This window comes from Xenopus tropicalis, chromosome 10, assembly GCF_000004195.4.
Source record: "Xenopus tropicalis strain Nigerian chromosome 10, UCB_Xtro_10.0, whole genome shotgun sequence".
NCBI lineage: Eukaryota > Metazoa > Chordata > Amphibia > Anura > Pipidae > Xenopus > Xenopus tropicalis.
This window is the reverse complement of record NC_030686.2, coordinates 52108656-52176045: the sequence shown is the minus strand read 5'-3', so window position 1 is coordinate 52176045 and position 67390 is coordinate 52108656. Positions and strand designations below refer to the sequence as shown.

General features: G+C 51.6%; 1 protein-coding gene across 1 annotated transcript; it reads left to right on the top strand.

The window, feature by feature from the left end:
- The first annotated feature begins 6954 nt into the window (after window positions 1–6954).
- Window positions 6955–58561, top strand: rab11fip4 (RAB11 family interacting protein 4 (class II)). Its single transcript, NM_001102700.1, is given in 19 exon segments — window positions 6955–7183; window positions 9086–9173; window positions 9837–9925; window positions 28239–28462; window positions 32397–32585; window positions 32947–33081; window positions 35326–35361; window positions 35691–35790; window positions 42140–42243; window positions 43071–43211; window positions 51927–52008; window positions 52414–52551; window positions 52669–52821; window positions 53227–53370; window positions 54148–55663; window positions 55745–55860; window positions 55941–57742; window positions 57800–57942; window positions 58103–58561. Coding segments are annotated over 15 exon segments (1902 nt in total). The 5' UTR covers window positions 6955–7021; the 3' UTR covers window positions 54265–55663; window positions 55745–55860; window positions 55941–57742; window positions 57800–57942; window positions 58103–58561.
- Window positions 58562–67390: the final 8829 nt, after the last annotated feature.

Sequence of the window (67390 nt, the reverse complement as noted above, 5' to 3'; positions counted from 1 at the left end):
GATGGTATATTACCACGGGACCATGAGATGTTATAACATATACATTCAGTATAGATGGTATATTACCCACGGGAACCGCTGAGATGTTATAAAATATAATTCAGTATAGATGGTATATTACCCGCAGGAACCGCTGAGATGTTATAACATATACATTCAGTATAGATGGTATATTACCCAAGGAACCACTGAGATGTTATAACATATACATTCAGTATAGATGGTATATTACCCAGAGGAACCGCTGAGATGTTATAACATATACATTCAGTATAGATGGTATATTACCCACAGGAACCACTGAGATGTTATAACATATACATTCAGTATAGATGGTATATTACCCAGAGGAACCGCTGAGATGTTATAACATATACATTCAGTATAGATGGTATATTACCAGAGGAACCGCTGAGATGTTGTAACATATACATTCAGTATAGATGGTATATTACTGGGAACCGCTGAGATGTTATAACATATACATTCAGTATAGATGGTATATTACCCACAGGAACCGCTGAGATGTTATTACATATACATTCAGTATAGATGGTATATTACCCACGGGAACCACTGAGATGTTATAACATATACATTCAGTATAGATGGTATATTACCACGGGAACCGCTGAGATGTTATAACATATACATTCAGTATAGATGGTATATTACCACAGGAACCGCTGAGATGTTATAACATATACATTCAGTATAGATGGTATATTACCCAGGGAACCACTGAGATGTTATAACATATACATTCAGTATAGATGGTATATTACCACGGAAACACTGAGATGTTATAACATATACATTCAGTATAGATGGTATATTACCCTCACGGGAACCACTGAGATGTTATAACATATACATTCAGTATAGATGGTATATTACCCACGGGAACCGCTGAGATGTTATAACATATACATTCAGTATAGATGGTATATTACCCACGGGAACCGCTGAGATGTTATAACATATACATTCAGTATAGATGGTATATTACCCACAGGAACCGCTGAGATGTTATAACATATACAATTTCAGTATAGATGGTATATTACCCACAGGAACCGCTGAGATGTTATAACATATACATTCAGTATAGATGGTATATTACTCACAGGAACCGCTGAGATGTTATAACATATAAATTCAGTATAGATGGGTTATTTACCGCACGGGAACCGCTGAGATGTTATAACATATACATTAGTATAGATGGTATATTACCCACAGGAACCGCTGAGATGTTATAACATATACATTCAGTATAGATGGTATATTACCCACAGGAACCGCTGAGATGTTATAACATATACATTCAGTATAGATGGTATATTACCCACGGGAACCACTGAGATGTTATAACATATACATTCAGTATAGATGGTATATTACCCACGGGAACCGCTGAGATGTTATAACATATACATTCAGTATAGATGGTATATTACCACGGGAACACTGAGATGTTATAACATATACATTCAGTATAGATGGTATATTACCCACGGGAACGCTGAGATGTTATAACATATACATTCAGTATAGATGGTATTTACCCACGGGAACCGCTGAGATGTTATAACATATACATTCAGTATAGATGGTATATTACCCACGGGAACCGCTGAGATGTTATAACATATACATTCAGTATAGATGGTATATTTACCAGAGGAACCGTCTGAGATGGTTATAAACATATACATTCAGTATAGATGGTATATTACCCCAGGGAACCGCTGAGATGTTATAACATATACATTCAGTATAGATGGTATATTACCCACAGGAACCACTGAGATGTTATAAAATATACATTCAGTATAGATGGTATATTACCCACAGGAACCGCTGAGATGTTATAACATATACATTCAGTATAGATGGTATATTACCCACGAGGAACCGCTGAGATGTTATAACATATACATTCAGTATAGATGGTATATTACCCACAAGGAACCGCTGAGATGTTATAACATATACATTCAGTATAGATGGTATATTACCCAGAAGGAACCGCTGAGATGTTATAACATATACATTCAGTATAGATGGTATATTACCCACAGGAACCGCTGAGATGTTATAACATATAATTCAGTATAGATGGTATATTACCAGAGGAACCGCTGAGATGTTATAACATATACATTCAGTATAGATGGTATATTACCCAGAGGAACCACTGAGATATTATAACATATACATTCAGTATAGATGGTATATTACCCACAGGAACCGCTGAGATGTTATAACATATACATTCAGTATAGATGGTTTTACCCAGGGACCGCTGAGATGTTATAACATATACATTCAGTATAGATGGTATATTACCCACAGGAACCACTGAGATGTTATAACATATACATTCAGTATAGATGGTATATTACCCACAGGAACCGCTGAGATGTTATAACATATACATTCAGTATAGATGGTATATTAGCCAGCATGGGAATCACTGAGAGACTCCCTGTCAGTCTCTCCCTGATTCCCTGTATCTCTCACCCTGCAACTCCCTGTCAGTCTCTCCCTGATTCCCTGTATCTCTCACCCTGCCAGTCCCTGTCAGTCTCTCCCTGATTCCCTGTATCTCTCACCCTGCAACTCCCTGTCAGTCTCTCCCTGATTCCCTGTATCTCTCACCCTGCAACTCCCTGTCAGTCTCTCCCTGATTCCCTGTATCTCTCACCCCTGCAACTCCCTGTCAGTCTCTCCCTGATTCCCTGTATCTCTCACCCTGCAACTCCCTGTCAGTCTCTCCCTGATTCCTGTATCTCTCACCCTGCCAGTCCCTGTCAGTCTCTCCCTGATTCCCTGTATCTCTCACCCTGCAACTCCCTGTCAGTCTCTCCCTGATTCCCTGTATCTCTCACCCTGCCAGTCCCTGTCAGTCTCTCCCTGATTCCCTGTATCTCTCACCCTGCAACTCCCTGTCAGTCTCTCCCTGATTCCCTGTATCTCTCACCCTGCAACTCCATGTCAGTCTCTCCCTGATTCCCTGTATCTCTCACCCTGCAACTCCCTGTCAGTCTCTCCCTGATTCCCTGTATCTCTCACCCTGCAACTCCCTGTCAGTCTCTCCCTGATTCCCTGTATCTCTCACCCTGCCAGTCCCTGTCAGTCTCTCCCTGATTCCCTGTATCTCTCACCCTGCAACTCCATGTCAGTCTCTCCCTGATTCCCTGTATCTCTCACCCTGCAACTCCCTGTCAGTCTCTCCCTGATTCCCTGTATGTCTCACCCTGCAACTCCCTGTCAGTCTCTCCCTGATTCCCTGTATCTCTCACCCTGCAACTCCATGTCAGTCTCTCCCTGATTCCCTGTATCTCTCACCCTGCAACTCCCTGTCAGTCTCTCCCTGATTCCCTGTATCTCTCACCCTGCCAGTCCCTGTCAGTCTCTCCCTGATTCCCTGTATGTCTCACCCTGCAACTCCCTGTCAGTCTCTCCCTGATTCCCTGTATCTCTCACCCTGCAACTCCCTGTCAGTCTCTCCCTGATTCCCTGTATCTCTCACCCTGCAACTCCCTGTCAGTCTCTCCCTGATTCCCTGTATCTCTCACCCTGCAACTCCCTGTCAGTCTCTCCCTGATTCCCTGTATCTCTCACCCTGCAACTCCCTGTCAGTCTCTCCCTGATTCCCTGTATCTCTCACCCTGCCAGTCCCTGTCAGTCTCTCCCTGATTCCCCTGTATCTCTCACCCTGCAACTCCCTGTCAGTCTCTCCCTGATTCCCTGTATCTCTCACCCTGCCAGTCCCTGTCAGTCTCTCCCTGATTCCCTGTATCTCTCACCCTGCAACTCCCTGTCAGTCTCTCCCTGATTCCCTGTATCTCTCACCCTGCCAGTCCCTGTCAGTCTCTCCCTGATTCCCTGTATCTCTCACCCTGCAACTCCCTGTCAGTCTCTCCCTGATTCCCTGTATCTCTCACCCTGCAACTCCATGTCAGTCTCTCCCTGATTCCCTGTATCTCTCACCCTGCAACTCCCTGTCAGTCTCTCCCTGATTCCCTGTATCTCTCACCCTGCCAGTCCCTGTCAGTCTCTCCCTGATTCCCTGTATCTCTCACCCTGCCAGTCCCTGTCAGTCTCTCCCTGATTCCCTGTATGTCTCACCCTGCAACTCCCTGTCAGTCTCTCCCTGATTCCCTGTATCTCTCACCCTGCAACTCCCTGTCAGTCTCTCCCTGATTCCCTGTATCTCTCACCCTGCCAGTCCCTGTCAGTCTCTCCCTGATTCCCTGTATCTCTCACCCTGCAACTTCCTGTCAGTCTCTCCCTGATTCCCTGTATCTCTCACCCTGCCAGTCCCTGTCAGTCTCTCCCTGATTCCCTGTATCTCTCACCCTGCAACTCCCTGTCAGTCTCTCCCTGATTCCCTGTATCTCTCACCCTGCCAGTCCCTGTCAGTCTCTCCCTGATTCCCTGTATCTCTCACCCTGCAACTCCCTGTCAGTCTCTCCCTGATTCCCTGTATCTCTCACCCTGCAACTCCCTGTCAGTCTCTCCCTGATTCCCTGTATCTCTCACCCTGCCAGTCCCTGTCAGTCTCTCCCTGATTCCCTGTATCTCTCACCCTGCAACTCCCTGTCAGTCTCTCCCTGATTCCCTGTATCTCTCACCCTGCCAGTCCCTGTCAGTCTCTCCCTGATTCCCTGTATCTCTCACCCTGCAACTCCCTGTCAGTCTCTCCCTGATTCCCTGTATCTCTCACCCTGCCAGTCCCTGTCAGTCTCTCCCTGATTCCCTGTATCTCTCACCCTGCAACTCCCTGTCAGTCTCTCCCTGATTCCCTGTATCTCTCACCCTGCAACTCCCTGTCAGTCTCTCCCTGATTCCCTGTATCTCTCACCCTGCAACTCCCTGTCAGTCTCTCCCTGATTCCCTGTATCTCTCACCCTGCCAGTCCCTGTCAGTCTCTCCCTGATTCCCTGTATCTCTCACCCTGCCAGTCCCTGTCAGTCTCTCCCTGATTCCCTGTATCTCTCACCCTGCAACTCCCTGTCAGTCTCTCCCTGATTCCCTGTATCTCTCACCCTGCAACTCCCTGTCAGTCTCTCCCTGATTCCCTGTATCTCTCACCCTGCAACTCCCTGTCAGTCTCTCCCTGATTCCCTGTATCTCTCACCCTGCCAGTCCCTGTCAGTCTCTCCCTGATTCCCTGTATCTCTCACCCTGCAACTCCCTGTCAGTCTCTCCCTGATTCCCTGTATCTCTCACCCTGCCAGTCCCTGTCAGTCTCTCCCTGATTCCCTGTATCTCTCACCCTGCAACTCCCTGTCAGTCTCTCCCTGATTCCCTGTATCTCTCACCCTGCAACTCCCTGTCAGTCTCTCCCTGATTCCCTGTATCTCTCACCCTGCCAGTCCCTGTCAGTCTCTCCCTGATTCCCTGTATCTCTCACCCTGCAACTCCCTGTCAGTCTCTCCCTGATTCCCTGTATCTCTCACCCTGCAACTCCATGTCAGTCTCTCCCTGATTCCCTGTATCTCTCACCCTGCAACTCCCTGTCAGTCTCTCCCTGATTCCCTGTATCTCTCACCCTGCCAGTCCCTGTCAGTCTCTCCCTGATTCCCTGTATCTCTCACCCTGCAACTCCCTGTCAGTCTCTCCCTGATTCCCTGTATCTCTCACCCTGCCAGTCCCTGTCAGTCTCTCCCTGATTCCCTGTATGTCTCACCCTGCAACTCCCTGTCAGTCTCTCCCTGATTCCCTGTATCTCTCACCCTGCAACTCCCTGTCAGTCTCTCCCTGATTCCCTGTATCTCTCACCCTGCAACTCCCTGTCAGTCTCTCCCTGATTCCCTGTATCTCTCACCCTGCAACTCCCTGTCAGTCTCTCCCTGATTCCCTGTATCTCTCACCCTGCAACTCCCTGTCAGTCTCTCCCTGATTCCCTGTATCTCTCACCCTGCCAGTCCCTGTCAGTCTCTCCCTGATTCCCTGTATCTCTCACCCTGCCAGTCCCTGTCAGTCTCTCCCTGATTCCCTGTATCTCTCACCCTGCAACTTCCTGTCAGTCTCTCCCTGATTCCCTGTATCTCTCACCCTGCCAGTCCCTGTCAGTCTCTCCCTGATTCCCTGTATCTCTCACCCTGCAACTCCCTGTCAGTCTCTCCCTGATTCCCTGTATCTCTCACCCTGCCAGTCCCTGTCAGTCTCTCCCTGATTCCCTGTATCTCTCACCCTGCAACTCCCTGTCAGTCTCTCCCTGATTCCCTGTATCTCTCACCCTGCAACTCCCTGTCAGTCTCTCCCTGATTCCCTGTATCTCTCACCCTGCAACTCCCTGTCAGTCTCTCCCTGATTCCCTGTATCTCTCACCCTGCCAGTCCCTGTCAGTCTCTCCCTGATTCCCTGTATCTCTCACCCTGCAACTCCCTGTCAGTCTCTCCCTGATTCCCTGTATCTCTCACCCTGCCAGTCCCTGTCAGTCTCTCCCTGATTCCCTGTATCTCTCACCCTGCAACTCCCTGTCAGTCTCTCCCTGATTCCCTGTATCTCTCACCCTGCCAGTCCCTGTCAGTCTCTCCCTGATTCCCTGTATCTCTCACCCTGCAACTCCCTGTCAGTCTCTCCCTGATTCCCTGTATCTCTCACCCTGCAACTCCCTGTCAGTCTCTCCCTGATTCCCTGTATCTCTCACCCTGCAACTCCCTGTCAGTCTCTCCCTGATTCCCTGTATCTCTCACCCTGCCAGTCCCTGTCAGTCTCTCCCTGATTCCCTGTATCTCTCACCCTGCCAGTCCCTGTCAGTCTCTCCCTGATTCCCTGTATCTCTCACCCTGCCAGTCCCTGTCAGTCTCTCCCTGATTCCCTGTATCTCTCACCCTGCCAGTCCCTGATTCCCCCCATTGCTGGCTGGCCGGGCTCCCCTCCCCCCGCTGCTGGTGTGACACACACACACACACACACACACACACGGTACAATAAGGGGGGCTGGTGATGGCGGCTGAAGGCGGCAGGCAGAGGTGTGGGGGGAAGGCCACTTAGTGCCCTGATGGAGAGGGGCAGCTGCTCTGCTCCAGGGGACCCGGGGCACTTGGGGCTTTTCCTGCAGAGGCTCCGCCAGGTGTTCGATGCCTGCGATGGGGATGCCGACGGATTTATCAAGGTGGAGCATTTCGTAGCTCTCGGCTTACAATTTGCTCAAGGAGATGAGGTGAGAGCTCTCCAGCCCAGGGCTATAGGTATGGGGGGCCGCAGGGCTCAATCCCAGTGAGGTGCCCCCCGAGCACAATGTGGGTTTGTATCTGTGACAGGCTGACAGTATTCCTCTCATTATAGAACCTTATCTGTGGGTCTGCCCTATACTTACCTGTCTGTCTGTATCTGTCCTGCTGTCAGTGTATGGGTAGCTGTCTGTCTGTCTGTATCTGTCCTGCTGTCAGTGTATGGGTAGCTGTCTGTCTGTCTGTATCTGTCCTGCTGTCAGTGTATGGGTAGCTGTCTGTCTGTCTGTATCTGTCCTGCTGTCAGTGTATGGATAGCTGTCTGTCTGTATCTGTCCTGCTGTCAGTGTATGGATAGCTGTCTGTCTGTATCTGTCCTGCTGTCAGTGTATGGATAGCTGTCTGTCTGTATCTGTCCTGCTGTCAGTGTATGGATAGCTGTCTGTCTGTATCTGTCCTGCTGTCAGTGTATGGATAGCTGTCTGTCTGTATCTGTCCTGCTGTCAGTGTATGGGTAGCTGTCTGTCTGTCTGCATCTGTCCTGCTGTCAGTGTATGGGTAGCTGTCTGTCTGTCTGTATCTGTCCTGCTGTCAGTGTATGGATAGCTGTCTGTGGTTGTCCATGTTGATATCAGTCATTATAAAACTGATAAGGAAGCTCTGTCTCTCAGCACTAAATGTACAATATGTATCCAGTGTTCTGCTGCTGCCCCTCTTGTATTTCCCACTGCCCTGTGTAACAGACCTTCTAGCCTGGCACGGGGCATTGCTTAGTACAGCTGGTACCTTCTTTTTATTGGGTATCATTTCTGGTCCCTTTCTTATGGCAGGGAAGCTTTAACCATTTGTTGGCAACTGGCACTCTGCAGTCTAAGAAAGGAAAATCTCTGTATTATGTGATTTATTTTGTTGTAAAGTTGTAGCCTCAAACAGGAACGAGAGTAATCAGAAGGGTGTATGCCCTACTCATCTGCATTACCCCTTACCCTTAGTGAGCCCCCCTTCTATAGTTCCAGGGGTACCCAGGGCACAAATAAGCACTCACCCCAAATCCCCCCCTAACTGGCCTTCAGGCTGGGCCCCCTTAGCCCATAACAAGGTTACAGATATATAGAAACATTGGGGTAACAGTCACCCCGCTATAGTTCCAGGGGTACCCAGGGCACAAATAAGCACTCACCCCAAATCCCCCCCTAACTGGCCTTCAGGCTGGGCCCCCTTAGCCCATAACAAGGTTACAGATATATAGAAACATTGGGGTAACAGTCACCCTGCTATAGTTCCAGGGGTACCCACGGCACAAATAAGCACTCACCCCAAATCCCCCCCTAACTGGCCTTCAGGCTGGGCCCCCTTAGCCCATAACAAGGTTACAGATATATAGAAACATTGGGGTAACAGTCACCCTGCTATAGTTCCTGGGGTACCCAGGGCACAAATAAGCACTCACCCCAAATTCCCCCCTAACTGGCCTTCAGGCTGGGCCCCCTTAGCCCATAACAAGGTTACAGATATATAGAAACATTGGGGTAACAGTCACCCTGCTATAGTTCCAGGGGTACCCAGGGCACAAATAAGCACTCACCCCAAATTCCCCCCTAACTGGCCTTCAGGCTGGGCCCCCTTAGCCCATAACAAGGTTACAGATATATAGAAACATTGGGGTAACAGTCACCCTGCTATAGTTCCAGGGGTACCCAGGGCACAAATAAGCACTCACCCCAAATCCCCCCCTAACTGGCCTTCAGCCACCTTGCCCATAACAAGGTTACAGATATATAGAAACATTGGGGTAACAGGCACCCTGCTATAGTTCCAGGGGTACCAGGGCACAAATCTGGGCTGACAGGGCGGGGCCTATAATACCATGTAACACTGAGATCTGTTCCCAGGTGAAGAAACTGGCTAAACGATTGGACCCGAATGCCCAGGGAAGAATCGGCTTTAAGGATTTTTGCCACGGGGTACTGGCAATGAAAGGTATGGTATTAGGGGGGCAGAGAGTCGAGCCCTGCTCACGTATCCCATATAATAAAGTACTGGACTGACTGTTCCTTGGCACAACTGATGGGGATGGTAAGGGTAGGAAGTGCAATGGAAAAGCCTTCCCCAAGGTTTCAGGAAAGGAATAATAAAGGAGGGGAGCACATTACACGAGTAGGTTGGGGACCGGGGCAATGGGTTCTGCCAGGCCGGCGCAACACTTCGGGTCTCCCTGCTCTTTCTGTTCCCAAGGGAGGAAAACGATTAACAAATATTGTGGAAGGGGCAAAGGGGCAGAAAGACAGTCTTTTAAGCCCTTAAATATAGACCCTACCCCCTCCATGTAATATACTGGTATAGGATCTATTATACAGAATACTGGGACCAGGGCTTTCTTGGATAAGGCTATAAATCATGAAATAACCTCAATAGGATTGTTTTGCCCCCAGTTGGTTGGGATCAAGTACAAGGTCCTGTTTTATTATTATTATTATTATTATTATTATTGAAAAAAAGGAAATCATTTATGAAAAATGTTAATTATTTGGGTAAAAAAGACTCTTTCTGAAGGTCAGAGCTTTCTGGATAATGGGTTTCTGGATAAGGGATCCCATACCTGTAGTGTATATTGACTGGAACCAACCTGTATATGCTTTCCAGGCTGTGACAAGTTCGTGAAAGGGATCCTTGGGGTTACCGGCACTGCACCCCAACATTATGAGGCGCCATATACACCATACTATTACCAGGTATGAAGGGTGGGTTTGTAGGGCTAATGGTATATATGTGAGTATATATGAGTTGCCCCCGCGTGGGACTGCTCTGTGCCCAAGTGCTAGAGTGCTGCAGTCTCGCTTCTCTCCAGCAGGTGGCAATGTTGTAAAATCAGTTATTTGTACCTATCTGTCCTGCCTCTGTCTCTCTGCTGCTTCTGCTGGAACCAGGGATGTTATGGGCACTTACTATCAGCCCCCGCACTTATCTGAGGCTCTTTGCCACTGGCCAATACCCACTAGCCAACATCATGTTTCCTTCTGTCCAGGAGGTTGGGGAATGCCCGGCCGGGGGATGTTGGGTAGGGGGTTCCTCACGGTGAGGGGGTTGGGGAATGCCCTGCCGGGGGATGTTGGGTAGGGGGTTCCTCACGGTGAGGGGGTTGGGGAATGCCCTGCTGGGGGATGTTGGGTAGGGGGTTCCTCACGGTGAGGGCAGTGAGGGGGTTGGGGAATGCCCTGCCGGGGGATGTTGGGTAGGGGGTTCCTCACGGTGAGGGTAGTGAGTGGGTTGGGGAATGCCCTGCCGGGGGATGTTGGGTAGGGGGTTCCTCACGGTGAGGGCAGTGAGGGGGTTGGGGAATGCCCTGCCGGGGGATGTTGGGTAGGGGGTTCCTCACGGTGAGGGCAGTGAGGGGGTTGGGGAATGCCCTGCCGGGGGATGTTGGGTAGGGGGTTCCTCACGGTGAGGGCAGTGAGGGGGTTGGGGAATGCCCTGCCGGGGGATGTTGGGTAGGGGGTTCCTCACGGTGAGGGGGTTGGGGAATGCCCTGCCGGGGGATGTTGGGTAGGGGGTTCCTCACGGTGAGGGCAGTGAGGGGGTTGGGGAATGCCCCTAGTGATGGGGTAATGGCAGACTCTGTTAATGCCTTTAAGAGGGGCCTGGATGAGTTCTTGATCAATCAGAATACCCAAGGCTATTGTGATACTAATACCTACAGTTAGTATTACTGGTTGTATATATATAGTTTATGTATGTGAGTGTATAGATTGGTTAGTATAGGTTGTGTGCTGGGTTTACTCGGATGGGTTGAACTTGATGGACAATGGTCTTTTTTCAACCCTATGTAACTATGTAACTATGTAACTATGTAACATCCCCCGGCAGGGCATTCCCCAACCCCCTCACTGCCCTCACCGTGAGGAACCCCCTACCCAACATCCCCCGGCAGGGCATTCCCCAACCCCCTCACTGCCCTCACCGTGAGGAACCCCCTACCCAACATCCCCCGGCAGGGCATTCCCCAACCCCCTCACTGCCCTCACCGTGAGGAACCCCCTACCCAACATCCCCCGGCAGGGCATTCCCCAACCCCCTCACTGCCCTCACCGTGAGGAACCCCCTACCCAACATCCCCCGGCAGGGCATTCCCCAACCCCCTCACTGCCCTCACCGTGAGGAACCCCCTACCCAACATCCCCCGGCAGGGCATTCCCCAACCCCCTCACTGCCCTCACCGTGAAAAACCACCTACGCTGCTTCAAATGGAAGCTCCTTTCCTCTAATCTAAAGGGGTGACCTCTGGTGCGCTGATTGTTTTTATGGGAAAAAAGAACATCCCCCAACTGCCTATAATCCCCTCTAATGTACTTGTACAGAGTAATCATGTCCCCTCGCAAGCGCCTCTTTTCCAGAGAAAACAACCCCAACCCTGACAGTCTCACCTCATAGTTTAACCCTTCCATCCCCTTAACCAGTTTAGTTGCAGTCTCTGCACTCTCTCCAGCTCATTAATATCCTTCTTAAGGACTGGAGCCCAAAACTGCACTGCATACTCACTGTTACTGCCCCCCATACTCACTGTTACTGCCCCCCATACTCAAGGTGAGGCCTTACCAGGGACCTATAAAGGGGCAAAATTATGTTCTCATCCCTTGAGTCAATGCCCTGTTTATACAAGACAGCACTTTATTTGCTTTAGTAGCCACAGAATGACACTGCCTGGAATTAGACAACTTATGATCTACAAAAACCCCCAGATCCTTCCCCATTAAGGATCCCCCCAACTCACTCCCATTCAGTAGATAGTTCGCTTTTATATTATTCCTACCAAAGTGCAGAACTTTGCACTTATCAACATTGAACCTCATTTCCCAGTTTGCTGCCCAGTTTTCCAATTTTGTCAAATCTCTCTGCAAAGCGGCACATCCTGCATGGAACTTATAGTTTTGCACAATTTAGTGTCATCAGCAAAAATAGAAACAGTACTGTCTATGCCCCCCCCCAGGGCATTAATAAACAAGTTAAACAGCAAAGGCCCAAGGACTGACCCCTGCGGTACCCACTAACCACACTGGCCCAATTAGAAAATGTTCCATTTACAACCACTCTTTGTACTCTATCCTTCAGCCAGTTCTCTATCCAATTACAAATATTATGTTCTAGGCCAATATTCCTCAATTTGATCATTAACCTTCTGTGAGGTACTGTATCAAACGCTTTAGCAAAGTCCAAGTAGATGACATCAACTGCCATTCCAGCATCAAGGTTCCTGCTCACCTCCTCATAAAAGGCAACTAAATTAGTCTGGCAAGATCTGTTACCCATAAAACCATGTGGCACAAACTAATAGTATTGTGAACTGCAATGTATTCAACTATCCTATCCCTTATTACCCCTTCCAGAAGCTTTCCTACTACTGATGTCAGACTAACAGGCCTATAGTTTTCAGGCTGAGAACGAGATCCCTTTTTAAATAACGGCACCACATTAGCAATCCGCCAGTCTCTTGGCACCATGCCAAACCTCAACGAATCCTGAAAAATTAAGTGAAGAGGTTTGGCAATCACAGCGCTCAGCTCATTTAATACCCTGGGATGAATCCCATCCGGCCCTGGACCTTTGTTTACCTTTACATGTTCAAGTCTCTTTTGAATTCCCTCCCGAGTGACCCATGCGTCAGTAGCTAAATTACTAGAACTGGGCATATTACAAGGGAAGCCTTCATTATCTGGCTCCTCAGATGTATAGACAGATGGGAAATAAGAGTTCAAAATTTCAGCTTTTTCCCCGTTCTCATCAACCAACTTACCCCCCCGTGATAATAAAGTTCCCACCCCTTCTTGCTTCATTTTTTTATTATTCACATAATTAAAAAATAATTTTGGATTCTTTTTACTCCTAGCTGCAATATCCCTTTCCATTTCTATTTTAGCTGCCTGATAGCTTTTTTGCTGCTTTATTTGCCCCCCCTGTACCTGATGAAAGCCCCAGCTGCCCCAGCTAACTTGAATGCTTTAAAAGCACGTTTTTTCTTACCAACCTCGACAATAACACTTTTATTCAGCCATAAAGGTTTTGCTTTGCGATGCCTCTCCTTGCTTACAAGGGGGATATACTGTTGTGTATACCTACAAAGCAATGTTATAAAGATGTTCCATTTTCCTTCTGTGCCTAACCCCATGAAAAGCCTTTCCCAGTTGCCACATTGCAGAGATGCCCTTATACTGGCAAAGTCTGCACGTCTAAAATTGAGCGTTTTAGTTACTCCCTTATAGCGCTGTCTCTGCAGCATTATCTCAAAGGAGACCATGTTGGGATCACTGTTCCCCAAATGCTCACCCCACACAAATGTTAGAGATAAGTTCAGTATTATTAGAAATCACCAGGTCCAAAATAGACTCATTCCGAGTAGGTTCTTGAACTGCCTGAAATAAAAAGTTGTCATTTAGCATATTTACAAACCTACTAGCTTTTTCTGACTTAGCCCCCCCATTACTCCAGTCAATGTCCGGATAATTAAAGTCCCCCATAACAACAACTTGACCCAATTTTGAAGCCTCTTCCATTTGCAAAAGTAGCTGGGACTCATCCCCCTCATCTATACGGGGTGGTTTATAGCATACACCAATGATCATTTTCTTTGTGACCTTCAGCCCTACTGAAATTTCTACCCAAAGAGATTCAACGTTTTCATTGGTAATCACGGTGAGGGCAGTGAGGGGGTTGGGGAATGCCCTGTCGGGGGATGTTGGGTAGGGGGTTCCTCACGGTGAGGGGGTTGGGGAATGCCCTGCCTGGGGATGTTGGGTAGGGGGTTCCTCACGGTGAGGGGGTTGGGGAATGCCCTGCTGGGGGATGTTGGGTAGGGGGTTCCTCACGGTGAGGGCAGTGAGGGGGTTGGGGAATGCCCTGCCGGGGGATGTTGGGTAGGGGGTTCCTCACGGTGAGGGCAGTGAGGGGGTTGGGGAATGCCCTGCCGGGGGATGTTGGGTAGGGGGTTCCTCACGGTGAGGGCAGTGAGGGGGTTGGGGAATGCCCTGCCGGGGGATGTTGGGTAGGGGGTTCCTCACGGTGAGGGCAGTGAGGGGGTTGGGGAATGCCCTGCCGGGGGATGTTGGGTAGGGGGTTCCTCACGGTGAGGGCAGTGAGGGGGTTGGGGAATGCCCTGCCGGGGGATGTTGGGTAGGGGGTTCCTCACGGTGAGGGCAGTGAGGGGGTTGGGGAATGCCCTGCCGGGGGATGTTGGGTAGGGGGTTCCTCACAGGGAGGGCAGTGAGGGGGTTGGGGAATGCCCTGCCGGGGGATGTTGGGTAGGGGGTTCCTCACGGTGAGGGCAGTGAGGGGGTTGGGGAATGCCCTGCCGGGGGATGTTGGGTAGGGGGTTCCTCACGGTGAGGGCAGTGAGGGGGTTGGGGAATGCCCTGCCGGGGGATGTTGGGTAGGGGGTTCCTCACGGTGAGGGCAGTGAGGGGGTTGGGGAATGCCCTGCCGGGGGATGTTGGGTAGGGGGTTCCTCACGGTGAGGGCAGTGAGGGGGTTGGGGAATGCCCTGCCGGGGGGTGTTGGGTAGGGGGTTCCTCACGGTGAGGGCAGTGAGGGGGTTGGGGAATGCCCTGCCGGGGGATGTTGTGTAGGGGGTTCCTCACGGTGAGGGCAGTGAGGGGGTTGGGGAATGCCCTGCCGGGGGATGTTGGGTAGGGGGTTCCTCACGGTGAGGGGGTGTCTCCCCTCTGGGCCCTACTGGCGCTTTATAGGGAAGGGCGGGGTGTCTCCCCTCTGGGCCCTACTGGCGCTTTATAGGGAAGGGCGGGGTGTCTCCCCTCTGGGCCCTACTGGCGCTTTATAGGGAAGGGCGGGGTGTCTCCCCTCTGGGCCTACTGGCTCTTTATAGGGAAGGGCGGGGTGTCTCCCCTCTGGGCCCTACTGGTGCTTTATAGGGAAGGGCGGGGTGTCTCCCCTCTGGGCCCTACTGGCGCTTTATAGGGAAGGGCGGGGTGTCTCCCCTCTGGGCCCTACTGGCGCTTTATAGGGAAGGGCAGGGTGTCTCCCCTCTGGGCCCTACTGGCGCTTTATAGGGAAGGGCGGGGTGTCTCCCCTCTGGGCCCTACTGGCTCTTTATAGGGAAGGGCGGGGTGTCTCCCCTCTGGGCCCTTACTGGCGCTTTATAGGGAAGGGCGGGGTGTCTCCCCTCTGGGCCCTACTGGCGCTTTATAGGGAAGGGCGGGGTGTCTCCCCTCTGGGCCCTACTGGCTCTTTATAGGGAAGGGCGGGGTGTCTCCCCTCTGGGCCCTACTGGCTCTTTATAGGGAAGGGCGGGGTGTCTCCCCTCTGGGCCCTACTGGCTCTTTATAGGGAAGGGCGGGGTGTCTCCCCTCTGGGCCCTACTGGCGCTTTATAGGGAAGGGCGGGGTGTCTCCCCTCTGGGCCCTACTGGCTCTTTATAGGGAAGGGCGGGGTGTCTCCCCTCTGGGCCCTACTGGCTCTTTATAGGGAAGGGCGGGGTGTCTCCCCTCTGGGCCCTACTGGCGCTTTATAGGGAAGGGCGGGGTGTCTCCCTCTGGGCCCTACTGGCTCTTTATAGGGAAGGGCGGGGTGTCTCCCCTCTGGGCCCTACTGGTGCTTTATAGGGAAGGGCAGGGTGTCTCCCCTCTGGGCCCTACTGGTGCTTTATAGGGAAGGGCGGGGTGTCTCCCCTCTGGGCCCTACTGGTGCTTTATAGGGAAGGGCAGGGTGTCTCCCCTCTGGGCCCTACTGGTGCTTTATAGGGAAGGGCGGGGTGTCTACCCTCTGGGCCCTACTGGCGCTTTATAGGGAAGGGCGGGGTGTCTCCCCTCTGGGCCCTACTGGCGCTTTATAGGGAAGGGGCGGGGTGTCTCCCCTCTGGGCCCTACTGGCTCTTTATAGGGAAGGGCGGGGTGTCTCCCCTCTGGGCCCTACTGGCTCTTTATAGGGAAGGGCGGGGTGTCTCCCCTCTGGGCCCTACTGGCGCTTTATAGGGAAGGGCAGGGTGTCTCCCCTCTGGGCCCTACTGGCGCTTTATAGGGAAGGGCGGGGTGTCTCCCCTCTGGGCCCTACTGGCGCTTTATAGGGAAGGGCGGGGTGTCTCCCCTCTGGGCCCTACTGGCGCTTTATAGGGAAGGGCGGGGTGTCTCCCCTCTGGGCCCTACTGGCGCTTTATAGGGAAGGGCAGAGGTATTTGGAATTGAGGGACAGGGAAAGAGTAAGCACATTGCAAGGAAAATCACAGGCACCACGTTGGGAAACAGCCAAGAAAGGGCACATTATTGGCATCAGATGCCCAGTGGGCCTAATCTAGGAATTCTAGTAAGATATTATATTACATTGTGGGGCAGAGGGATTCTTTGCCTTGAATCTGCTAATAGTGTTCCCAATAGTGATGAAGCGCCTGGGGCCACAGAGCTTGTGGGGTGCGTGCGTAGGGTGTGAATGGGCCCTTGTGCTCACTAACAAAGGGATCGATCCCATTCACAATGGCAGTGAAACATTTATGTATGTTTGCCTGGGAATCCGAGCGCTTCTCATGTTGCTCTTTGTTACTCAGCAACCGCATGGTTAAACAGAGCGAGATTCTGTTCTGCCCCAGGAGCTTCTTCCTGCCCCTCTGCCATCTCCATGCCCCCAATCCTCTGCTCCTCTGTGCCAATAATGTACCCACAATGCAGCTCTGTGCCTCTAATGTGCCCCTTCCTATTCTGTGCCCTATCTGTGCCTCTAATGTGCCCCTTCCTATTCTGTGCCCTATCTGTGCCTCTAATGTGCCCCTTCCTATTCTGTGCCCTATCTGTGCCTCTAATGTGCCCCTTCCTATTCTGTGCCCTATCTGTGCCTTTAATGTGGCAGCATAGTGGGTAAAAACATGGCAATCTGTACTGGTGTAACTGGTACATCGTGCAACTTTAGAAGCAATTAGATGGGTCTGTAGGTCAAACTGATGGTGAATAAACCTTTAATTCAAATGGTGAGTGAGTCCTACAGTCACTTTTATTTTATCTCATAGCACAGAACTCCCCTGATCCCCAAATACTGCACCATGTACTGCTGGGAAATGGGGTGAAGTTATATGGGGCTACTTAGTAGCTGCTACTAGTAGCTTTGTTTGTCTTAGCCCTTAGGCACTGGCATACAGGGAGATTAGTCACACGCGATTAACCTTCACTATTGCGGGTGACTTATCTCCCCGAAATGCCAACCAACCAGCAAGAATGTAAATCGCCGTGGGATGGCGTCAGTTTCCCGAAGTCCCCTCTCAAGGAAAGGGAGATTTGGGGTGAGTGCTTATTTGTGCCCTGGGTACCCCTGGAACTATAGCGGGGTGACTGTTACCCCAATGTTTCTATATATCTGTAACCTTGTTATGGGCTAAGGGGGCCCAGCCTGAAGGCCAGTTAGGGGGGGATTTGGGGTAAGTGCTTATTTGTGCCCTGGATACCCCTGGAACTATAGCAGGGTGACTGTTACCCCAATGTTTCTATATATCTGTAACCTTGTTATGGGCTAAGGGGGCCCAGCCTGAAGGCCAGTTAGGGGGGATTTGGGGTGAGTGCTTATTTGTGCCCTGGGTACCCCTGGAACTATAGCGGGGTGACTGTTACCCCAATGTTTCTATATATCTGTAACCTTGTTATGGGCTAAGGGGGCCCAGCCTGAAGGCCAGTTAGGGGGGATTTGGGGTGAGTGCTTATTTGTGCCCTGGGTACCCCTGGAACTATAGCGGGGTGACTGTTACCCCAATGTTTCTATATATCTGTAACCTTGTTATGGGCTAAGGGGGCCCAGCCTGAAGGCCAGTTAGGGGGAGATTTGGGGTGAGTGCTTATTTGTGCCCTGGGTACCCCTGGAACTATAGCAGGGTGACTGTTACCCCAATGTTTCTATATATCTGTAACCTTGTTATGGGCTAAGGGGGCCCAGCCTGAAGGCCAGTTAGGGGGGGATTTGGGGTGAGTGCTTATTTGTGCCCTGGATACCCCTGGAACTATAGCAGGGTGACTGTTACCCCAATGTTTCTATATATCTGTAACCTTGTTATGGGCTAAGGGGGCCCAGCCTGAAGGCCAGTTAGGGGGGGATTTGGGGGGAGTGCTTATTTGTGCCCTGGGTACCCCTGGAACTATATCGGGGTGACTGTTACCCCAATGTTTCTATATATCTGTAACCTTGTTATGGGCTAAGGGGGCCCAGCCTGAAGGCCAGTTAGGGGGGGATTTGGGGTGAGTGCTTATTTGTGCCCTGGGTACCCCTGGAACTATAGCGGGGTGACTGTTACCCCAATGTTTCTATATATCTGTAACCTTGTTATGAGCTAAGTTGGGGGTGTTTTAGCTAAAAATTCCCAAAGCCACTGGAGTAGGGGCAAGTGACTACTGTGGCCTGTACAGAAGGCTACTAAGTTAGGCTACAGAGCTAAGTAACATACTAGTGCTATATAAATAAAATTCTATATACTTTATACAGAACGATACACACTAATAATTTACTTAAGGAAACAATATGGCAGCTCCCTACAACATTTATGTATAAATACAAATGTGCAGAGAAAGAATAAATACAGCGCTGCGTACATAAGTAGCGCTTTATAAATAAAGATATGCAATTTCACTTTCCTTATGTATATCTGCATAGGGTTTATTTCCCCTTTAATGGGGGAGAGGAAGTGGCAGGGAGCTGTGGGCAGTTGGAGAGTGGGGGCAGAAGGGGGGTAGGAATAATGTTGCCCCATCCAGGAGCAGAGTGCAAGGCAGGGAAAAGGTTAAAGTATGTGTAGATCACTCCCAGGCATGGGGGGCTGGGGGGTCCCACTATTTGCACAGTGGGTGTTTGGGTGGGGGTGGAAACTTCCCTTCTCCTTTCTCTCCCTCACACTGACACCCAGTCTGGTGACATCAGGGCTAATAGGCAGTTTCAGACAGGGCTTGTCTCCTAGCAACAGGGACAGTGGGCGTGGCTTGGGATCACAGTGATCAGGCAAATCCTTATGTGCTGCCGTATTGCACTGGGGGCTGATTGCCTGTGCCATAGCCACTGCTGGCTGCGGAACTTGCACTCCGGACTGTACCACTCTTAGGGGTGAATGTCTGCTCTGGCCACTCACACTCTGCAATGTGGCAGCCCAACACTTCCCAGGAACAAGGTAAGGATGCCCCCCCGCTTACTGCCTCTGTATTGCATGTCAGTGCCAGTCTTGTACCCAGGCCTCATAGCACTGACCCCCGATACAACTGTCTGTATAACCAGCCTGAGTATCGTTACTCTCTGTATAACCAGCCTGAGTATCGTTACTCTCTGTATAGCCAGGCAGAGTATTGTTACTCTCTGTATAACCAGCCAGAGTATCGTTACTCTCTGTGTAACCAGCCTGAGTATCGTTACTCTCTGTGTAACCAGCCTGAGTATCGGTACTCTCTGTGTAACCAGCCTGAGTATCGTTACTCTCTGTGTAACCAGCCTGAGTATCGTTACTCTCTGTATAACCAGCCTGAGTATCGTTACTCTCTGTGTAACCAGCCTGAGTATCGTTACTCTCTGTATAACCAGCCTGAGTATCGTTACTCTCTGTGTAACCAGCCTGAGTATCGTTACTCTCTGTATAACCAGCCTGAGTATCGTTACTCTCTGTATAACCAGGCAGAGTATCGTTACTCTCTGTATAACCAGCCTGAGTATCGTTACTCTCTGTGTAACCAGCCTGAGTATCGTTACTCTCTGTGTAACCAGCCTGAGTATCGTTACTCTCTGTGTAACCAGCCTGAGTATCGTTACTCTCTGTGTAACCAGCCAGAGTATCGTTACTCTCTGTGTAACCAGCCTGAGTATCGTTACTCTCTGTGTAACCAGCCAGAGTATCGTTACTCTCTGTGTAACCAGCCTGAGTATCGTTACTCTCTGTGTAACCAGCCTGAGTATCGTTACTCTCTGTGTAACCAGCCTGAGTATCGTTACTCTCTGTGTAACCAGCCTGAGTATCGTTACTCTCTGTGTAACCAGCCTGAGTATCGTTACTCTCTGTGTAACCAGCCAGAGTATCGTTACTCTCTGTGTAACCAGCCTGAGTATCGTTACTCTCTGTGTAACCAGCCTGAGTATCGTTACTCTCTGTGTAACCAGCCTGAGTATCGTTACTCTCTGTGTAACCAGCCTGAGTATCGTTACTCTCTGTGTAACCAGCCTGAGTATCGTTACTCTCTGTGTAACCAGCCTGAGTATCGTTACTCTCTGTATAACCAGCCTGAGTATCGTTACTCTCTGTATAACCAGCCTGAGTATCATTACTGTCTGTATAACCAGCCCGAGCATAGTTACTCTCTGTATAACCAGCCTGAGTATCATTACTGTCTGTATAACCAGCCTGAGTATCGTTACTCTCTGTATAACCAGCCTGAGTATCGTCACTCTCTGTATAACCAGCCTGAGTATCATTACTGTCTGTATAACCAGCCTGGGTATCGTCACTCTCTGTATAACCAGCCTGAGTATCATTACTGTCTGTATAACCAGCCTGGGTATCGTCACTCTCTGTATAACCAGCCTGAGTATCATTACTGTCTGTATAACCAGCCTGAGTATCGTCACTCTCTGTATAACCAGCCTGAGTATCGTCACTCTCTGTATAACCAGCCTGGGTATCGTTACTCTCTGTATAACCAGCCTGGGTATCGTCACTCTCTGTGTAACCAGCCTGAGTATCGTCACTCTCTGTATAACCAGCCTGAGTATCGTTACTCTCTGTATAACCAGCCTGAGTATCGTCACTCTCTGTATAACCAGCCTGAGTATCGTCACTCTCTGTATAACCAGCCTGAGTATCGTCACTCTCTGTATAACCAGCCTGAGTATCGTCACTCTCTGTATAACCAGCCTGAGTATCGTTACTCTCTGTATAACCAGCCTGAGTATCGTCACTCTCTGTGTAACCAGCCTGAGTATCGTCACTCTCTGTATAACCAGCCTGGGTATCGTTACTCTCTGTATAACCAGCCTGAGTATCGTCACTCTCTGTATAACCAGCCTGAGTATCGTTACTCTCTGTATAACCAGCCTGGGTATCGTCACTCTCTGTATAACCAGCCTGGGTATCGTCACTCTCTGTATAACCAGCCTGAGTATCGTTACTCTCTGTATAACCAGCCTGAGTATCATCACTCTCTGTGTAACCAGCCTGAGTATCGTCACTCTCTGTATAACCAGCCTGGGTATCGTTACTCTCTGTGTAACCAGCCTGAGTATCGTCACTCTCTGTATAACCAGCCTGAGTATCGTCACTCTCTGTATAACCAGCCTGAGTATCGTTACTCTCTGTATAACCAGCCTGAGTATCGTCACTCTCTGTATAACCAGCCTGAGTATCGTCACTCTCTGTATAACCAGCCTGAGTATCGTCACTCTCTGTATAACCAGCCTGAGTATCATTACTGTCTGTATAACCAGCCTGAGTATCGTCACTCTCTGTATAACCAGCCTGAGTATCGTCACTCTCTGTATAACCAGCCTGAGTATCGTTACTCTCTGTATAACCAGCCTGAGTATCGTTACTCTCTGTATAACCAGCCTGAGTATCGTCACTCTCTGTATAACCAGCCTGAGTATCATTACTCTCTGTATAACCAGCCTGGGTATCGTCACTCTCTGTATAACCAGCCTGAGTATCGTCACTCTCTGTATAACCAGCCTGAGTATCGTCACTCTCTGTATAACCAGCCTGAGTATCGTTACTCTCTGTATAACCAGCCTGAGTATCGTCACTCTCTGTATAACCAGCCTGAGTATCGTCACTCTCTGTATAACCAGCCTGAGTATCGTCACTCTCTGTATAACCAGCCTGAGTATCGTTACTCTCTGTATAACCAGCCTGAGTATCGTCACTCTCTGTATAACCAGCCTGAGTATCGTCACTCTCTGTATAACCAGCCTGAGTATCGTCACTCTCTGTATAACCAGCCTGAGTATCGTTACTCTCTGTGTAACCAGCCTGAGTATCGTCACTCTCTGTATAACCAGCCTGAGTATCGTCACTCTCTGTATAACCAGCCTGAGTATCGTTACTCTCTGTGTAACCAGCCTGAGTATCGTCACTCTCTGTATAACCAGCCTGAGTATCGTTACTCTCTGTGTAACCAGCCTGAGTATCGTCACTCTCTGTATAACGACCCCCAGTATGCTTACCCAGTACAGTAGTTATATAGTGTGGCTGCTAGTGGGACAGAGTTGCAGTTGGTCATTAAGGAGTATGACAGACCGTTACACACAGGTATTGCTAATGGGGCAGATACAAATATAATTGGAAGCCGTTAGTATTTGATACTGTAACTCCTTCCTACTCTTAATATCCTTTCTATAAACACTAATTGGTACCATGGAAATAGACATTCAGCTTGCTAGGGGGGTTGCTAAGGGGCTTCTTGAAATCAACTCCCCCCCCCCCCCTCAAGCTCCTTCTCCAGTAATAGAGAGGAAAGAATCAGCTCACAGGGCAAGAATAGAGTGACTTGAAGCTGAGATAGTGACTGCAAATGGCCCCCACCATAGCGGCACATAGTGAGAGGAATGCGGGTGAGTGGGTTTATGTAACAAGGCAGGGGGGGTAGGAGAGAGCTTGGCTGGGGTACAAGTACAATGTGTTCTGCCCACTTAGTGCAGTAATGCGCTGCCTTCTCTACTGCAAAACCTCTTATGCCCCATGTTTGCCTGGGGGTTAAAAACCCAAGCGCTGAATTGCCTTTAATGCAGCAGCAGAACGTTACATTGTGCCCTCCCTGTACCACTGCCTGGCACCGTGTCGCACTATATCATTCATAATAATGTTATAGTAAGTGGCACACTGTGAGTGACTATAGGCACCATGGGGGCACCGTAATGGCACTATATCATTCATAATAATGTTATAGTAAATGGCATGCCGTGGGTACTGTGAGTGACTATAGGCACCATGGGGGCACCGTAATGGCACTATATCATTCATAATAATGTTATAGTAAGTGGCACGCTGTGGGTACTGTGAGTGACTATAGGCACCATGGGGGCAATGTAATGGCACTATATCATTCATAATAATGTTATAGTAAGTGGCACGCCGTGGGTACTGTGAGTGACTATAGGCACCATGTGGGCACCGTAATGGCACTATATCATTCATAATAATGTTATAGTAAGTGGCACGCTGTGGGTACTGTGAGTGACTATAGGCACCATGGGGGCACCGTAATGGCACTATATCATTCATAATAATGTTATAGTAAGTGGCACGCCGTGGGTACTGTGAGTGACTATAGGCACCATGGGGGCACCGTAATGGCACTATATCATTCATAATAATGTTATAGTAAGTGGCACGCCGTGGGTACTGTGAGTGACTATAGGCACCATGTGGGCACCGTAATGGCACTATATCATTCATAATAATGTTATAGTAAGTGGCACGCTGTGGGTACTGTGAGTGACTATAGGCACCATGGGGGCACCGTAATGGCACTATATCATTCATAATAATGTTATAGTAAATGGCATGCCGTGGGTACTGTGAGTGACTATAGGCACCATGTGGGCACCGTAATGGCACTATATCATTCATAATAATGTTATAGTAAGTGGCACGCTGTGGGTACTGTGAGTGACTATAGGCACCATGGGGGCACCGTAATGGCACTATATCATTCATAATAATGTTATAGTAAGTGGCACGCCGTGGGTACTGTGAGTGACTATAGGCACCATGGGGGCACCGCAATGGCACTATATCATTCATAATAATGTTATAGTAAGTGGCACGCCGTGGGTACTGTGAGTGACTATAGGCACCATGTGGGCACCGTAATGGCACTATATCATTCATAATAATGTTATAGTAAGTGGCACGCCGTGGGTACTGTGAGTGACTATAGGCACCATGTGGGCACCGTAATGGCACTATATCATTCATAATAATGTTATAGTAAGTGGCACGCCGTGGTTACTGTGAGTGACTATAGGCACCATGTGGGCACCGTAATGGCACTATATCATTCATAATAATGTTATAGTAAGTGGCACGCTGTGGGTACTGTGAGTGACTATAGGCACCATGTGGGCCCCGTAATGGCACTATATCATTCATAATAATGTTATAGTAAGTGGCACGCTGTGGGTACTGTGAGTGACTATAGGCACCATGGGGGCACCGTAATGGCACTATATCATTCATAATAATGTTATAGTAAGTGGCACGCCGTGGGTACTGTGAGTGACTATAGGCACCATGGGGGCACCGTGTCGCACTATATCATTCATAATAATGTTATAGTAAGTGGCACACCGTGGGTACTGTGAGTGACTATAGGCACCATGTGGGCCCCGTAATGGCACTATATCATTCATAATAATGTTATAGTAAGTGGCACGCCGTGGGTACTGTAAGTGACTATAGGCACCATGTGGGCACCGTAATGGCACTATATCATTCATAATAATGTTATAGTAAGTGGCACGCTGTGGGTACTGTGAGTGACTATAGGCACCATGGGGGCAACGTAATGGCACTATATTATTCATAATAATGTTATAGTAAGTGGCATGCCGTGGGTACTGTGAGTGACTATAGGCATCATGGGGGCAACGTAATGGCACTATATCATTCATAATAATGTTATAGTAAGTGGCATGCCGTGGGTACTGTGAGTGACTATAGGCATCATGGGGGCAACGTAATGGCACTATATTATTCATAATAATGTTATAGTAAGTGGCATGCCGTGGGTACTGTGAGTGACTATAGGCACCATGGGGGCACCGTAATGGCACTATATTATTCATAATAATGTTATAGCAAGTGGCACGCTGTGGGTACTGTGAGTGACTATAGGCACCATGTGGGCCCCGTAATGGCACTATATCATTCATAATAATGTTATAGTAAATGGCATGCCGTGGGTACTGTGAGTGACTATAGGCACCATGGGGGCACCGTAATGGCACTATATCATTCATAATAATGTTATAGTAAGTGGCATGCCGTGGGTACTGTGAGTGACTATAGGCACCATGGGGGCACCGTAATGGCACTATATCATTCATAATAATGTTATAGTAAGTGGCATGCCGTGGGTACTGTGAGTGACTATAGGCACCATGGGGGCACCGTAATGGCACTATATTATTCATAATAATGTTAAAGCAAATGGCACGCTGTGGGTACTGTGAGTGACTATAGGCACCATGGGGGCAACGTAATGGCACTATATCATTCATAATAATGTTATAGTAAGTGGCACGCTGTGGGTACTGTGAGTGACTATAGGCACCATGGGGGCACCGTAATGGCACTATATCATTCATAATAATGTTATAGTAAGTGGCACGCCGTGGGTACTGTGAGTGACTATAGGCACCAGTACCAGTGAGCCCCCGTGTTGCACAGTCGCTGGTTTGTGCCACAGAGAGAACGGCTTTGGGGGGGCAGATGTGCCATTGGCTTTTCCTCAGTGAATTTAAACTTGTTTCACTGGTCTGGTCAGTACCAAGGGCTCTAACACACGCATGTTTTTTAATGCATTTACAAATGCATATATTGCACTTATTTAAATGCACCGTGGGGCACAACTCCACCAGCGCTTTTGTTGGATACTGTCAGACAAGTCACATGTAATCTTATTTACTTATATAGCGCCGAAACATTCCCGCAGTGCTTTACAGAGATTATTCAGTACCTGCCCCAGGGAGCTTACAATCTAAGGTATCTATCCCATAGTGGAGGGGGCAGTGAAGGAGTCAGTGGAGGTGGCAGTTAAGACAGCAGTAGTGTGGCAGTAGAGGCGGCAGTGAAGGTGGCAGTGGGGGAGGCAGTCAAGGCAGCAGTGAAGAAGGCAATGGAGGTGGCAGTGAGGGAGGCAGTGGAGGTGGCAGTGAAGGAGGCAGTGGAGGTGGCAGTCAAGACAGCAGTAGGGTGACAGTGAAGGTGGCAGTTAGGGAGGCAGTGGAGGTGGCAGTGAAGGAGGCAGTGGGGGTGGCAGTGAAGGAGGCAGTGGAGGTGGCAGTCAAGACAGCAGTAGGGTGGCATGATATCCTGTATGTATATGGGGTACAGGGTGGGTGGGTATTACAGCACGGGGCACATAGGGCACTGTATCCTGTATGTATATGGGGTACAGGGTGGGTATTACAGCACGGGGCACATAGGGCACTGTATCCTGTATGTATATGGGGTACAGGGTGGGTATTACAGAACGGGGCACATAGGGCACTGTATCCTGTATGTATATGGGGTACAGGGTGGGTGGGTATTACAGCACGGGGCACATAGGGCACTGTATCCTGTATGTATATGGGGTACAGGGTGGGTGGGTATTACAGCACGGGGCACATAGGGCACTGTATCCTGTATGTATATGGGGTACAGGGTGGGTATTACAGCACGGGCACATAGGGCACTGTATACTGTATGTATATGGGGTACAGGGTGGGTGGGTATTACAGCACGGGGCACATAGGGCACTGTATCCTGTATGTATATGGGGTACAGGGTGGGTATTACAGCACGGGGCACATAGGGCACTGTATCCTGTATGTATATGGGGTACAGGGTGGGTATTACAGCACGGGGCACATAGGGCACTGTATCCTGTATGTATATGGGGTACAGGGTGGGTATTACAGCACGGGGCACATAGGGCACTGTATACTGTATGTATATGGGGTACAGGGTGGGTGGGTATTACAGCACGGGGCACATAGGGCACTGTATCCTGTATGTATATGGGGTACAGGGTGGGTATTACAGCACGGGGCACATAGGGCACTGTATCCTGTATGTATATGGGGTACAGGGTGGGTATTACAGCACGGGGCACATAGGGCACTGTATACTGTATGTATATGGGGTACAGGGTGGGTATTACAGCACGGGGCACATAGGGCACTGTATCCTGTATGTATATGGGGTACAGGGTGGGTGGGTATTACAGCACGGGGCACATAGGGCACTGTATCCTGTATGTATATGGGGTACAGGGTGGGTATTACAGCACGGGGCACATAGGGCACTGTATCCTGTATGTATATGGGGTACAGGGTGGGTGGGTATTACAGCACGGGGCACATAGGGCACTGTATCCTGTATGTATATGGGGTACAGGGTGGGTATTACAGCACGGGGCACATAGGGCACTGTATCCTGTATGTATATGGGGTACAGGGTGGGTATTACAGAACGGGGCACATAGGGCACTGTATCCTGTATGTATATGGGGTACAGGGTGGGTGGGTATTACAGCACGGGGCACATAGGGCACTGTATACTGTATGTATATGGGGTACAGGGTGGGTGGGTATTACAGCACGGGGCACATAGGGCACTGTATCCTGTATGTATATGGGGTACAGGGTGGGTATTACAGCACGGGGCACATAGGGCACTGTATCCTGTATGTATATGGGGTACAGGGTGGGTATTACAGCACGGGGCACATAGGGCACTGTATACTGTATGTATATGGGGTACAGGGTGGGTGGGTATTACAGCACGGGGCACATAGGGCACTGTATCCTGTATGTATATGGGGTACAGGGTGGGTATTACAGCACGGGGCACATAGGGCACTGTATCCTGTATGTATATGGGGTACAGGGTGGGTATTACAGCACGGGGCACATAGGGCACTGTATACTGTATGTATATGGGGTACAGGGTGGGTATTACAGCACGGGGCACATAGGGCACTGTATCCTGTATGTATATGGGGTACAGGGTGGGTGGGTATTACAGCACGGGGCACATAGGGCACTGTATCCTGTATGTATATGGGGTACAGGGTGGGTATTACAGCACGGGGCACATAGGGCACTGTATCCTGTATGTATATGGGGTACAGGGTGGGTGGGTATTACAGCACGGGGCACATAGGGCACTGTATCCTGTATGTATATGGGGTACAGGGTGGGTGGGTATTACAGCACGGGGCACATAGGGCACTGTATCCTGTATGTATATGGGGTACAGGGTGGGTATTACAGCACGGGGCATATAGGGCAATGTATGTATATATTCTCGGTACTAATGGGTTGGGCTTTGTGTTTCTGTAGAGTCCTGAGACCATAGAGGGGCCCTTCCTGGACACCGAGAGCTCATACAGTGACTCCGAGTTCTTTGCATATGAGGATGGTCTCACCCTGTCTCACAGAGATGCCCAACATGAATCGGACTTGGACAGCGCCATGTACAGTACCCCAAGCTCAGAAGCATCTGACGAGGGCAGGAATGAAGACAAAGCAGGAGGCCTTGGCAGCCTCTATCTCCCCGGGGAGCAGTAAGTAATGTTCTATATCCGGCAGCCTCTATCTCCCCGGGGGCAGTAAGTAATGTTCTATATCCGGCAGCCTCTATCTCCCCGGGGGCAGTAAGTAATGTACTATATCCGGCAGCCTCTATCTCCCGGGGGCAGTAAGTAATGTACTATATCCGGCAGCCTCTATCTCCCGGGGGCAGTAAGTAATGTACTATATCCGGCAGCCTCTATCTCCCCGGGGGCAGTAAGTAATGTACTATATCCGGCAGCCTCTATCTCCCGGGGGCAGTAAGTAATGTACTATATCCGGCAGCCTCTATCTCCCCGGGGGCAGTAAGTAATGTACTATATCCGGCAGCCTCTATCTCCCTGGGGGCAGTAAGTAATGTTCTATATCCGGCAGCCTCTATCTCCCCGGGGGCAGTAAGTAATGTACTATATCCGGCAGCCTCTATCTCCCGGGGGCAGTAAGTAATGTTCTATATCCGGCAGCCTCTATCTCCCCGGGGGCAGTAAGTAATGTACTATATCCGGCAGCCTCTATCTCCCGGGGGCAGTAAGTAATGTACTATATCCGGCAGCCTCTATCTCCCCGGGGGCAGTAAGTAATGTACTATATCCGGCAGCCTCTATCTTCCGGGGGCAGTAAGTAATGTACTATATCCGACAGCCTCTATCTCCCCAGGGGCAGTAAGTAATGTACTATATCCGGCAGCCTCTATCTCCCTGGGGGCAGTAAGTAATGTACTATATCCGGCAGCCTCTATCTCCCGGGGGCAGTAAGTAATGTACTGTATCCGGCAGCCTCTATCTCTCGGGGGCAGTAAGTAATGTTCTATATCCGGCAGCCTCTATCTCCCCGGGGGCAGTAAGTAATGTACTATATCCGGCAGCCTCTATGTCCCCGGGGGCAGTAAGTAATGTTCTTTATCCGGCAGCCTCTATGTCCCCGGGGGCAGTAAGTAATGTTCTATATCCGGCAGCCTCTATCTCACTGGGGGCAGTAAGTAATGTACTATATCCGGCAGCCTCTATCTTCCGGGGGCAGTAAGTAATGTACTATATCCGACAGCCTCTATTTCCCCAGGGGCAGTAAGTAATGTACTATATCCGGCAGCCTCTATCTCCCTGGGGGCAGTAAGTAATGTTCTATATCCGGCAGCCTCTATCTCCCCGGGGGCAGTAAGTAATGTACTATATCCGGCAGCCTCTATTTCCCCGGGGAGCAGTAAGTAATGTTCTATATCCGGCAGCCTCTATCTCCCCGGGGGCAGTAAGTAATGTTCTATATCCGGCAGCCTCTATCTCCCCGGGGGCAGTAAGTAATGTACTATATCCGGCAGCCTCTATCTCCCTGGGGGCAGTAAGTAATGTTCTATATCCGGCAGCCTCTATCTCCCCGGGGGCAGTAAGTAATGTACTATATCCGGCAGCCTCTATTTCCCCGGGGAGCAGTAAGTAATGTACTATATCCGGCAGCCTCTATCTCCCTGGGGGCAGTAAGTAATGTTCTATATCCGGCAGCCTCTATCTCCCCGGGGGCAGTAAGTAATGTACTATATCCGGCAGCCTCTATCTCCCGGGGGCAGTAAGTAATGTTCTATATCCGGCAGCCTCTATCTCCCCGGGGGCAGTAAGTAATGTACTATATCCGGCAGCCTCTATCTCCCGGGGGCAGTAAGTAATGTACTATATCCGGCAGCCTCTATCTCCCCGGGGGCAGTAAGTAATGTACTATATCCGGCAGCCTCTATCTTCCGGGGGCAGTAAGTAATGTACTATATCCGACAGCCTCTATCTCCCCAGGGGCAGTAAGTAATGTACTATATCCGGCAGCCTCTATCTCCCTGGGGGCAGTAAAGTAATGTACTATATCCGGCAGCCTCTATCTCCCGGGGGCAGTAAGTAATGTACTGTATCCGGCAGCCTCTATCTCTCGGGGGCAGTAAGTAATGTTCTATATCCGGCAGCCTCTATCTCCCCGGGGGCAGTAAGTAATGTACTATATCCGGCAGCCTCTATGTCCCCGGGGGCAGTAAGTAATGTTCTTTATCCGGCAGCCTCTATGTCCCCGGGGGCAGTAAGTAATGTTCTATATCCGGCAGCCTCTATCTCACTGGGGGCAGTAAGTAATGTACTATATCCGGCAGCCTCTATCTTCCGGGGGCAGTAAGTAATGTACTATATCCGACAGCCTCTATTTCCCCAGGGGCAGTAAGTAATGTACTATATCCGGCAGCCTCTATCTCCCTGGGGGCAGTAAGTAATGTTCTATATCCGGCAGCCTCTATCTCCCCGGGGGCAGTAAGTAATGTACTATATCCGGCAGCCTCTATTTCCCCGGGGAGCAGTAAGTAATGTTCTATATCCGGCAGCCTCTATCTCCCCGGGGGCAGTAAGTAATGTTCTTTATCCGGCAGCCTCTATCTCCCCGGGGGCAGTAAGTAATGTTCTATATCCGGCAGCCTCTATCTCACCGGGGGCAGTAAGTAATGTACTATATACCCGGCAGCCTCTATCTCCCCGGGGGCAGTAAGTAATGTTCTATATCCGGCAGCCTCTATCTCCCCGGGGGCAGTAAGTAATGTTCTATATCCGGCAGCCTCTATGTCCCCGGGGGCAGTAAGTAATGTTCTATATCCGGCAGCCTCTATCTCCCCGGGGGCAGTAAGTAATGTTCTATATCCGGCAGCCTCTATGTCCCCGGGGGCAGTAAGTAATGTTCTATATCCGGCAGCCTCTATCTCCCCGGGGGCAGTAAGTAATGTACTATATACCCGGCAGCCTCTATCTCACCGGGGGCAGTAAGTAATGTTCTATATCCGGCAGCCTCTATGTCCCCGGGGGCAGTAAGTAATGTACTATATCCGGCAGCCTCTATCTCCCCGGGGGCAGTAAGTAATGTACTATATACCCGGCAGCCTCTATCTCACCGGGGGCAGTAAGTAATGTTCTATATCCGGCTGCCTCGGTGGGGAGGGGTGCATGGATCTGCCCAGCAGACAGTATGGGGTATAAATGGTCTGATATTGGGCAGTTAGGCAATGGGCAGCCCATATGGGCCAGAAGCCTCAGACAAATCCCAGTAAAGTCTGTGATAGGCACAGAACCTCCCTGGGCAGGAAGAAGCCCAGATGGGCCAGAAATAGAACCCCTGCTGTACCAGGCATTCCTCAGAGTTCTAATATGTAAGGCAGGTGTTCAACTCCAAATCTCAGTCTAAATGGCCTTAAGGCTGGACCCCGCCGCCAGTATGGGCCCCCTAGAGATTTGGGCTTGGTGCCATAGATGATGAAAGACACCAGAAACAAAAGAAAGTGTGGGATAGAGGCCCAGGCTGCAGTGAGATTGAATGGAATATTACCAGGATGAGCTTAGGGAGTTGGGGTGTTGCGCCAGTACCCACAGAAATAATCTGTCTCTATGTTATGTGTATGGGAACAGCAGGGGCAGACTTCTACACATTCTACTGACTGTCCTGCCATAGGCTCACAGGCGGGCTATCTGGGCCACTCAGCGAATGAATGGTTGGATTTTATCTGACCGTGGTGACTAGAAGCTGATAATCTAGAGAACATCTAGGAGGGAATTGTGGGAGTTCCCCTGAACAGATTGACAGAGTGTCAGTAGAATATATTGGCTGCCCCCCACTGTATAGCTGCTGTTTCTCTCCCATGTACCTGTAGCCCTCAGGTCCCACCAATCCTGCCCCACCAATCCTGCCCCACCAATCCTGCCCCACCAATCCTGCCCCACCATTCCTGCCCCACCAATCCTGCCCCACCAATCCTGCCCCACCATTCCTGCCCCCACCAATCCTGCCCCACCAATCCTGCCCCACCATTCCTGCCCCACCATTCCTGCCCCACCATTCCTGCCCCACCATTCCTGCCCCACCAATCCTGCCCCACCATTCCTGCCACATTATACTCCACATGATTTCCTTTTCCCATAGGAATCTTCTCAAGCCGTCCGCTGGCTCAGGTTTCTCAACTCATTCCACCGCCTCGTTAATCAGCAACGAGGAGCAGTTTGAGGACTATGGAGAAGGAGAAGACATTGACTACAGTCCCGGCAGCCCATGTCCTGATGATGAGAGCAGAACCAACGCACTCTCTGACCTGGGCTCCTCTGTTCCTTCCAGGTATGTTCTGTTACTCCTTCCAATCAACCTTCTATGGAGCACATTTATATATACTGTATATACAGGGAAGGGGGTACCGTATAGTCTGTGGGCACAATAGGCACGTGCCAGCCATAGCTGCAGTTAGTGCTGTAGCACATTTATATATACTGTATATACAGACATACAGGGAAGGGGGTACCGTATAGTCTATGGGCACAATAGGCACGTGCCAGCCATAGCTGCAGTTAGTGCTGTAGCACATTTATATATACTGTATATACAGACATACAGGGAAGGGGGTACCGTATAGTCTGTGGGCACAATAGGCACATGCCAGCCATAGCTGCAGTTAGTGACCCATCCTTACCTGGTCCCACAGTGCCGGACAGACGCCCAGGAAAGCGAGACTCATGTACAACACTGACTTACTGGACATTTATTGCACTCAGTGCAGCAAAAAGATCACTCTGCTCAACGACCTGGAGGCTCGACTGAAGAACCTGAAGGCCAACAGGTAGGTGCTGGGCTCCCCTTACTGACCCGGTCTGAGCTCCCCTTACTGACCCGGTCTGGGCTCCCCTTACTGACCCGGTCTGGGCTCCCCTTACTGACCCGGTCTGAGCTCCCCTTACTGACCCGGTCTGAGCTCCCCTTACTGACCCGGTCTGAGCTCCCCTTACTGACCCGGTCTGAGCTCCCCTTACTGACCAGGTCTGGGCTCCACTTACTGACCCGGTCTGAGCTCCCCTTACTGACCCGGTCTGAGCTCCCCTTACTGACCCGGTCTGGGCTCCCCTTACTGACCCGGTCTGAGCTCCCCTTACTGACCCGGTCTGAGCTCCCCTTACTGACCCGGTCTGAGCTCCCCTTACTGACCCGGTCTGAGCTCCCCTTACTGACCCGGTCTGAGCTCCCCTTACTGACCCGGTCTGAGCTCCCCTTACTGACCCGGTCTGAGCTCCCCTTACTGACCCGGTCTGAGCTCCCCTTACTGACCAGGTCTGGGCTCCACTTACTGACCCGGTCTGAGCTCCCCTTACTGACCCGGTCTGAGCTCCCCTTACTGACCCGGTCTGGGCTCTCCTTAGTGACCCGGTCTGGGCTCCCCTTACTGACCCGGTCTGGGCTCTCCTTACTGACCCCAGTCTGGGCTCCCCTTACTGACCCGGTCTGGGCTCTCCTTACTGACCCGGTCTGGGCTCTCCTTACTGACCCGGTCTGAGCTCCCCTTACTGACCCGGTCTGGGCTCCCCTTACTGACCCGGTCTGGGCTCTCCTTACTGACCCGGTCTGAGCTCCCCTTACTGACCCGGTCTGGGCTCCCCTTACTGACCCGGTCTGGGCTCTCCTTACTGACGCGGTCTGGGCTCCCCTTACTGACCCGGTCTGAGCTCCCCTTACTGACCCGGTCTGAGCTCCCCTTACTGACCCGGTCTGGGCTCTCCTTAGTGACCCGGTCTGGGCTCCCCTTACTGACCCGGTCTGGGCTCTCCTTACTGACCCAGTCTGGGCTCCCCTTACTGACCCGGTCTGGGCTCCACTTACTGACCCGGTCTGGGCTCCCCTTACTGACCCGGTCTGAGCTCCCCTTACTGACCCGGTCTGGGCTCTCCTTAGTGACCCGGTCTGGGCTCCCCTTACTGACCCGGTCTGGGCTCTCCTTACTGACCCAGTCTGGGCTCCCCTTACTGACCCGGTCTGGGCTCTCCTTACTGACCCGGTCTGGGCTCTCCTTACTGACCCGGTCTGAGCTCCCCTTACTGACCCGGTCTGGGCTCCCCTTACTGACCCGGTCTGGGCTCTCCTTACTGACCCGGTCTGAGCTCCCCTTACTGACCCGGTCTGGGCTCCCCTTACTGACCCGGTCTGGGCTCTCCTTACTGACGCGGTCTGGGCTCCCCTTACTGACCCGGTCTGGGCTCTCCTTACTGACGCGGTCACTGTGTATGGTCCAATTCCCTGGGAGGGAGATGTACAGATGGAGCTCACTTTGCCCACTGGCCTCAGAAGGCCCAGCATGGCACATTAGGGCACATTTATACTGACCCGGTCTGAGCTCCCCTTACTGACCCGGTCTAAGCTCCCCTTACTGACCCGGTCTGGGCTCCCCTTACTGACCCGGTCTGGGCTCCCCTTACTGACCCGGTCTGGGCTCCCCTTACTGACCCGGTCTGGGCTCCCCTTACTGACCCGGTCTGGGCTCCCCTTACTGACCCGGTCTGGGCTCCCCTTACTGACCCGGTCTGAGCTCCCCTTACTGACCCGGTCTGGGCTCTCCTTACTGACCCGGTCACTGTGTATGGTCCAATTCCCTGGGAGGGAGATGTACAGATGGAGCTCACTTTGCCCACTGGCCTCAGAAGGCCCAGCATGGCACAGTGGGGCACAGTGGGGCACATTAGGGCACAACATCTCAGCAGATCAATCAGAAGTGGAAGCTGTGACACACGTGTGATTTTAAGACAAAGTTTGCTCCTTCTGTGCAGCAGGAAAACATATCCAAAGCCGCCGGTGAGCTCTGTATTTGCCCCCAGTGCTTTGTGTGCCCCCCACTCATGTGTCTCTTTGCTTCCCACAGCCCACTCATGTGTCTCTTTGCTTCCCACAGCCCACTCATGTGTCTCTTTGCTTCCCACAGCCCACTCATGTGTCTCTTTGCTTCCCACAGCCCACTCATGTGTCTCTTTGCTTCCCACAGCCCACTCATGTGTCTCTTTGCTTCCCACAGCCCACTCATGTGTCTCTTTGCTTCCCACAGCCCCAACAGGAAGATTTCCAGCACGGCATTTGGGAGGTAAGAGAGCCACAAACATTGGGTAATTGCTCTATACTGGCCACTGATACCCCGGGGCAAGAGGATTCCTTCTTGGATCTCCAGTGAACTGTATTATAGAAATTATACAGGTTCTTACGCTTGTGTACCTCCTGTAACCCCCCCCGGGCACGGGCGTATCCCCTGTTACTCCCCCCGGGGCACGGGCACTATATACTATCCCATTAGCTACTTATTACTGCAACCTTCCCAATGAGACTTCTAGTTAGACTTCAGGATCTGAGCCAATCTGGGCTGAGGGCTAAAAGAGGGGCGACATGGAGCTTCTAATGAGACTGTCTGGTTTGTAGGCAACTGTTGCACAACAGCAACCTGAGCAGCAGCAACGGCAGCACCGAGGATCTGTTCAGGGACAGTATTGACTCGTGCGAAAATGACATTACTGAGAAGGTGAGAAGCACATACCTGTGTGTATATAACTGGTGTATATAACTGGGGTCCATAGCTGGTGTATATAACTGGGGTACATAGCTGGTGTTTATAACTGGGGTCCATAGCTGGTGTATATAACTGGGGTCCATAGCTGGTGTATATAACTGGGGTACATAGCCGGGGTATATAACTGGGGTACATAGCTGGTGTTTATAACTGGGGTCCATAGCTGGTGTATATAACTGGGGTCCATAGCTGGTGTATATAACTGGGGTCCATAGCTGGTGTATATAACTGGGGTACATAGCTGGTGTTTATAACTGGGGTCCATAGCTGGTGTTTATAACTGGGGTCCATAGCTGGTGTATATAACTGGGGTCCATAGCTGGTGTATATAACTGGGGTCCATAGCTGGTGTATATAACTGGGGTCCATAGCTGGTGTATATAACTGGGGTACATAGCCGGGGTATATAACTGGGGTACATAGCTGGTGTATATAACTGGGGTACATAGCCGGGGTATATAACTGGGGTACATAGCTGGTGTATATAGCTGGTGTATATAACTGGGGTCCATAGCTGGTGTATATAACTGGGGTCCATAGCTGGTGTATATAACTGGGGTCCATAGCTGGTGTATATAACTGGGGTCCATAGCTGGTGTATATAACTGGGGTCCATAGCTGGTGTATATAACTGGGGTCCATAGCTGGTGTATATAACTGGGGTACATAGCCGGGGTATATAACTGGGGTACATAGCTGGTGTATATAGCTGGTGTATATAACTGGGGTACATAGCTGGTGTATATAACTGGGGTACATAGCTGGTGTTTATAACTGGGGTACATAGCTGGGGTATATAACTGGGGTACATAGCTGGGGGTACATAGCTGGGGTACATAACTGGTGTATACCTGCTGCACCCCATCATTGGGCCACAGCTCCCAGTTAAACACCAACCCACAGGGAAACTGGAGGAGCACTGCACAGATATACACGATGCTAGTGTTGCTCACAGTGAGCCGTGCGTTAGTGCTCAGGGTAGTTGTTAGGGGCACAGATATACACAATGCTAGTGTCGCTCAGAGTGAGCCGTGCGTTAGTGCTCAGGGTAGTTGTTAGGGGCACAGATACAAACAATGCTAGTGTCGCTCAGAGTGAGCCCTGCGTTAGTGCTCAGGGTAGTTGTTAGGGGCACAGGTATACACAATGCTAGTGTCGCTCAGAGTGAGCCCTGCGTTAGGGCTCAGGGTAGTTGTTAGGGGCACAGATACAAACAATGCTAGTGTCGCTCAGAGTGAGCCCTGCGTTAGTGCTCAGGGTAGTTGTTAGGGGCACAGGTATACACAATGCTAGTGTCGCTCAGAGTGAGCCCTGCGTTAGGGCTCAGGGTAGATGTTAGGGGCACAGATACAAACAATGCTAGTGTCGCTCAGAGTGAGCCCTGCGTTAGTGCTCAGGGTAGTTGTTAGGGGCACAGGTATACACAATGCTAGTGTCGCTCAGAGTGAGCCCTGCGTTAGGGCTCAGGGTAGTTGTTAGGGGCACAGATACAAACAATGCTAGTGTCGCTCAGAGTGAGCCCTGCGTTAGGGCTCAGGGTAGATGTTAGGGGCACAGATACACACAATGCTAGTGTCGCTCAGAGTGAGCCATGCGTTAGGGCTCAGGGTAGTTGTTAGGGGCACAGATATACACAATGCTAGTGTCGCTCAGAGTGAGCCGTGCGTTAGTGCTCATGGTAGTTGTTAGGGGCACAGATACACACAATGCTAGTGTCGCTCAGAGTGAGCCGTGCGTTAGGGCTCAGGGTAGATGTTAGGGGCACAGATATACACAATGCTAGTGTCGCTCAGAGTGAGCCGTGCGTTAGGGCTCAGGGTAGATGTTAGGGGCACAGATATACACAATGCTAGTGTCGCTCAGAGTGAGCCGTGCGTTAGGGCTCAGGGTAGATGTTAGGGGCACAGATATACACAATGCTAGTGTCGCTCAGAGTGAGCCATGCGTTAGGGCTCAGGGTAGATGTTAGGGGCACAGATATACACAATGCTAGTGTCGCTCAGAGTGAGCCCTGCGTTAGGGCTCAGGGTAGATGTTAGGGGCACAGATACAAACAATGCTAGTGTCGCTCAGAGTGAGCCCTGCGTTAGTGCTCAGGGTAGTTGTTAGGGGCACAGGTATACACAATGCTAGTGTCGCTCAGAGTGAGCCCTGCGTTAGGGCTCAGGGTAGTTGTTAGGGGCACAGATACAAACAATGCTAGTGTCGCTCAGAGTGAGCCTGCGTTAGGGCTCAGGGTAGATGTTAGGGGCACAGATACACACAATGCTAGTGTCGCTCAGAGTGAGCCATGCGTTAGGGCTCAGGGTAGTTGTTAGGGGCACAGATATACACAATGCTAGTGTCGCTCAGAGTGAGCCGTGCGTTAGTGCTCATGGTAGTTGTTAGGGGCACAGATACACACAATGCTAGTGTCGCTCAGAGTGAGCCGTGCGTTAGGGCTCAGGGTAGATGTTAGGGGCACAGATATACACAATGCTAGTGTCGCTCAGAGTGAGCCGTGCGTTAGGGCTCAGGGTAGATGTTAGGGGCACAGATATACACAATGCTAGTGTCGCTCAGAGTGAGCCGTGCGTTAGGGCTCAGGGTAGATGTTAGGGGCACAGATATACACAATGCTAGTGTCGCTCAGAGTGAGCCATGCGTTAGGGCTCAGGGTAGATGTTAGGGGCACAGATATACACAATGCTATTGTCGCGCAGAGTGAGCCCTGCGTTAGTGCTCAGGGTAGTTGTTAGGGGCACAGATACACACAATGCTAGCGTCGCGCAGAGTGAGCCCTGCGTTAGTGCTCAGGGTAGTTGTTAGGGGCACAGATACACACAATGCTAGTGTCGCTCAGAGTGAGCCCTGTGTTAGTGCTCAGGGTAGATGTTAGGGGCACAGGTATACACAATGCTAGTGTCGCTCAGAGTGAGCCCTGCGTTAGTGCTCAGGGTAGTTGTTAGGGGCACAGATACACACAATGCTAGTGTCGCTCAGAGTGAGCCCTGTGTTAGTGCTCAGGGTAGATGTTAGGGGCACAGGTATACACAATGCTAGTGTCGCTCAGAGTGAGCCCTGCGTTAGGGCTCAGGGTAGATGTTAGGGGCACAGATATACACAATGCTAGTGTCGCTCAGAGTGAGCCCTGCGTTAGGGCTCAGGGTAGATGTTAGGGGCACAGATATACACAATGCTAGTGTCGCTCAGAGTGAGCCCTGTGTTAGGGCTCAGGGTAGATGTTAGGGGCACAGATATACACAATGCTAGTGTCGCTCAGAGTGAGCCCTGCGTTAGGGCTCAGGGTAGTTGTTAGGGGCACAGATATACACAATGCTAGTGTCGCTCAAAGTGAGCCCTGCGTTAGGGCTCAGGGTAGATGTTAGGGGCACAGATATACACAATGCTAGTGTCGCTCAGAGTGAGCCCTGCGTTAGGGCTCAGGGTAGATGTTAGGGGCACAGATATACACAATGCTAGTGTCGCTCAGAGTGAGCCCTGTGTTAGGGCTCAGGGTAGATGTTAGGGGCACAGATATACACAATGCTAGTGTCGCTCAGAGTGAGCCCTGCGTTAGGGCTCAGGGTAGATGTTAGGGGCACAGATATACACAATGCTAGTGTCGCTCAGAGTGAGCCCTGCGTTAGGGCTCAGGGTAGATATTAGGGGCACAGGTATACACAATGCTAGTGTCGCTCAGAGTGAGCCCTGCGTTAGGGCTCAGGGTAGTTGTTAGGGGCACAGATACAAACAATGCTAGTGTCGCTCAGAGTGAGCCCTGCGTTAGTGCTCAGGGTAGTTGTTAGGGGCACAGGTATACACAATGCTAGTGTCGCTCAGAGTGAGCCCTGCGTTAGGGCTCAGGGTAGATGTTAGGGGCACAGATACAAACAATGCTAGTGTCGCTCAGAGTGAGCCCTGCGTTAGTGCTCAGGGTAGTTGTTAGGGGCACAGGTATACACAATGCTAGTGTCGCTCAGAGTGAGCCCTGCGTTAGGGCTCAGGGTAGTTGTTAGGGGCACAGATACAAACAATGCTAGTGTCGCTCAGAGTGAGCCCTGCGTTAGGGCTCAGGGTAGATGTTAGGGGCACAGATACACACAATGCTAGTGTCGCTCAGAGTGAGCCATGCGTTAGGGCTCAGGGTAGTTGTTAGGGGCACAGATATACACAATGCTAGTGTCGCTCAGAGTGAGCCGTGCGTTAGTGCTCATGGTAGTTGTTAGGGGCACAGATACACACAATGCTAGTGTCGCTCAGAGTGAGCCGTGCGTTAGGGCTCAGGGTAGATGTTAGGGGCACAGATATACACAATGCTAGTGTCGCTCAGAGTGAGCCGTGCGTTAGGGCTCAGGGTAGATGTTAGGGGCACAGATATACACAATGCTAGTGTCGCTCAGAGTGAGCCGTGCGTTAGGGCTCAGGGTAGATGTTAGGGGCACAGATATACACAATGCTAGTGTCGCTCAGAGTGAGCCCTGCGTTAGTGCTCAGGGTAGATGTTAGGGGCACAGATACAAACAATGCTAGTGTCGCTCAGAGTGAGCCCTGCGTTAGTGCTCAGGGTAGTTGTTAGGGGCACAGGTATACACAATGCTAGTGTCGCTCAGAGTGAGCCCTGCGTTAGGGCTCAGGGTAGTTGTTAGGGGCACAGATACAAACAATGCTAGTGTCGCTCAGAGTGAGCCCTGCGTTAGGGCTCAGGGTAGATGTTAGGGGCACAGATACACACAATGCTAGTGTCGCTCAGAGTGAGCCATGCGTTAGGGCTCAGGGTAGTTGTTAGGGGCACAGATATACACAATGCTAGTGTCGCTCAGAGTGAGCCGTGCGTTAGTGCTCATGGTAGTTGTTAGGGGCACAGATACACACAATGCTAGTGTCGCTCAGAGTGAGCCGTGCGTTAGGGCTCAGGGTAGATGTTAGGGGCACAGATATACACAATGCTAGTGTCGCTCAGAGTGAGCCGTGCGTTAGGGCTCAGGGTAGATGTTAGGGGCACAGATATACACAATGCTAGTGTCGCTCAGAGTGAGCCGTGCGTTAGGGCTCAGGGTAGATGTTAGGGCACAGATATACACAATGCTAGTGTCGCTCAGAGTGAGCCATGCGTTAGGGCTCAGGGTAGATGTTAGGGGCACAGATATACACAATGCTATTGTCGCGCAGAGTGAGCCCTGCGTTAGTGCTCAGGGTAGTTGTTAGGGGCACAGATACACACAATGCTAGCGTCGCGCAGAGTGAGCCCTGCGTTAGTGCTCAGGGTAGTTGTTAGGGGCACAGATACACACAATGCTAGTGTCGCTCAGAGTGAGCCCTGTGTTAGTGCTCAGGGTAGATGTTAGGGGCACAGGTATACACAATGCTAGTGTCGCTCAGAGTGAGCCCTGCGTTAGTGCTCAGGGTAGTTGTTAGGGGCACAGATACACACAATGCTAGTGTCGCTCAGAGTGAGCCCTGTGTTAGTGCTCAGGGTAGATGTTAGGGGCACAGGTATACACAATGCTAGTGTCGCTCAGAGTGAGCCCTGCGTTAGGGCTCAGGGTAGATGTTAGGGGCACAGATATACACAATGCTAGTGTCGCTCAGAGTGAGCCCTGCGTTAGGGCTCAGGGTAGTTGTTAGGGGCACAGATATACACAATGCTAGTGTCGCTCAAAGTGAGCCCTGCGTTAGGGCTCAGGGTAGATGTTAGGGGCACAGATATACACAATGCTAGTGTCGCTCAGAGTGAGCCCTGCGTTAGGGCTCAGGGTAGATGTTAGGGGCACAGATATACACAATGCTAGTGTCGCTCAGAGTGAGCCCTGTGTTAGGGCTCAGGGTAGTTGTTAGGGGCACAGATATACACAATGCTAGTGTCGCTCAGAGTGAGCCCTGCGTTAGGGCTCAGGGTAGTTGTTAGGGGCACAGATATACACAATGCTAGTGTCGCTCAGAGTGAGCCCTGCGTTAGGGCTCAGGGTAGATGTTAGGGGCACAGATATACACAATGCTAGTGTCGCTCAGAGTGAGCCCTGCGTTAGGGCTCAGGGTAGTTGTTAGGGGCACAGATATACACAATGCTAGTGTCGCTCAGAGTGAGCCCTGCGTTAGGGCTCAGGGTAGTTGTTAGGGGCACAGATACACACAATGCTAGTGTCGCTCAGAGTGAGCCCTGCGTTAGGGCTCAGGGTAGTTGTTAGGGGCACAGATACACACAATGCTAGTGTCGCTCAGAGTGAGCCCTGCGTTAGGGCTCAGGGTAGTTGTTAGGGGCACAGATACACAGTACCAACATATGCTGCAGCGCTGATTCATTCTGTGTATTTGCTCCCAGGTGAGTTTCCTAGAGAAGAAAGTGACAGAACTGGAAAATGATAACTTGACTAACGGGGACGTGAAGAACAAACTGAAGCACGAGAACATCCACCTGGTACATCGGTGAGAAGCATGTCCGTTTGGGCAATAGGGTGGGCACTGAGATGGGTACTAGGGTGGGCTCTGAGATGGGCACTGATATGGGCACTGATATGGGCACTGGGGTGGGCACTGAGATGAGCACTAGGGTGGGCACTGAGGTGGGTACTAGGGTGGGCACTGAGATGAGCACTAGGGTGGGCACTGAGATGAGCACTAGGGTGGGCACTGAGGTGGGCACTGAGATGAGCACTATGGTGGGCACTGAGATGGGCACTACGGTGGGTACTGAGATGGACACTAGGGTTGGCACTGATATGGGCAATAGGGTGGGCATTGATATGGGCAATAGGGTGGGCACTGAGATGGACACTAGGATGGGCATTGATATGGGCAATAGGGTGGGCACTGAGATTGGCACTGGGGTGGGCATTGATATGGGCAATAGGGTGGGCATTGATATGGGTACTAGGGTGGGCACTGAGATGGACACTAGGGTGGGCATTGATATGGGCAATAGGGTGGACACTGAGATGGGCACTGGGGTGGGCATTGATATGGGCAATAGGGTGGGCACTGAGATGGGCACTAGGGTGGGCACAGGAACCCAATGAATTTCTTATATGACCCCCCCCCCATACAACTGTATTAGTCTGTGTTTCCCATTCCCTTTAGCTCTCTGGGTGCCCAAACCTACAGTGTTGCTCCCACTGCCCCTTATACCCCTGGGCAGGCTCTGGGTGCCCGCCAAACAGAGTGAAGCAAAGCAATAATGGCTGGGGGGAACCATATGGGGCTGGGGGGAACCATATGGGGCTGGGGGCCCATCTAACTCCCTGATTTCTTTCTAGGGTCCATGAACTGGAAGAGTTTCTGAGGGATCAGGAGACCAAGTCTGAGCAGGTGTTGGATGAGGAGAGCAAACGCCACAGAGAGACCTACAGTAAGCTGGCGAGGGAGAAAGGCACCGAGATTGAGCTGCTGAGTGCCAGGTAATGTGCCACTCCTCCTCTACTGTGCCACCCGTGCCACTCCTCCTCTACTGTGCCACCCGTGCCACTCCTCCTCTACTGTGCCACCCGTGCCACTCCTCCTCTACTGTGCCACCCATGCCACTCCTCCTCTACTGTGCCACCCTTGCCACTCCTTCTCTACTGTGCCACCCGTGCCACTCCTCCTCTACTGTGCCACCCGTGCCACTCCTTCTCTACTGTGCCACTCCTTCTCTACTGTGCCACCCGTGCCACTCCTTCTCTATTGTGCCACCCGTGCCACTCCTTCTCTACTGTGCCACCCATGCCACTCCTCCTCTACTGTGCCACCCGTGCCACTCCTCCTCTACTGTGCCACCCGTGCCACTCCTCCTCTACTGTGCCACCCATGCCACTCCTCCTCTACTGTGCCACCCGTGCCACTCCTTCTCTACTGTGCCACCCGTGCCACTCCTCCTCTACTGTGCCACCCGTGCCACTCCTTCTCTACTGTGCCACCCGTGCCACTCCTCCTCTACTGTGCCACCCGTGCCACTCCTTCTCTACTGTGCCACTCCTTCTCTACTGTGCCACCCGTGCCACTCCTCCTCTACTGTGCCACCCGTGCCACTCCTCCTCTACTGTGCCTCCCGTGCCACTCCTCCTCTACTGTGCCACCCGTGCCACTCCTCCTCTACTGTGCCACCCGTGCCACTCCTTCTCTACTGTGCCACCCGTGCCACTCCTCCTCTACTGTGCCACCCGTTGCCACTCCTCCTCTTACTGTGGCCACCCGTGCCACTCCTTCTCTACTGTGCCACCCATGCCACTCCTCCTCTACTGTGCCACCCGTGCCACTCCTCCTCTACTGTGCCACCCGTGCCACTCCTCCTCTACTGTGCCACCCGTGCCACTCCTCCTCTACTGTGCCACCCGTGCCACTCCTTCTCTACTGTGCCACCCGTGCCACTCCTTCTCTATTGTGCCACCCGTGCCACTCCTTCTCTACTGTGCCACCCATGCCACTCCTCCTCTACTGTTGCCACCCGTGCCCACTCCTCCTCTACTGTGCCACCCGTGCCACTCCTCCTCTACTGTGCCACTCCGTGCCACCCGTGCCCACTCCTTCCTCTACTGTGCCACCCGTGCCACTCCTCCTCTACTGTGCCACCCGTGCCACTCCTCCTCTACTGTGCCACCCGTGCCACTCCTTCTCTACTGTGCCACTCCTTCTCTACTGTGCCACCCGTGCCACTCCTTCTCTACTGTGCCACCCGTGCCACTCCATCTCTACTGTGCCTCCCGTGCCACTCCATCTCTACTGTGCCTCCCGTGCCACTCCTTCTCTACTGTGCCTCCCGTGCCACTCCATCTCTACTGTGCCTCCCGTGCCACTCCATCTCTACTGTGCCTCCCGTGCCACTCCATCTCTACTGTGCCTCCCGTACCACTCCATCTCTACTGTGCCTCCCGTTGCCACTCCATCTCTACTGTGCCACCCGTGCCACCCCTTCTCTACTGTGCCACCCGTGGCCACTCCTTCTCTACTGTGCCACCCGTGCCACTCCTTCTCTACTGTGCCACCCGTGCCACTCCAATCTCTACTGTGCCTCCCGTGCCACTCCATCTCTACTGTGCCTCCCGTGCCACTCCATCTCTACTGTGCCTCCCGTGCCACTCCATCTCTACTGTGCCTCCCGTGCCACTCCATCTCTACTGTGCCACCCGTGCCACTCCTTCTCTACTGTGCCACCCGTGCCACTCCTTCTCTACTGTGCCACCCGTGCCACTCCTTCTCTACTGTGCCACCCGTGCCACTCCATCTCTACTGTGCCTCCCGTGCCACTCCATCTCTACTGTGCCTCCTGTGCCACTCCATCTCTACTGTGCCTCCCGTGCCACTCCATCTCTACTGTGCCTCCCGTGCCACTCCATCTCTACTGTGCCACCCCTTCTCTACTGTGCCACCCGTGCCACTCCTTCTCTATTGTGCCACCCCTTCTCTACTGTGCCACCTGTGCCACTCCTTCTCTACTGTGCCACCCGTGCCACTCCTTCTCTACTGTGCCACCCGTGCCACTCCTCCTCTACTGTGCCACCCGTGCCACTCCTCCTCTACTGTGCCACCCGTGCCACTCCTTCTCTACTGTGCCTAATGGCACCGGGAATCTCGCATATACATAATATACATGTCTCCATCTTACTCTCTATGGTAAATTCCTTGCACTGCTCTATGTCCAACCCAATCACTCAGAGAAGTCCAGTTGTTTTTAGGGTTAATTCTACTGGTTACTGTGTGTATTATGGGCTGGGTGGGAATCTTCTTCTGGCAGCCATTGTGTGTATCTACCAACAAGGGGAACTCGGCGTTAGTGCTGTGTGGGGGAACTCGGTGTTGGTGCTGTGTGGGGGAACTCGGTGTTGGTGCTGTGTGGGGGAACTCGGTGTTAGTGCTGTGTGGGGGAACTCGGTGTTGGTGCTGTGTGGGGGAACTCGGTGTTGGTGCTGTGTGGGGGAACTCGGTGATAGTGCTGTGTGGGGGAACTCGGTGTTAGTGCTGTGTGGGGGAACTCGGTGTTGGTGCTGTGTGGGGGAACTCGGTGTTGGTGCTGTGTGGGGGAACTCGGTGTTGGTGCTGTGTGGGGGAACTCGGTGTTGGTGCTGTGTGGGGGAACTCGGTGTTGGTGGCTGTGTGGGGGAACTCGGTGTTGGTGCTGTGTGGGGGAACTCGCTGTTGGTGCTGTGTGGGGGAACTCGGTGTTGGTGCTGTGTGGGGGAACTCGGTGTTTGTGCTGTGTGGGGGAACTCGGTGTTGGTGCTGTGTGGGGGAACTCGGTGTTGGTGCTGTGTGGGGGAACTCGGTGTTGGTGCTGTGTGGGGGAACTCGGTGTTGGTGCTGTGTGGGGGAACACGCTGTTGGTGCTGTGTGGGGGAACTCGGTGTTGGTGCTGTGTGGGGGAACTCGCTGTTGGTGCTGTGTGGGGGAACTCGGTGGTTGGTGCTGTGTGGGGGAACTCGGTGTTGGTGCTGTGTGGGGGAACACGCTGTTGGTGCTGTGTACGGGAACTCGGTGTTGGTGCTGTGTGGGGGAACTCGGTGTTGGTGCTGTGTGGGGGAACTCGGTGTTGGTGCTGTGTGGGGGAACTCGGTGTTGGTGCTGTGTGGGGGAACACGCTGTTGGTGCTGTGTACGGGAAACTCGGTGTTGGTGCTGTGTGGGGGAACTCGGTGTTGGTGCTGTGTGGGGGGAACTCGGTGTTTGTGCTGTGTGGGGGAACTCGGTGTTGGTGCTGTGTGGGGAACTCGGTGTTTGTGCTGTGTGGGGGAACTCGGTGTTGGTGCTGTGTGGGGGAACTCGGTGTTTGTGCTGTGTGGGGGGAACTCGGTGTTGGTGCTGTGTGGGGGAACTCGGTGTTGGTGCTGTGTGGGGGAACTCGGTGTTGGTGCTGTGTGGGGGAACTCGGTGTTTGTGCTGTGTGGGGGAACTCGGTGTTTGTGCTGTGTGGGGGAACTCGGTGTTGGTGCTGTGTGGGGGAACTCGGTGTTGGTGCTGTGTGGGGGAACTCGGTGTTGGTGCTGTGTGGGGGGAACTCGGTGTTAGTGCTGTGTGGGGAACTCGGTGTTGGTGCTGTGTGGGGGAACTCGGTGTTTGTGCTGTGTGGGGGAACTCGGTGTTGGTGCTGTGTGGGGGAACTCGGGTGTTTGTGCTGTGTGGGGGAACTCGGTGTTGGTGCTGTGTGGGGGAACTCGGTGTTGGTGCTGTGTGGGGGAACTCGGTGTTGGTGCTGTGTGGGGGAACACGCTGTTGGTGCTGTGTGGGGGAACTCGGTGTTAGTGCTGTGTATGGGAACTCGGTGTTAGTGCTGTGTACGGGAACTCGCTGTTGGTGCTGTGTGGGGGAACTCGGTGTTGGTGCTGTGTGGGGGAACTCGGTGTTGGTGCTGTGTGGGGGAACACGCTGTTGGTGCTGTGTGGGGGAACTCGGTGTTAGTGCTGTGTATGGGAACTCGGTGTTTGTGCTGTGTACGGGAACTCGCTGTTGGTGCTGTGTACGGGAACTCGGTGTTAGTGCTGTGTGCGGGAACACGGCGTTAGTGCTGTGTGCGGGAACTCGGCGTTAGTGCTGTGTGCGGGAACTCGGCGTTAGTGCTGTGTGCGGGAACTCGGTGTTGGTGCTGTGTGGGGGAACTCGGTGTTGGTGCTGTGTGGGGGAACTCGGCGTTAGTGGTGTGTACGGGAACTCGCTGTTGGTGCTGTGTGGGGGAACTCGGTGTTGGTGCTGTGTGGGGGAACTCTGTGATAGTGCTGTGTGGGGAACTCGCTGTTGGTGCTGTGTGGGGGGAACTCTGTGATAGTGCTGTGTGGGGGAACTCGGTGTTGGTGCTGTGTGGGGGAACTCGCTGTTGGTGCTGTGTGGGGGAACACGCTGTTGGTGCTGTGTACGGGAACTCGGTGGTTGGTGCTGTGTGGGGGAACTCGGTGTTGGTGCTGTGTGGGGGAACTCGGTGTTGGTGCTGTGTGGGGGAACTCGGTGTTGGTGCTGTGTGGGGGAACTCGGTGTTGGTGCTGTGTGGGGGAACTCGGTGTTGGTGCTGTGTGGGGGAACACGCTGTTGGTGCTGTGTGGGGGAACTCGGTGTTGGTGCTGTGTGGGGGAACTCGGTGTTGGTGCTGTGTGGGGGAACTCGGTGTTGGTGCTGTGTGGGGGAACTCGGTGTTGGTGCTGTGTGGGGGAACTCGGTGTTGGTGCTGTGTGGGGGAACTCGGTGTTGGTGCTGTGTGGGGAGAACTCGGTGTTGGTGCTGTGTGGGGGAACTCGGTGTTGGTGCTGTGTGGGGGAACACGCTGTTGGTGCTGTGTGGGGGAACACGCTGTTGGTGCTGTGTGGGGGAACTCGGTGTTAGTGCTGTGTATGGGAACTCGGTGTTAGTGCTGTGTACGGGAACTCGCTGTTGGTGCTGTGTGGGGGAACTCGGTGTTGGTGCTGTGTGGGGGGAACTCGGTGTTGGTGCTGTGTGGGGGAACACGCTGTTGGTAGCTGGTGTGGGGGAAACTCGGTGTTAGTGCTGTGTATGGGAACTCGGTGTTTGTGCTGTGTACGGGAAACTCGCTGTTGGTTGCTGTGTACGGAACTCGGTGTTAGTGCTGTGTACGGGAACTCGCTGTTGGTGCTGTGTACGGGAACACGGCGTTAGTAGCTGTGTGCGGGAACTCGGCGTTAGTGCTGTGTGCAGGGAAACTCGGCGTTAGTGCTGTGTGGCGGGAACTCGGGTGTTGGTGCTGTGTACGGGAACTCGGCGTTAGTGGTGTGTACGGGAACTCGCTGTTGGTGCTGTGTGGGGGAACTCGGCGTTGGTGCTGTGTGGGGGGAACTCGGCGTTAGTGCTGTGTGGGGGAAACTCGGTGTTGGTGCTGTGTTGGGGGAACTCGGTGTTGGTGCTGTGTGGGGGAACTCGGGTGTTGGTGCTGTGTGGGGGGAACTCGGTGTGGTGCTGTGTGGGGAACTCGGTGTTGGTGCTGTGTGGGGGAACTCGGTGTTGGTGCTGTGTGGGGGAACTCGGTGTTTGTGCTGTGTGGGGAAACTCGGTGTTGGTGCTGTGTGGGGGAACTCGGTGTTTGTGCTGTGTGGGGAAACTCGGTGTTGGTGCTGTGTGGGGGAACTCGGTGTTGGGTGCTGTGTGGGGGAACACCTGTTGGGCTGTGTGGGGGACTCGGGTTGGTGCTGTGTGGGGGAACTCGGTGTTGGTGCTGTGTGGGGGAACTCGGTGTTGGTGCTGTGGTGGGGGAACACGGTTGTTGGTGCTGTGTGGGGGAACTCGGTGTTGGTGCTGTGTGGGGGAACTCGGTGTTGGTGCTGGTGTGGGGAACTCGGTGTTGGTGCTGTGTGGGGGAACTCGGTGTTTGTGTGCTGTGTGGGGAACTCGGTGTTGGTGCTGTGTGGGGGGAACTCGGTGTTGGTGCTGTGTGGGGGAACTCGGTGTTGGTGCTGTGTGGGGAACTCGGTGTTGGTGCTGTGTGGGGGAACTCGGTGTTGGTGCTGTTGTGGGGGAACTCGGTGGTGCGTGTGCTGTTGGTGGGGGGAACTCGGTGTTGGTGCTGTGTGGGGGGAACTCGGTGTTTGGTGCTGTGTGGGGGAACTCGGTGTTTGTTCTGTGTGGGGAACTCGGTGTTGGTGCTGTGTGGGGGGAACTCGTGTTTGTGCTGTGTGGGGGAACTCGGTGTTGGTGCTGTGTGGGGGAACTCGGTGTTGGTGCTGTGTGGGGGAACTCCTGTTGGTGCTGTGTGGGGGAACTCGGGTGTTGGTGCTGTGTGGGGGAACTCGGTGTTTGGTGCTGTGTGGGGGGAACACGCTGTTGGTGCTGTGTGGGGGAACCGGTGTTGGTGCTGTGTGGGGAACTCGGTGTTGGTGCTGTGTGGGGGAACTCGCTGTTGTGCTGTGTGGGGAACTCGGTGTTGGTGCTGTGTGGGGGAACTCGGCGTTAGTGCTGTGTGGGGGAACTCGGTGTTGGTGCTGTGTGGGGGAACTCGGTGTTGGTGCTGTGTGGGGGAACTCGGTGTTGGTGCTGTGTGGGGGAACTCGGTGTGGTGCTGTGTGGGGGAACTCGGTGTTGGTTGCTGTGTGGGGGGAACTCGGTGTTGGTGCTGTGTGGGGGAACTCGGTGTTGGTGCTGTGTGGGGGAACTCGTGTTGGTGCTGTGGGGGGAACTCGCGTTAGTGCTGTGTGGGGGAACTCGGTGTTGGTGCTGTGTGGGGGAACTCGGTGTTGGTGCTGTGTGGGGGGAACTCGGTGTTGTGGCTGTGTGGGGGAACTCGGTGTTGGTGCTGTGTGGGGGAACTCGGTGTTGGTGCTGTTGTGGGGGAACTCGGTGTTGGTGCTGTGTGGGGGAACTCGGTGTTTGTGCTGTGTGGGGGAACTCGGTGTTGGTGCTGTGTGGGGGAACTCGGTGTTTGTGCTTGTGGGGAACTCGGTGTTGTGCTGTGTGGGGAAACTCGGTGTTGGTGCTGTGTGGGGGAACTCGGTGTTGGTGCTGTGTGGGGGAACTCGGTGTTGGTGCTGTGTGGGGGAACTCGGTGTTGGTGCTGTGTGGGGGAACTCGGTGTTGTGCTGTGTGGGGAACTCGGTGTTTGTGCTGTGTGGGGGAACTCGGTGTTTGGTGCTGTGTGGGGGAACTCGGTGTTGGTGCTGTGTGGGGGAACTCGGTGTTTGGTGCTGTGTGGGGGAACTCGGGTGTTGGTGCTGTGTGGGGAACTCGGTGTTGGTGCTGTGTGGGGGAAACTCGCTGTTGGTGCTGTGTGGGGGAACTCGGTGTTGGTGCTGTGTGGGGAACCGGTGTTGGTGCTGGTGGGGAACACGCTGTTGGTGCTGTGTGGGGGGAACTCGGTGTTGGTGCTGTGTGGGGGAACTCGGTGTTGGTGCTGTGTGGGGGAACTCGGTGTTGGTGCTGTGTGGGGGAACTCGCTGTTGGTGCTGTGTGGGGGAACTCGGTGTTTGGTGCTGTGTGGGGGAAACTCGGCGTTAGTGCTGTGTGGGGGAACTCGGTGTTGGTGCTGTGTGGGGGAACTCGGTGTGTGGTGGCCTGGCTGTGGGGGAACTCGGTGTTGGTGCTGTGTGGGGGAACTCGGTGTTGGTGCTGGTGTGGGGGAACTCGGTGTTGGTGCTAGTGTGGGGGAACTCGGTGTTGGTGCTGTGTGGAGGGAACTCGGTGTTTGTGCTGTGTGGGGGAACTCGTGTTGGTGCTGTGTGGGGGAACTCGGTGTTTGTGCTGTGTGGGGGAACTCGGTGTTGGTGCTGTGTGGGGGAACTCGGTGTTGGTGCTGTGTGGGGAACTCGTGTTGGTGCTGTGGGGGGAACTCGGTGTTGGTGCTGGTGTGGGGGAACTCGGTGTTGGTGCTGTGTGGGGGAACTCGGTGTTTGTGCTGTGTGGGGGAACTCGGTGTTGGTGCTGTGTGGGGGAACTCGGTGTGGTGCTGTGTGGGGGAACTCGGTGTTGGTGCTTTGTGGGACTCGGTGTTGGGCTGTGTGGGGGAACTCGGTGTTGGTGCTGTGTGGGGGAACACGCTGTTGGTGCTGTGTGGGGGAACTCGGTGTTGGTGCTGTGTGGGGGAACTCGGTGTTGGTGCTGTGTGGGGGAACACGCTGTTGGTGCTGTGTGGGGGAACTCGGTGTTTGTGCTGTGTGGGGAACTCGGGTTGTTGGTGCTGTGTGGGGGAACTCGGTGTTGGTGCTGTGTGGGGGAACTCGGTGTTGGTGCTGTGTGGGGGAACTCGCTGTTGGTGCTGTGTGGGGGAACTCGGTGTTGGTGCTGTGTGGGGGAAACTCGGTGTTGGTGCTGTGTGGGGGAACACGCTGTTGGTGCTGTTGGGGAACTCGGGTGTTGTGCTGTGTGGGGAAACTCGGTGTTGGTGCTGTGTGGGGGAACTCGGTGTTGGTGCTGTGTGGGGGAACTCGGTGTTGGTGCTGTGTGGGGGAACTCGGTGTTGGTGCTGTGTGGGGGAACTCGGTGTTGGTGGCTGTGTGGGGGAAACTCGGTGTTGGTGCTGTGTGGGGGAACTCGCTGTTGGTGCTGTGTGGGGGAACTCGGTGCTAGTGCTGTGGGGGGAACTCGGTGTTGGTGCTGTGTGGGGGAACTCGGTGTTGGTGCTGTGTGGGGGAACTCGGTGTTGGTGCTGTGTGTGGCTGCCGAGCCCATTTGTTGCTCAATATTCATTCATGGGACTCACAGGCCTCTGTTCCTCAGGGTTCAAGAGCTGCAGGAAGAAAATGAAGACTTACTGACGTCCCTGACCCGACTGAAGTCCCACACAGTGAGAATCGATGAGGTCTGTTACCCTTATACCTTCTTCTCTGACACAAACACTGCTATTATTGTTCCATTAGCGCAGCCACTCAGGGGCACCAATATGTTACTGGGTGTGAGTGAGTGCTGATCTGTGCGCTGTAGTGTGAGTGCTGAATACTGTGTACCCCCTTGGGGCACCTATTGCGTGTGTGTTGCCCTTGGGGCACCTATTGCGTGTGGGTTGCCTTTGGGGCACCTATTGCGTGTGGGTGTTGCCCTTGGGGCACCTATTGCGTGTGGGTTGCCCTTGGGGCACCTATTGCGTGTGGGTGCTGCCCTTGGTGCACCATGAACCCTACCCTAAATAACCCCTCCATGTAAGAATGGGTTAAGTGCAAGCTGTAGGGGCAGCCGTTACCCACAAGCCCCTTCTCCCAATGCTCAGGAGCGGCAGAGAGTGTGGGACAAGTTGGAAGACACGAGCCTGAGGCTGAAGGACGAGACAGATTTATATAAGAGACTGATGGACAAACTGAGGCAGAACCGGCTGCATTTCCAGAAGGAGAGAGAAGCCACCCAGGAGGTGAGTATCTGCCCTCACCGGGGCACCCAGAGGTGGGGTATAAGGTGGGTGGGGGGAGAAGACACCCTACTGGTTCCTACTGGTTCCTACTGACCTGCCCCCTTGCTTGTTGCTCAGCTCATAGAAGATCTGAGACGGGAACTGGATCACTTACAGATCTACAAACTGGAATGTGAGAGATCCGGCCGGGGCCCCCCCTCTGGCCTCACTGAGCTCAATGTAAAGAGCAGAGAGGTGGAACTGGAGCAGGAGATCCGGCGGCTAAAGCAGGTATGAGCCGAGGCAGCCAATCCCATTCATTCTTTTACTGTGTGTGTCTGTGCCCCCCCATACTGTGTGTGTATCAGCCCCACGGGGGGCATTCAGCCAATCCCATTCATTCTTTTACTGTGTGTGTCTGTGCCCCCCCATACTGTGTGTATCAGCCCCACGGGGGGCATTCAGCCAATCCCATTCATTCTTTTACTGTGTGTGTCTGTGCCCCCCCATACTGTGTGTGTATCAGCCCCACGGGGGGCATTCAGCCAATCCCATTCATTCTATTACTGTATGTGTCTGTGCCCCCCATACTGTGTGTATCAGCCGCACGGGGGGCCTAACCCCTAACCCTACCCCTACCCTCTAGCCCATAACCCTAGCCCCTAGCCCTTATTCTAACCGATGCTCTGCCCGTAGGATAACCAGAAACTCCGGGACCAGAACGATGACCTGAACGGGCAAATCCTCAGCCTCAGCCTCTATGAAGCAAAAAGTCTTTTTTCAACCCAGACCAAGGCTCAGTCTCTGGCTGCTGAAATAGACTCCGCCTCAAAGGATGAGGTAAGAGGCCAGCAGGGCTTACACCCTAAGAGCTGACACTCATAATCCCTTCAACTGTACCCTGAAGCGCCCTATTCCCATAGAAGTGCCAGGGAGAGTAATGGCCGGAGACTTGTATATACTTCCTTATGTGTTATCACTGGGTTTGATTCATGATTGGCTTATTCTGGCAGTTTGAGCCCCTCCCACTGTGTGAGGCCTTTAACACAAAACTGTAATGGCGCCCAGCCTTTACTCACACTCAGCTGGCTGATGGCTAATGGGAAGTGCCCAGCCTTTACTCACACTCAGCTGGCTGATGGCTAATGGGAAGTGCCCAGCCTTTACTCACACTCAGCTGGCTGATGGCTAATGGGAAGTGCCCAGCCTTTACTCACACTCAGCTGGCTGATGGCTAATGGGAAGTGCCCAGCCTTTACTCACACTCAGCTGGCTGATGGCTAATGGGAAGTGCCCAGCCTTTACTCACACTCAGCTGGCTGATGGCTAATGGGAAGTGCCCAGCCTTTACTCACACTCAGCTGGCTGATGGCTAATGGGAAGTGCCCAGCCTTTACTCACACTCAGCTGGCTGATGGCTAATGGGAAGTGCCCAGCCTTTACTCACACTCAGCTGGCTGATGGCTAATGGGAAGTGCCCAGCCTTTACTCACACTCAGCTGGCTGATGGCTCATTATGTGGCCTTGGTTGAGGGTTGATTTGGAGCTCGGTTACTGCCCCACACTCAGATATTTGCCCCAGGCACAGACTAATACCCGCTGTTTGTTTCCCCGCAGCTTATGGAGGCCCTGAAGGAACAGGAGGAGATTAATTACCGCTTGCGGCAGTACATGGATAAGATCATCTTGGCCATCCTGGACCATAACCCTTCCATATTGGAAATAAAGAACTAAGCGACTGTGGGGGAAGGAAGACTGGTACCGTCGCCCATATAAATAGTTTTATATATTTATAATCTCAGTGTCCCAGTGAATATCTGTGGCTTTGGCGCATTAACCCTTGTGCCACCCTCACGTTTCTGTTGCACTGTGGGAAGTCACTGTCGTCCATGTCGCTGCTGTTCCCTGTGAGGCCGCGATGTGAGGGTCCATTCTACGCGGATACAAAGTGCATTATGGGCCGTGGTGGCAACATTCCTCCCCATCACATGGAATGTCATACATGTCATACACCCACACCCACCCATACCCACCCATTCATACCCATACACACCCACACACCCACACACACCCGTTCATACCCATACATACCCGTACATACCCACACACACCCGTACATACCCACACACACCCGTACATACCCATACACACCCATACACACCCACACACACCCGTACATACCCACACACACCCACACACACCCACACACACCCGTACATACCCACACACACCCGTACATACCCACACACACCCGTACATACCCACACACACCCACACACACCCGTACATACCCACACACACCCGTACATACCCACACACACCCACACACACCCGTACATACCCACACACACCCACACACACCCATACATACCCACACACACCCGTACATACCCACACACACCCGTACATACCCACACACACCCGTACATACCCACACACACCCACACACACCCGTACATACCCACACACACCCGTACATACCCACACACACCCGTACATACCCACACACACCCGTACATACCCACACACACCCGTACATACCCACACACACCCGTACATACCCACACACACCCGTACATACCCACACACACCCGTACATACCCACACACACCCGTACATACCCACACACACCCGTTCATACCTGTGACATAACAAGTTGGAGGGAAAACATGAAACATTGTGGTTATGCTGAAATGTACCCCCTGCCCCCTCCTACCTGTTGTAGCAAATGCATTGTGTAGGTTAATCTCATCTAATTGTGAATTGTGTGTAGCCAGCCGGCTCTGTCTGGCCCTTCTAATGTAATTGCCCCTTCCAATGTAATTGCCCCTATTGTGAGGGCACACAAAGCCACACCCTGTAACACAATACACATAGTTACCCCTTGTGAGAGCAGTGCTCTGTCTGGTAAATACAATAGACTGAACTGGGCATGCTCACTAGGTAGCATCCCATAGGCCCAGTGGGATTGGCCCCTCTGGAAGCTGCCTTTGGGTTGGCAGAAGGAATCAAACCCTGTTTTGATTTTACGACAGGGGCTGCTCCCTTTCTGGCTACAAAGGTGGCTGCCAAGAGTTCCAAGGAGCCTTTTGTCTGGGGTGTAACCTTAGCTACGGCAGGACAACCTCCCCTGTGTTCCCCTGGAACCTACCCTAGCTGGGGCAAGAAGATTTCCCCCAAACTGTGTGTATTTCCCTATTCCCTACGGAAGGACTGTTCCCCTGGAACCTACCCCAGCTGGGGCAAGAAGATTCCCCACAACCGTGTGTATTTCCCTATTCCCTACGGAAGGACTGTTCCCCTGGAATCTACCCTAGCTGGGGCAAGAAGATTCCTACCAACTGTGTGTATTTCCCTATTCCCTACGGAAGGACTGTTCCCCTGGAACCTACCCTAGCTGGGGCAAGAAGATTCCTACCAACTGTGTGTATTTCCCTATTCCCTACGGAAGGACTGTTCCCCTGGAACCTACCCTAGCTGGGGCAAGAAGATTCCCCCCAGCTGTGTGTATTCCCCTATTCCCTACGGAAGGACTGTTCCCCTGGAATCAAGGAACAAGAGTGCAGGCTGGCTACCACCTACTGGCTTATGGGAACATGCTGATGGCTACTTGCCATTTCTCCAATAAATGCCTCATCCTGTGATACCAACTGTTTGCTCTTTGGGTCCTGCCCTATGTCTGGGAACTCACGGCCCTGAGGTTGTGACATAATTTGGTGGCAGCGGTGGGATAGGATCCCAGGACCCAAAAGGCACCATGAGCACCCCACCTGGATTCTACGCTGACCCATTGGATCTCTTCGCTCGCATGGATTACTCCTGGACTCCAGAGATCCCTACTGATCCCAGAGAGAGGACCCTGTTCTGGCTGAGATGTGAGTCACTGGGACTATCTGGGGATGAGGGCCTGGCATATGGAGTAGGGCAGTTAGTGGCAGGAGAGGCAGACCTGGAGGATGGGTACTATGTTCTGCAGCGCACCATGCACCAACCAGGTGGGAGATATTGGCACAGTCCCTATACAGTGCTCCCGCTTCCCTGTAGCTTGGCGGAATGGCACGGCCAATGGGAGAGGCTGAATTTCTGTGACTATAGCACCTTTGTGGGTAACCCAGAGGGGGAATTCCATACCCTCTATGCACAGCGCTTCTTTTATATAGGAATGAATGATACAGAGGAACGGAGGGACTGGCTTGCTGACCTGGTGTATCAGGAACTGGAATTGATAAAAGAGTATGGGAGTATCCAGGAATTGGAAAACCAACGCAAGGAAGCACTGAGGGTATGTGCACCATCTTTTTGTGGTTTTCAGCAGGCACAGCCATGTCTTGGTACTGTAGGTCCAAAACAAAAAGATCCCAAACAACTTGTTATGTCACAATACCCACACACACCCGTACATACCCACACACACCCGTACATACCCACACACACCCGTACATACCCACACACACCCGTTCATACCCATTGTCAAGATCTCCCTGAGGAGACGCCATGGAGTACCAGGATGTTGGGAGCCTGAAGACTGCGTAACCCAGAGTGTAACCATAGATCACAGAACTGGTGTCAGAGGCCATGATGATTAGTGAAAAGAACTTTAATGAACGTAGAAGTAGGAACAGTGCACACAATGGATACTCACACTTGAATAGTAGAAACAGCAGGGAGAGACAGAATCCAATTCAGGCAAAAGGTCAGGGCTGGCAGCAAACAAGCGAAGTCGAGGACAGGCCAAGGTCAGAACCGGGGAATCAGAACCGAACAAGGAAGGGCACCAGAGAACAGGCCAAGGTCAGAACCGGGGAATCAGAACCAAACAAGGAAGGGCACCAGAGAACAGGGCAAGGGCAGAACCGGGGAATCAGAACCAAACAAGGAAGGGCACCAGAGAACAGGGCAAGGGCAGAACCGGGGAATCAGAACCAAACAAGGAAGGGCACCAGAGAACAGGGCAAGGGCAGAACCGGGGAATCAGAACCAAACAAGGAAGGGCACCAGAGAACAGGGCAAGGGCAGAACCGGGGAATCAGAACCAAACAAGGAAGGGCACCAGAGAACAGGGCAAGGGCAGAACTGGGGAATCAGAACCGAACAAGGAAGGGCACCAGAGAAAAGGGCAGAACCGGGGAATCAGAACCGAACAAGGAAGGGCACCAGAGAACAGGGCAAGGGCAGAACCGGGGAATCAGAACCGAACAAGGAAGGGCACCAGGAACAAGGGCAAGGGCAGAACCGGGGAATCAGAACCGAACAAGGAAGGGGCAACCAGAGAACAGGGCAAGGGCAGAACCGGGGAATCAGAACCGAACAAGGAAGGGCACCAGAGAACAGGGCAAGGGCAGAACCGGGGAATCAGAACCGAACAAGGAAGGGCACCAGAGAACAGGCCAAGGGTCAGAACCGGGGAATCAGAACCGACAAGAAGGCACCAGAGAACAGGGCAAGGTCAAACCGGGGAATCAAGAACGAACAAGGAAGCACAGAGAACAGGGCAAGGCAGAACCGGGGAATCAGAACTGAACAAGGAAGGGCACCAGAGAACAGGCCAAGGGTCAGAAACCGGGGAATCAGAAACCGAACAAGGAAGGGCACCAGAGAACAGGGGCAAGGGCAGAACCGGGGAATCAAGAACCAAACAAGGAAGGGCACCAAGAGAACAGGGCAAGGCAGAACCGGGGAATCAGAACCAAACAAGGAAAGGGCACCAGAGAACAGGGCAAGGGCAGAACCGGGGAATCAGAACCAAACAAGGAAGGGCACCAGAGAACAGGGCAAAGGGCAGAACCGGGGAATCAGAACCAAACAAGGAAGGGCACCAGAGAACAGGGCAAGGGCAGAACTGGGGAATCAGAACCGAACAAGGAAGGGCACCAGAGAAAAGGGCAGAACCGGGAATCAGAACCGAACAAGGAAGGGCACCAGAGAACAGGGCAAGGGCAGAACCGGGGAATCAGAACCGAACAAGGAAGGGCACCAGAGAACAGGGCAAGGGCAGAACCGGGGAATCAGAACCGAACAAGGAAGGGCACCAGAGAAAAGGGCAAGGGCAGAACCGGGGAATCAGAACCGAACAAGGAAGGGCACCAGAGAACAGGGCAAGGGCAGAACCGGGGAATCAGAACCGAACAAGGAAGGGCACCAGAGAACAGGGCAAGGGTAGGAACAGGACTCAGAATCTGGAGCTTGGAACCAGAAGAGGGTAACGAGAATAAACACAGGAACACAGCGGCAGGGTCACTAGAAACAACTTAATGACCAAGCCAGGGGCAATGGCCAAGGACAGGCTTATAAAGGGTCAAGATTAGAAGATGGGAAACACATGAGGATAATGAGGTGGGCGGAGGAAAGGGAGCAGACAGAAAAGTAGAAGACAAACAAGAGAATCGGACAGAATCAGCCCAAAATGCCTCCAGTGGCTCAGGAGGGGCAAGTGCATGTTGCCAGGAACACGTCAAGCCGTGTTCGAATCCCAACTGATTCTGACACCCATACATACCCATACACACCCATACATACCCATACACACCCATACATACCCATACACACCCACCCACGCATACCCATACACACCCATACATACCCATACACACCCATACATACCCATACACACCCATGAATACCCATACACACCCATACATACCCATACACACCCATACATACCCATACACACCCATACATACCCATACACACCCACCCACGCATACCCATACACACCCATACATACCCATACACACCCATACATACCCATACACACCCATACATACCCATACACACCCATACATACCCATACACACCCACCCACGCATACCCATACACACCCATACATACCCATACACACCCATGAATACCCATACACACCCATACATACCCATACACACCCACCCACGCATACCCATACACACCCATACATACCCATACACACCATGAATACCCATACACACCCATACATACCCATACACACCCACCCACGCATACCCATACACACCCATACATACCCATACATACCCATACACACCCACCCACGCATACCCATACACACCCATACATACCCATACACACCCATGCATACCCATACACACCCATACATACCCACCCACGCATACCCATACACACCCATACATACCCATACACACCCATACATACCCATACATACCCACCCACGCATACCCATACACACCCATACATACCCATACACACCCATGAATACCCATACACACCCATACATACCCATACACACCCACCCACCCACCCACGCATACCCATACACACCCATACATACCCATACACACCCATGCATACCCACACACACCCATACACACCCATACATACCCATACACACCCACCCACGCATACCCATACACACCCATACATACCCACCCACGCATACCCATACACACCCACCCACACATACCCATACATACCCACCCACGCATACCCATACACACCCACCCACACATACCCATACATACCCACCCACGCATACCCATACACACCCACCCACACATACCCATACATACCCACCCACGCATACCCATACATACCCATACACACCCATACAGGGTGAATGGTGGGTGAGTGCCAGAGCACCCTGTTCCTATACACTGCCCGGGGGGGGATGTGTAGGGGTGAATGGTGGGTGTGTGCCAGAGCACCCTGTTCCTATACACTGCCCGGGGGGGGATGTGTAGGGGTGAATGGTGGGTGTGTGCCAGAGCACTCTGTTCCTATACACTGCCTGGGGTGGGATGTGTAGGGGTGAATGGTGGGTGTGTGCCAGAGCACCCCATTTCTATACACTGCCCGGGGGGGGATGTGTAGGGGTGAATGGTGGGTGTGTGCCAGAGCACCCCATTTCTATACACTGCCCGGGGGGGGATGTGTAGGGGTGAATGGTGGGTGTGTGCCAGAGCACCCCATTCCTATACACTGCCCGGGAAGGATGTGTAAGGGTGAAGGTGGGTGTGTGCCAGGGCACCCCATTCCTATACACTGCATGGCACCCACTTACAGGCTGATGATAAAGAAGAAAAGACTTCTTACAAAATATATGAATAGGAAAACAGCGAGGGTAGTGGGAGTTAAGATAATAAGACATGTAAGCGGGTACATGTAAGGGCACCCCTTATATCTCATCAACAGGAGAGGAACCATGAATACTTGTAGCTGGGAAAGGCTCCAGTGTAGAGGGATGCCAAGCCAATCCCCAAGGGGGCATCACATAGGTACCAGCCTGGGGGCACTCTGGGTACATAATGAATCTATTGCACATAAAGTCTCAATACTGAATGTACTGTGTGTCCTGCATGGGCATTGGGGTGTCTGTGCCCCTCACTATACAGCTTTCCCTTCAGTAGCGCCATTCCCACTCACTGTAAATGTGTAAATAAATACAGAGATTGGTATTCTTGGTGTCAGAAAGTTATTTATTTATATCTGTGGGATTAGATATATAATGGGAGTTGGCTATTGCACATTATATATATATATATATCTCCAGCCCTGGGTGTATCTCTGGGATTAGATATATAATGGGAGTTGGCTATTGCACATTATATATATATATATATCTCCAGCCCTGGGTGTATCTCTGGGATTAGATATATAATGGGAGCTGGCTATTGCACATTATATATATATATATATCTCCAGCCCTGGGTGTATCTCTGGGATTAGATATATAATGGGAGCAGGCTATTGCACATTATATATATATATATATATATATATCTCCAGCCCTGGGTGTATCTCTGGGATTAGATATATAATGGGAGCAGGCTATTGCCACATTATATATATATTTATATATATATATCTCACCAGCCCTGGGGTGTATTCTCTGGGATTAGATATATAATGGGAGCAGGCTATTGCACATTATATATATATATATATATATATATCTCCAGCCCTGGGTGTATCTCTGGGATTAGATATATAATGGGAGTTGGCTATTGCACATTATATATATATATATATATCTCCAGCCCTGGGTGTATCTCTGGGATTAGATATATAATGGGAGTTGGCTATTGCACATTATATATATATATATATCTCCAGCCCTGGGTGTATCTCTGGGATTAGATATATAATGGGAGTTGGCTATTGCACATTACATATATATATATATATATATCTCCAGCCCTGGGTGTATCTCTGGGATTAGATATATAATGGGAGCTGCTATTGCACATTATATATATATATATATATATCTCCAGCCCTGGGTGTATCTCTGGGATTAGATATATAATGGGAGCTGGCTATTGCACATTATATATATATATATATATATATCTCTCTCCAGCCCTGGGTGTATCTCTGGGATTAGATATATAATGGGAGTTGGCTATTGCACATTATATATATATATATATCTCCAGCCCTGGGTGTATCTCTGGGATTAGATATATAATGGAGCTGGCTATTGCACATTATATATATATATATATATATCTCCAGCCTGGGTGTATCTCTGGGATTAGATATATAATGGGAGCTGGCTATTGCACATTATATATATATATATATCTCCAGCCCTGGGTGTATCTCTGGGATTAGATATATAATGGGAGCTGGCATTGCACATTATATATATATATATATCTCCCAGCCCTGGGTGTGATCTCTGGGATTAGATATATAATGGGAGCTGGCTATTTGCACATTATATATATATATATCTTCTCCAGCCCTGGGTGTATCTCTGGGATTAGATATATAATGGGAGCTGGCTATTGCACATTATATTATATATATCTCCAGCCCTGGGTGTATCTCTGGGATTAGATATATAATGGGAGTGGCTATTGCACATTATATATTATATATATCTTCCAGCCCTGGGTGTATCTCTGGGATTAGATATATAATGGGAGCTGGCTATTGCACATTATATATATATATATATCTCTCTCCAGCCCTGGGTGTATCTCTGGGATTAGATATATAATGGGAGCTGGCTATTGCACATTATATATATATATATCTCCAGCCCTGGGTGTATCTCTGGGATTAGATATATAATGGGAGTTGGCTATTGCACATTATATATATATATATCTCTCTCTCCAGCCCTGGGTGTATCTCTGGGATTAGATATATAATGGGAGTTGGCTATTGCACATTATATATATATATATCTCTCTCTCCAGCCCTGGGTGTATCTCTGGGATTAGATATATAATGGGAGTTGGCTATTGCACATTATATATATATATATCTCCAGCCCTGGGTGTATCTCTGGGATTAGATATATAATGGGAGTTGGCTATTGCACATTATATATATATATATCTCCAGCCCTGGGTGTATCTCTGGGATTAGATATATAATGGGAGCTGGCTATTGCCCTTAAAGGAGAATGCAAGTCAAAATGTAAAAAGCATACTGCCCCATAGCCCTCCTATTGTTTAGTAAAAACGCCACACTTTTGGCTCACCTAATCACATATTTACTCAGTCACACTTACTTCACATTTTCTAGAACAGGCAGCCATCTCTAAAAAGGTATTCTCCCTTCCTTTCCCTCCTTGCTTCATACTGCCCATGTGTTTCATTCCCTCCCCCCCTCCCCTCTGCCAGATCCGCTTCTGATTGGCTGGTGGGCATGTGTAGCTCAGAACAGGATCAAGTTACACACATGCTCAGAGAATAGGAAGGCTGCCGCTGGCACCTACAGGAAGGGGAGAGAGATTTCAGTGATGTCACTGTAGGCTTCACACTGCTGTAGGCTGCCAGCACCATATCTCAGAGAAGCAAGCAGGGATCTGGGAATTTAGATATGCAGTAAGTACTTACCCACAATGCCTTTAGACTTAATTTTAATTTATATTAACCTTTCATTGTCCTTTAATGGCAGAATTACAGAGACAAAACTTTGTAATAAATCATTATTTAGACAACATTTTGCTCAAGGCAAACAATTTAGAGATCCTATTATATCACAGTCATTACAAGTCCATGGTTGGGTACTAAAGCTTCAGAAGAGCCAATTAGAGCCAACACAAGATACTTAGGGGTGAGGGTCTGGGCAGCACAGGCAGTTGTCATGTTACCGGAGGGGAAAAAGGAGAAGATAAAAACTGTAATATCCCATTTGTTAAGGAGAGATATGAGGGCAAGATAAGCAGTGTTATAGGTCTGCTAAATCCAACAGCTCCAGGGGTGATGTGGGCAGATAAGCAGTGTTATAGGTCTGCTAAATCCAACAGCTCCAGGGGTGATGTGGGCAAGATAAGCACTGTTATAGGTCTGCTAAATCCAACAGCTCCAGGGGTGATGTGGGCAGATAAGCAGTGTTATAGGTCTGCTAAATCCAACAGCTCCAGGGGTGATGAGGGCAGATAAGCAGTGTTATAGGTCTGCTAAATCCAACAGCTCCAGGGGTGATGTGGGCAGATAAGCAGTGTTATAGGTCTGCTAAATCCAACAGCTCCAGGGGTGATGAGGGCAGATAAGCAGTGTTATAGGTCTGCTAAATCCAACAGCTCCAGGGGTGATGTGGGCAAGATAAGCAGTGTTATAGGTCTGCTAAATCCAACAGCTCCAGGGGTGATGTGGGCAAGATAAGCAGTGTTATAGGTCTGCTCAATCCAACAGCTCAGGGGTGATGTGGGGCAGAATAAGCACTGTTTAGTAGGTTGCAAATCCAACAGCTCCAGGGTGATGTGGGCAGATAAGCAGTGTTATAGGTCTGCTAAATCCAACAGCTCCAGGGGTGATGTGGGCAGATAAGCAGTGTTATAGGTCTGCTAAATCCAACAGCTCCAGGGGTGATGTGGGCAGATAAGCAGTGTTATAGGTCTGCTAAATCCAACAGCTCCAGGGGTGATGTGGGCAGATAAGCAGTGTTATAGGTCTGCTAAATCCAACAGCTCCAGGGGTGATGGGGCAGATAAGCAGTGTTATAGGTCTGCTAAATCCAACAGCTCCAGGGGTGATGTGGGCAGATAAGCAGTGTTATAGGTCTGCTAAATCCAACAGCTCCAGGGGTGATGTGGGCAGATAAGCAGTGTTATAGGTCTGCTAAATCCAACAGCTCCAGGGGTGATGTGGGCAGATAAGCAGTGTTATAGGTCTGCTAAATCCAACAGCTCCAGGGGTGATGTGGGCAGATAAGCAGTGTTATAGGTCTGCTAAATCCAACAGCTCCAGGGGTGATGTGGGCAGATAAGCAGTGTTATAGGTCTGCTAAATCCAACAGCTCCAGGGGTGATGTGGGCAGATAAGCAGTGTTATAGGTCTGCTAAATCCAACAGCTCCAGGGGTGATGTGGGCAGATAAGCAGTGTTATAGGTCTGCTAAATCCAACAGCTCCAGGGGTGATGTGGGCAGATAAGCAGTGTTATAGGTCTGCTAAATCCAACAGCTCCAGGGGTGATGTGGGCAGATAAGCAGTGTTATAGGTCTGCTAAATCCAACAGCTCCAGGGGTGATGTGGGCAGATAAGCAGTGTTATAGGTCTGCTAAATCCAACAGCTTCCAGGGTGATGTGGGCAGATAAGCAGTGTTATAGGTCTGCTAAATCCAACAGCTCCAGGGGTGATGTGGGCAGATAAGCAGTGTTATAGGTCTGCTAAATCCAACCGCTCCAGGGGTGATGTGGGCAGATAAGCAGTGTTATAGGTCTGCTAAATCCAACAGCTCCAGGGGTGATGTGGGCAGATAAGCAGTGTTATAGGTCTGCTAAATCCAACAGCTCCAGGGGTGATGTGGGCAGATAAGCAGTGTTATAGGTCTGCTAAATCCAACAGCTCCAGGGGTGATGTGGGCAGATAAGCAGTGTTATAGGTCTGCTAAATCCAACAGCTCCAGGGGTGATGTGGGCAGATAAGCAGTGTTATAGGTCTGCTAAATCCAACAGCTCCAGGGGTGATGTGGGCAGATAAGCAGTGTTATAGGTCTGCTAAATCCAACAGCTCCAGGGGTGATGTGGGCAGATAAGCAGTGTTATAGGTCTGCTAAATCCAACAGCTCCAGGGGTGATGTGGGCAGATAAGCAGTGTTATAGGTCTGCTAAATCCAACAGCTCCAGGGGTGATGTGGGCAGATAAGCAGTGTTATAGGTCTGCTAAATCCAACAGCTCCAGGGGTGATGTGGGCAGATAAGCAGTGTTATAGGTCTGCTAAATCCAACAGCTCCAGGGGTGATGTGGGCAGATAAGCAGTGTTATAGGTCTGCTAAATCCAACAGCTCCAGGGGTGATGTGGGCAGATAAGCAGTGTTATAGGTCTGCTAAATCCAACAGCTCCAGGGGTGATGTGGGCAGATAAGCAGTGTTATAGGTCTGCTAAATCCAACAGCTCCGGGGGTGATGTGGGCAGATAAGCAGTGTTATAGGTCTGCTAAATCCAACAGCTCCAGGGGTGATGTGGGGCAGATAAGCAGTGTTATAGGTCTGCTAAATCCAACAGCTCCAGGGGTGATGTGGGCAAGGCAGATAGCAGTGTTATAGGTCTGCTAAATCCAACAGCTCCAGGGGTGATGTGGGCAGATAAGCAGTGTTATAGGTCTGCTAAATCCAACAGCTCCAGGGGTGATGTGGGCAGATAAGCAGTGTTATAGGTCTGCTAAATCCAACAGCTCCAGGGGTGATGTGGGCAGATAAGCAGTGTTATAGGTCTGCTAAATCCAACAGCTCCAGGGGTGATGTGGGCAGATAAGCAGTGTTATAGGTCTGCTAAATCCAACAGCTCCAGGGGTGATGTGGGCAGATAAGCAGTGTTATAGGTCTGCTAAATCCAACAGCTCCAGGGGTGATGTGGGCAGATAAGCAGTGTTATAGGTCTGCTAAATCCAACAGCTCCAGGGGTGATGTGGGCAGATAAGCAGTGTTATAGGTCTGCTAAATCCAACAGCTCCAGGGGTGATGTGGGCAAGATAAGCAGTGTTATAGGTCTGCTAAATCCAACAGCTCCAGGGGTGATGTGGGCAGATAAGCAGTGTTATAGGTCTGCTAAATCCAACAGCTCCAGGGGTGATGTGGGCAGATAAGCAGTGTTATAGGTCTGCTAAATCCAACAGCTCAGGGGTGATGTGGGCAGATAAGCAGTGTTATAGGTCTGCTAAATCCAACAGCTCAGGGTGATGAGGGCAGATAAGCAGTGTTATAGGTCTGCTAAATCCAACAGCTCCAGGGGTGATGTGGGCAGATAAGCAGTGTTATAGGTCTGCTAAATCCAACAGCTCCAGGGGTGATGTGGGCAGATAAGCAGTGTTATAGGTCTGCTAAATCCAACAGCTCCAGGGGTGATGTGGGCAGATAAGCAGTGTTATAGGTCTGCTAAATCCAACAGCTCCAGGGGTGATGTGGGCAGATAAGCAGTGTTATAGGTCTGCTAAATCCAACAGCTCCAGGGGTGATGTGGGCAGATAAGCAGTGTTATAGGTCTGCTAAATCCAACAGCTCCAGGGGTGATGTGGGCAGATAAGCAGTGTTATAGGTCTGCTAAATCCAACAGCTCCAGGGGTGATGTGGGCAGATAGCAGTGTTTAGGTCTGCTAAATCCAACAGCTCCAGGGGTGATGTGGGCAAGATAAGCAGTGTTATAGGTCTGCTAAATCCAACAGCTCCAGGGGTGATGTGGGCAAGATAAGCAGTGTTATAGGTCTGCTAATCCAACAGCTCCAGGGTGATGTGGGCAGATAAGCAGTGTTATAGGTCTGCTAAATCCAACAGCTCCAGGGGTGATGTGGGCAGATAAGCACTGTTATAGGTCCTGCTAAATCCAACAGCTCCAGGGGTGATGTGGGCAGATAAGCAGTGTTATGGTCTGGCTAAATCCAACAGCTCCAGGGGTGATGTGGGCAAGATAAGCAGTGTTATAGGTCTGCTAAATCCAACAGCTCCAGGGGTGAT